Raw genomic sequence first — 60,948 nt, forward strand, 5'->3', positions numbered from 1 at the left:
CATTCATCTCTTTAATTATTACATTTTTAACGTTCTTCTTTTTTCACTCTTTCAGATATTTCTTTAAATTTATATCATGTCTCTTCACTTTTTTTTTCTAATTTCCATCTCTTCGCCTCTGCTCTGTACTAGGAGATTTTCTCAGTTTTTGTTTTTTACTTTGCTAATTATTTTGTTCCTGGATATGTCCTCTATTTGGTCTATATTTAGAGATTTTAAACTATCAAGAGATCTGATTTTTTAAAAATACGCATCCGTTCCCTTGCCAGAATGGCATTTTAAAATTTTGAATGTTCTTGTTCCACAAATATCATTCCCTCGTTTATCAATTTGAGGATTCAATATTTTTATCAGGTCACTTTAGAATTCCTACTGTAAGGTTTTGCATGGGTTGTATGTATGAGTGTGCAATTGTTATCACTGTGAATTACATACCTATAATTGTATGGTCTGTATGCAGCAGACCTGGGTTTACTATTTTCACAATATTAGACATTCTTGTATGTTTTTTGCAATTCTTACATGTGAGTTTATCTTCCGTGGGAATTTTACTTTGTGGGCTCCCTCAGTTGTGGTTATATCCCTGGGAAGTAATTTCACATTGACCCACAGGGTACATAGATCCCAGCCAGATCACAGGTTAATGACAGACTCAGGGCTCTGGTGGATGAAGCTGATGCAGCCATGTTCACTTGAATTTCCACCCATGACTGGTGCAGAGGCATTCCAACTCCTAATAAGGTAGCCCTGCACCCACTTGGGCCCTGAATACGTGACTCTCCGAGGCTCAACTCCTGTCCCTGTGTGATATTGGCCCCTATCCTTTCTCCTGTTTCAGTCTCCAAAGGGGAATTTTTTTAAAGGTATAGAAAAAAATAGGGGAAAAATGAACTCATAGATTCCAATCTTAGGTTTGCTAAGAATATTTTCCTAAAAATATGTATATCCTATTTTAAAAATATTTATACATTACTAAAGTGAAAAGAAAGTGTTACTTTCCCAGACATGCTAACTTCCCAGCAAATAAAGCTTTGGTAGATTGGCAAGTTTTGCAAATAAACAGGGACCATTCATCATAAAAGATGACAAGCATAGACACTCAAAATTCCAGTTTCTAAAACAATGTCTAAACAACATTTGGGTAAATTACTAACTTTAAAAATATATTTTTAGTTTAAAAATTTCACAATTCACATGAAGATGGCTTCTTCTTATTAAGAAACATTAAAATCTTTGTAAAATTTTCTTGTTTTAATTTCTGTTATGAAATTAAATAATTCAAACTTCAAGTTGTTGGAACTTAAGTTATTCTCAGCCTTGAGACAAACGTGGCTATCCAGCCTGAATCATGTGGCATGCAGCTGCAACTTCCGCCATTTTTTTTCCCTGTGAATAATTAGCAAGACCAAACAGCACTAGAGAGAAGACCCCCTCAGATCACTACCCCTCCTCATTGAGTAACAGGGTAAACTTCCTTGGCATGGAGCAACCTGTGACCAATCAAATCAATGTAATGTATGCATTGGTCTCCTGCTAAAAATGTTGTAATCCTCTGAAAATGTCTTTGTCTCTGTCTCTAAAAGTGAAATGTTAACTTCTCCGCTTGGGAATGCTGACCATATTCATTCGGAGCTGATGCTTCCTGAGTGGCTATCCTCAAGCTCTGTACTCGAATAAACTCTATACCTAGTCATATTTTCTGAATCTCATTATTTAAGGTTGAGGCCATTTATGAGAAAAAGATGAAACAGAACTGCAGCCAAGGTGAACTGGTCAAAACTGGCTAAGGTCATAAAATAGAATTTTTATGATATACAGATGTGAATTAATAAAGTTTAGGCCTCTCAGCTGAGAATAGTATATTTGTATCTGAGGTCCTAAAAATCTGGGTTTCATCAACTGTGTCAACTCAGTTAACATTGCTGGGGCTTGCTCTAGGCACAATGCTGCGCTTGGCAATGGGCATGCAGAGGCAACTGACACGTGCCCTTGCCTCCCAAACAGCAACTTTTAAACTGATCAACCTCAAAAGTACCAAACCTGGGATCATCAGACACTCTGCACTGCGACTGGAACTTTTCATGCTAAAAAAATTCAAACCTGAGTCTAAACAAGCCTCTACGTGTAAACATCAGCTTACAGGAAATACAGGAAGCAAAACAATGGCTAGTTACACTATAAGAATGCAATTCATCAAGATCCAGACTGTGGAAAATTGAGCAGACCAAACATATGGCATGAAAGCCGGAAAAAAAAGGGGAAGTATCACATATTGAAAGAGCTTAAGAGATTTATCAAACGCACGATGTAATAGACTTTGCATAGAGCCTATTTGAACACACCAACTGCATAAAGTTATTTTTAAGAAAATTTTAAAACAAACGGTATTAGATGAAATCAAGAAATATTAATTTGGGAAAGTATGATAATGTGTTGTGATTAGGTTTTTTTTTTTAAGTGCTTATTTATAGACAGATCTGATACATTTAAGACTGAAAACCTAGGCCGGGTGCGGTGGCTGATGCCTGTAATCCCAGCATTTTGTGAGGCCGAGGCCGGTGGATCATGAGGCCACAAGATGGAGATCATCCTAGCCAACATGGTGAAACACCGTCTCTACTAAAAGTACAAAATTAGCTGGGCATGGTGGCACACATCTGTAGTCCCAGCTATTTGGGAGGCTGAGGCAGGAGAATCCCTCGAACCCAGGAGGTTGCAGTGAGCTGAGATTGCGCCACTGCACCCAGCCTGGTGACAGAGCGAGATGCTATCTAAAAAAAAAACTTGAAAACCTGGAATTTGCCTTAAAATGCTCCACAGAGGCTGGGCGCAGTGGCTCATGCCTGTAATCCCAGCACTTTGGGAGGAGGAGGCGAGTGGATCACCTGAGGTCAATAGTTCGAGACCAGCCTGACCAAGATGGAGAAATCCCGTCTCTACTAAAAATACAAAATTAGCTGGGCATGGTGGTGCATGCCTATAATCCCAGCTACTTGGGAGGCCGAGGCAGGAGAATTGCTTGAACCCAGGAGGCAAAGGTTGCAGTGAACCGAGATCATACCATTGCACTCCTGCCTGGGCAACAAGAGCGAAACACTGTTTCAAAAAAAAAAGCTCCAGAGAAACATTGAGTGGTGAGGGGAGGAAGGGGTGGAGAGTAAATAAAACAAGATTGGCAAATATTGATGATACTTGAAGCTGGGTAATAGATATGTGAAGATTCATTATATACTTCCTTTCTTTTTGTGTGTTTGAAAATATTTATACAAAATGTTTGTAGAAATAACACACAATTGAGTTTGACTCAGTTAAGGAAGGAAAGAAGAAGGGAAGGGAGGGAGGGAGGGAGGGAGGAGAGAGGAGAGAATGTGCCTGTGTGTAGCAGCAGGAAAGCGGCAGTGAGCTTACGAAGGTTCGTGGTGAGGGCTGGCTGCCTTCCATGAGTGTCTCAGTCTTGGGAAATATCTTAATCCTGCCAGATGTGAGAAGTAATGAAAGGCTAGCAGTCTGACAGACATATAATCTTTTTCTCTTCTGTCCACTTTACTTAATCTTCTGATCAATAATTTGGGACCAGCTCTCTGCCTTTAGCTGTGTTTGAAGGAAATCTAGGTATTTCACTCCAAAATACAGATCCCTGGTATAATGAGTATTTTAAATTAAAAACCCTTAGAGATCAGTAAGCACTGGTTTTCTCCTATCTATACATACAGATAGGACTGGCCCACCAAGGAGAACAATTATTCTTGTTGTCTTCCCTGTTATCTCATTATCCATTACAGAAAAGAAGACCAAAAAAGTAACTACATCTGAACAGACCCTCTTCAAGATAATAACTGGCTCCAAGGATCTTTTAAATTCCAAAGAGAACTATTTACAAGTTAATTTCTGTTTCCCATCCAGTCATTCTTTCTAGTAATCATTTATTGCCCCTCAATGGAATTCTTCTCTCTGCTCCCATAACCTGTTTTACCAGGATCCAAGCTCCCATTCTTTCTGTAACTGACATCAGTGGGCTGCAGAAGGTCCTCAATTGCTAGTGGGACCTCCACCCCAGTGAGAATAAATTCAAGGCTGAGTCAGAAAATAGTCCAAGTATGGCAAAGTATTGCAAAGTGAAAAGTATACACTCAAGAAAGGGGAGTGCGGGTATACTCAAGAGAGAGTCACATGCAAAGGGGTTTGGAGCTGCTGCCTTTATGGATTTTCTTTAACTAAGGGGTGGAATATTCATGAAGATTCCTGGAAAAAGGTGGAGATGTTCTGGAACTGTAGTGCTACTCATTTTTACACCAAATATGGGTGTTCCTGGAACTGTCATGGTGCTGGTGGGTGTGTGATTTATATGTTAATCAGTGTATAATGAGGGTGTAGGTGAAACCTAGGTCAAATCCACTGCCACATTGGGTACAGTTAGTATTCACTAGCTTGGTCCACACCCTGGTTTTTCAGGGTCTTATCAGCCCATAGTTTCTGCAGCTATTTCTGCAGTTCCCTTTTGCTAGTCATGTGAAAACACTGTCTGGAATTTTCTCTTCTCCTGCGACCACCAGGCTTGTTATTCCTGTCGTCTAACCTCAGAATGGTATATAAGCTTTTGTACCTCATTGGGAAGTTGTGTCTTCATTCAGAAGGCTCCCAATGTATACATGTTAAATGAATTTGTACAGCTTTTCTCCTATTAATCTGCCGTTTGCAAGTTGATTTTTCAGTGAACCTTCAGAGAGGGTGAAAGGGAAAGCTCTCCCACGTCCCTCACATGTTGCTGGGGTATGTTTCTCATGGATAAACACAATCTAAGTGATCCTTGGAATTTATTAATCCCTCACTGGCAACTCCCTTTGCTTCTATAAGAAACAAAGGCAGAGACTTATAGTAAATTCCAGGGCTCTCCATAGAATCATTAACCTGTTATAAAAGTAATAAAGTTGCTGAGAAATTGCCTGCTGATTTTTTGGGGTGTCCTTCGGCTTATTCTGTTTATATACATTAGCTATCACCCTAAAACTTCAGGGCTAGGATGTGGACTATCATGGGTTCCAGTGAGGATCGTGAAGGAAACCAAAATATTTCACTCCAAAATATCCTTCTTTAATATATTTGCAGATGGGTGTTCAGGGGGCCTGCAAACAGAAGTAGCCCTGAAAAGCTGTCTTGCCTGGGGAACTTTGCATCTGTGCAGAATCTGCATGGTGCAGCCAGGCTTCCTCTGAGGCCTTCTCTTATCCAGATCTAGAAAAGATTAACTGAGAGTCCAACGTCATTAAAGGTCTGAAGGAAACTCTTACCATGGCCACCTGTGAGGTTTCATCTACATAATAAGACCCCTTTTGTGAGTCAGGCCTCTTTTCTCCCTTCATAACCTGTCTTACTGCCATAACCTCACTTTGGCTATGCTCTGAGCCCCCATTCTTTCTGGAACCACAAGATAGTAGAAGAGTGTCAACCATCTGGTGATTTCTTTGAGTTCTTGTTTTAATTTTATTTTATGATGGCGTTTTGCTCTTGTGGCCTAGGCTGGAGTGCAATGGCACAATCTCGGCTCACTGCAACCTATACCTCCAGTTCAAACAATTATCCTGCCTGAGCATTCCGAGCAGCTGGGATTATAGGCACACACCACCACACTCAGCTAATTTTTGTGTTTTCAGTAGAGGCAGCATTTTGTCATGTTGGCCAGGTTGATCCCGAACTCCTGACCTCAGGTGATCTGCCTGTCTTGGCCTCCCAAAGTACTGGAATTACAGGAGTGAGCCACCATACCTGGCCTGAGCTTTATTTTGTATGACTCCCAAGCTCATACGCATGTTTCTACAATTTGTAAGCCGTGTGCGTGTGTGTGTGTGTGTGTGTGTGTGTGTGTGACACAGAGTCTCACTCTGTTGCCTAGGCTGGAGTGCAGTGGTGCGATCTTGGCTCACTGCAACCTCTGCCTCCCAGGTTCAAGCTGTTCTCCCACCTCAGCCTCCCAAGTAGCTGGGGCTACAGGCGGATACCACACCAGGCCCACCTAATTTTTACATTTTTAGTAGAGACAGAGTTTCACCATGTTGGCCATGATGGTCTCAAACTTCTGACCTCAAGTGATCTGCCGGCCTCAGGCTCCCAAAGTGCTGGGATTATAGGCATGAGCCACTGTGCCTGGCCAGTAAGCATTTTTTTCTTTTCTGTTAATCTGTTTTTTAAAATAAACTAAAATGATCAAACTTTCTGGGAAAAGATCTAAACTTCCCTACAACCATTACCATAAAATCCTTTCCATTCTACATCAATCTACCCACATAAAGACTGGAAAAAACTGAGGAAGATGTGAGTTTTTCCTTCCTGCTCTCAATTTGGGAGGAGAATGCTCTGGTTTCCTTTCCCTGAAGATATAGGATATTTGGGGGAAATGGAAGATGAGGGCTGAGAATATACAAATATGGATACCAGACAACTGGAGTATGTAAACATTTTTTTCTATAAAATATATAGCCTTTGACTTCTATAAACTCTAGAAATATCTGGGGAATCACAAGATTATTTTGAGAACCTTTTATTCCCAGACGTGGCCCACGTATCACTCTTGTTCTAAATTTCAGTTGGAAAAATATGGTCACTGCAAGCATAGACTAACCTAAGCAGGCGCTCTGCTAGTTTATTTTTAACAAACGCTGTGTGCCAGGCACTGTTTTCAGGACTTTACCCTTGGAAGTATGCATGATTATTTTTAGAGCCCCTCTTCAGAGGAGAGCACCCAAGTCCACACAGGCATCAAAACGCAGCCAAGACTCACACTCACACAACCTTGTCCTCAGAGTTCTGCACCTCCCCACTGCCCTACGCATGGCTGTCTTTTGTTTGGCTTTAAATTTTCTATCTGATGCTTTTCAACATCAGATTTTCTATTGACTTTCCCAAGTAATAATTAACAAAACACTCATACTGAACCAACTAATCACTAGAACTACACAATGGTAAGAACAAAAAAAATATTTTCTTTGTGCAAAAACTGGAATAACTAACCAGAAACTTTGGTACATGTGATATTGGAAATCACCCAACTTTGTACTTCCTCCTTTGCTGTTTTTGAGACAGAGTCTCACTTTGTCACCCAGGCTGGAGTATAGTGGCACAATCTTAGGTCACTGCAACATCTGCCTCCTGGGTTCAAGCAATTTTTGTACCTCAGCCTCCTGAGTAACTGGGATTATAGGCATGTGCCACCATGCCCAGCTAATTTTTGTATTTTTAGTAGAGACAGGGTTTCACCATGTTGGCCAGGCTGGTTTCGAACTCCTGACCTCAGGAGTGATCAACCCTCCTTGGCCTCCCAAGATGCTGGGATTACAAGTGTGAGCCACCACACTCGTCTCCTCCATCCCCTTTGCTTTATTCACTGATGAAGCAGACAAACTTATAAACAGATCTTGTGCTCATTTTTTTTTTTTTTACTTCTTTTGGGTTCTTCATTGTAACTGTGGTTCTTTTTTATTACATTGATGCATATGACTAGTAAAATACTAGTAATGATATTTGAAGATTTCCATGACTGAGCCTCTACTGACTGTTTCACACTTTCTGCTCCACCCAAATGGAGCAGAAATTCAATTTTCTAAAATACACCTTTGAAGTCCAGAAATTCAATACTAATAAAGGTATCCTTCAAACAGCTCTTTGCGAGTCACTTTGTTGGCTACTTTGTGGAATTAAAGATGCATGAGAGATGGATGCTACTTTCAAGGGGTCTAGACCATGGAATTCTGAAAAGTGTTCTCCTTGGACCAGCAGGATCTGCATCAGTCAAGAGCATGCTAGAAATTCTTGGGCCCCAGAAACTCTAGGAATAGGGCTCAGCAATGTCTTAACGAGCTCCTTGGGTGATTTTGATGCACACTGAACTTTGAGAATCACTACTCTAGAAGTGTAAGAAATATAAACAAAAGACTCCAAAACAAAGTTAAAATCAAGTTTAAACAAAATGCAGTGGAATTTCCAAGAGGGAAAGTTGAGTTGAAGTAGCAAGAGGGAAATCTTGAAAAGACTTCCTGTATTTGGTGTTGGCGCTGGCTCCTTATGGAAGGGTGGGATTGGATGGTGCACATTGGGAGTGAGCAGGAGGTTCATCTTAGAAGGGTAACAGAGAACATGGATGTGGACACAGTTAAGTGTGATCTGTGAGGGGACCTTAGAATCCTCCATTTGGGTGGAGCAGAAAGTGTGAAACAGTCAGTAGAGGCTCAGTCATGGAAATCTTTGAATATCATTACTAGTATTTTAATAATGAAAGAAAAAAGAGAATACTTAAAGACAATATGCCATTTCTATAATGGAGGAACATAGTGAGAATATAAGTAAACACAGTTAGAATAATGGGAAAAGTTCTTATATTTGTTAGATCCTCAAGGAAACCTGGAAAACAATGATACTTTGTTCTTTTTCTTTTTTTTTTTTTGAGACAGAGTCTTCCTCTGTCACCAGGTGCCAGACTGGAATGCAGTGGTGCGATCTTGGCTCACTGCAACATCTGCCTCCCAGGTTCAAGCAATTCTCCTGCCTCAGCCTCCCAAGTAGCTGGGACTACAGACGCACGCCACCACGTCCAGCTAATTTTTGTATTTTAGTAGAGATGGGATTTCACCATGCTGGCCAGGAAGGTCTTGATCTCTTAACCTCGTGATCCACCCGCCTTGGCCTCCCAAAGTGGTGGGATTACAGGCGTGAGCCACTATGACCAGCTGATGATACTTTTAAAAAATATTTCTTGTGTCAATTTAAAAAATACTAAAGTACTTATTACTTTACTTTTTGAAGACACTACTCTGGAAAATTCAGTCACAATATTGGTAACGTTTTTGCTTTATAAAGAAGTATGGTAGTGACACTCTATTATTATAATAAAGCCATAATCCTAATTCCTGGCCTTTGCTAGATAATTTCCTGATTCAACTTTAGAAATGGCTTCACAGAGCATTTTGAGAGATGTTGTAATATGATTAATATAAGGTAGAAAATAATATTGCTATTAAAATGAAAGTCTGATGTTGAAATATGAAAATGAACTTGCACTATAAGAACTAGAAAAATCTTTTAGACATCCAAAAATAAGTATATTTTTAAGTTTGCTATTCAAAGAAAGACTGCAGAAAGTTAAAGGAATTTTATCTGATGCCTCTGCAAACGGAGAAGACAGTGTAAAATGAATTTTAAAGGGCTTTAAATTTGGTTGAAATGGAATAACAATCTCCTGCTTGAAACAACCAAAATAAATACATGAAACAACAACATTGCATGGACATCAGGCAACAAAGGACAGTGATCTCTAAGAAGTGTGAGAAATGTGCTTCCAATCACAACCCTGTTGACAAAGCCAGGATCTGGTCAAACCAGGATGCAGTGAAGAAGCTGGCAAAAGCCAGTAGGTGGCCCAAAGGTAGCTTCTAGCTGCTCCCAATGTTTATTAGCTTAAGACACTCTCATCAGCACCCAGATAGCTTACAAATGTCATGGCAATGACCAGGAAGTTGCCCCCTCTTTTCTAGAAAGTTCTGAATGACCTGCCCCTTAATTTGCATTACTTCACTCCTTAATTTTGCATGTAATTAAAATTGGGTAAAAGTGGGTAGAAACACAGCTAGCCAACAGCTCGCAAGAGCTGCTTTGGGTGCACTGCCTATGAGTTAGCCCTGCTCCATAAGGACAGCTCTGGTTCAATAAAATATTACTGTCTAAACACCACTGGCTCACCTTGAATTCCTTCCTGGGTAAAACCAAGAACTTTCCTGGGCTAAGACTCCAATTTGGGGGCTTAGCTGCCCTGCATCAAAGTAAGCCCTAAGATTGCCCACCTTATGGCTCTGAGAAAGCTTTCAGGCCATGGCGCAGGGAGGGGCAACCAGGTAGAGCATGGTGGTCTCTCTGAGTTGAGACAGAGCTGGGAATTGGGGAAGCCAAGAGAGCAAGAGTTCTGAAGAGAAGAGAGCTGCACAGAGTAAGAACCCTGGAGACCTGCAGAGAGTTCCCATGGGATCTTGAGCAGAGCACTGATCAGTACATATGTGTGAGGAAACTCTCTGAGGATGGGAGAAGAGTGTTCCAAAAGACTGAAGAGAACAGCGCTTCAAAGAACACATGCGGCCAAAAATAGTGCCTGTTCCCAAAAACCAGAATGGAAAACCTTATAATTCAGGGAGATCAGTTAATGTACTAAGAACTGCCTTGCCACTGTAGTGGAGAAAAATTAATCCTAGACTAAATTCAGATCTGTTTCTAAGGAACAACTTATAAAAGCAAGCCCAGAAATGATCAAACTCTTTCAAAGTACCTTAACTATGTCTCATAACAGAGCTAAAAAATATTTATAGGAATACAAAAATAGTCAACAACCAATGAAATAAATCATCACTATCTAGCATTCAATGAAAAATTGCCAGACATGCAAAGAAGCAGGAAAATACAGCCCATAATGAGAAGCAAAATCAGTGAATCAAAACCAACTGCAAAATGACACAGATTATAGAATAGGCAAGGACTTTAAAACAGCTATTCTAATCAAATTTCATATGTTTAAGAAGCTAGAGAAAAGATTAAAAATGTTAAGTAGTGACATGGAAGACCCAAATGAAACTTATAGAGATGAAAACTTCAAAAACTGAGTTGAAAACTCAGTTACGTGAGAATTGCAGCAGATCAGAAATTTTAGAAGAAAATATTGGTGACCTAAAAGACAGCATTAGATGCTATCTAAAATGAAACACAAAGGAAAAAAAAGATTAAAAAAGAATTAACAGAGTGATCTCTTGGAAGGATGGGGCAGCTTGGGGGCCATGGCCAAGCTACAGTTCTTGGGTAGCAAGTCAGAGTCTTGACACTTAGCATAATGGCAGAAACTGCTTCTTCACTGAAGCACTTTGTGCTGGATAAGAAGGCAATCTTTGACCCATTACTGGAATTTGTTACTGAGGATCACATATTGTTGAAGTATGTGAATCTCCCTTCTCAGCTGAAGATCTGAAGATCCAATCAGGGTGGAATAATAATGGCAACGTATAAGAACCTAGTACTTGACTGAGCTACTGAGGATAATCAAGTAGAAACACAAAGATATAAAAACAAACTTTTTATCGTTGGTAAGGTGCTATCTCAGAGATAAATGAAAGTGGCATTTTTTTGACAGGACAAGCTCTGTTGTCAATGCAATGTTGTGGGATAAAGCTCTTCCTAGTGGGACTGGCCATACAACCAATTGCTTCCTGTTTAAAGAACCAATGGAAATAAAACCTATCTTATGACAAAAGGATAAGATAAAAAGAGTGTGAAAACAGTTCATCAGCTGTCCTATGCCCTTCATATGGACAAAGACTTGGAAGCTAGCTGTCTTATCCATGTGTTTTGGCCAAAGACAAAGTGTGTCCTCTTGAGAGGTGAGCTGGTTTTAGTAGACAGTCCAGGCACAGATGTCACTACAGAGCGGATACCTGAATTGATGAGCATTGCTTAGATGTTCATGTCATTTTGGTTGTAAACTCTGAATCAACACTAGCAAACACAGAAAAACATTTCTTCACAAGGCAAATGAGCAGTTTTCCAAGCCTAATAATTTAATTCTGAATAATTACTGGGATGTCTCTTCATCAGAGCCAGAATATATGGAAGATGCATGCAGACAGCACATAGAAAGATGCTTGCATTTCTTTGTGGAGGAGCTTCAAGTTGTGGATCCTTTAGAAGCACAGAATCATATATTCTTCATTTCAGCAAAGGAAATTCTTAGTGCTAGACGGTACAAACCACAGGGGATGCCAGAAGAGAGTGAAGTACTTGCTAAAGGATTTCAGGAAAGATTACAGGAGTTTCAGAATTTTAAACAAATCTTTGAGGAATATATTTCACAATCAGTAGTGAAAACAAGGTTCAAACAGCATACAATCAGAGCTAAGCCAATACAAGATATTGCAAAAAACACAATGGATTCAATAAATGTGGCAGCAGCAGAGAAGAGCTTATTCAAAGAAAGAGCGGGAAAAACAAATTGATAGACTGGACTTCATCAAAAACCAGTTGAACCTTTTAACACTAGATATTAAGAAAAAAATCAGAGAGGTTACCAGGGAAGTGGCAAACAAAGTTTCATGTGCAAAGACAGATGAAATTTGTTGACTGTTTGCTTTGGTTGATGAATTTTGCTCAGAGTTTCATTCTGCTCCAAGTGTAATGAAAGAATATAAAGGTGATTTAAATAGGCACTTAGAAGACAGTATCAGAAGAAATATGGCTGATTGATGCACCAGCAAAGACAATGACTCAATGTCTAACCCCAGCAAGACATTATTAAAAATTTAAAACCATTACTTCCAGCTGATATATAGAATAAACTGCATACACTGATCTCTTGCAAGAAATTTGATCTCAGTTATGACCTATATCACCACAAGTTATGGCCAGATTTTCAAGAGGATACTGTATTCCATTTTTCCCTGAGCTGGTCTTCACTTGTGGATTGATTCCTGGGCCCTACAAATACTCAGAGGGTGTGCCCAGGATTGTCAAAGCCTATCTTTCCCTAGCTCTTTAGCCACTACTCCCACTGCTCCTACCAACCCAGCAACACTAGATAACGCATCACACAAAGAACTCATGGTTACCTTAATAACAGGATTAGTTTCTCTTACATCTAGGACTTCTATGGGCGTCACTGTCGGAGGAGTAATTTGGAAAACTATAGGCTGATAATTCATATATGTTTCATTATGTGTGTATGGAGTCTGGTATCCTTATGAAAGGCTGTCCTGTACCACCTGTGCCAAGGAGAGAGGCTGTACACAGCAGTTTGTGAACTATGCATCTGAAAAACTTCAGATAATTGCTAACCTCAGGAGTGCAAACTGCAGTCACGAAGCAAAACAAGAAATGGCTATCACTTTTGCTTGCCAGTGCCAACTAGTTGTTGTTAGTCGAAAACATCTGGAAGAAAAAAATTACTAGATTATCCAAAGAAATAGATCAGTTAGAGAACATACAAAACAATTCAAAGCTCTTTTTTTCATATTCATAGCTTAAATAGTATGCTCCAGTTGATATTTCTACTCTCATAACTATTACACTTAATAGCTTCCAATAGTTTTCTTTTTTTAATTAATTAATTTATTTATTTTGAGATGGAGTCTTGCTCTATCACCCAGGCTGGAGTGTAATGGCACGATCTTGGCTCACTGCAACCTCCGCCTCCCAGGTTCAAGCAATTGTCCTGCCTCAGCCTCCTGAGTAGCTGGGACTACAGGCATGTGCCAGCACACACAGCTAATTTTTGTATTTTTAGTAGAGTCGGGGTTTTGCCATGTTGGTCAGGCTGTTCTCAAACTCCTGACCTCAGGTGATGCACCCATCTCAGCCTCCCAAAGTGCTGAGATTGCAGGTGTGAGCCACTGTGCCTGGCCCCCCCCTTTTTTTTTTAAATTTTACTTTAAGATACATGTGCGGAACCTGCAGTTTTGTTACATAGCTATATATGTGCCATGATAGTTTGCTGCACCTATCAACCCATCATCTAAGTTTTAAGCCCCTCATGCATTAGGTATTTGTCATAATGTTCTCGCTTCCTTTGCCCCCATCCCCCAACAGGCCCCAGTGTGTGATGTTCCCCTTCCTGTGTCCATGTGTTCTCATTGTTCAACTCCCACTTATAAGTGAGAACATGTGGTATTTGGTTTTCTGTTCCTGTGTTAGTTTGCTGAGGATGCTGGTTTCCAGCTTCATCCATGTCCATGCAAAGGACATAAATTCATTCCTTTTTATGGCTGCACAGTATTCCATGGTATATATATGCCACATTTTCTTTATCCAGTCTATCATTGATGGGCATTTGGGTTGGTTCCAAGTCTTTGCTATAGTAAATAGCACCGCAATTTACATACCTGTGCATGTGTCATTATAGTAGAATGATTTATAATCCTTTGGGTATACATCCAATAATTGGATTGCTTTGTCAAATGGTATTTCTGGTTCTAGATCCTTGAGGAATCACCACACTGTCTTCCACAATGGTTGAACTAATTTACACTCCCACCAACAATATAAAAGTGTTCCTATTTCTCCATGTCCTCTCCAGCATCTGTTGTTTCCTGACTTTTTAATGATCGCCATTCTAACTGGCATGAGATGGTATCTCATTGTGGTTTTGATTTGCATTTCTCTAATGACCAGTGATGAGCTTTTTTAATGTTTATTGGCTGCATAAATGTCTTCTTTTGAGAAGTGTCTGTTCATATCATTTGTCCACTTTTTGATGGGGTTGTTTTTTTCTTGTAAATTTAAGTTCCTGGTATATTCTGGATATTAGACCTTTGTCAGATATATAGCTTGCAAAAATTTTCTTCTATTCTGTAGGTTGACTATTCATTCTGATGACAGTTTCTTTTCCCATGCAGAAGCTCTTTAGTTTAATTAGATCCCATTTGTCAATTTTGGCTTTTGTTACAATTGCTTTTGGCATTTTAGTCATGAAGTCTTTGCCTAGGCCTATGTCCTAAATGGTATTGCCTAGGTTTTCTTCTAGGATTTTTATGGTTTCAGGTTTTACATTTAAGTCTTCAATCCATCTTGAGTTAATTTTTGTATAAGGTGTAAGGAAGGGATCCAGTTTCTGTTTTCTGCATATGGCTAGCCAGTTTTCCCAGCACCATTTATTAAAAGGGACTCCTTGCCCCATTGTTTGTTTTTGTTAGATTTGTCAAAGAGCAGATGGTTGTAGATGTGTGGTGTTACTTCTGAGGCCTCTGTTTTGTTCCATTGGTCTATATCTCTGTTTTGGTACCAATACCATGCTGCTTTGGTTACTATAGATTTGTTGTATAGATTGAAGTAGGTAGTGTGATGCCTCCAGTTTTGTTCTTTTTGGTTAGGGTTGTCTTGGCTATACAGGCTCTTTTTTGGTTCTATATGAAATTTAAAGTAATTTTTTTTCTAGTTCTGTGAAGAAAGTCAAGGGTAGCTGGATGGAAATAGCATTGAATCTATAAATTACTTTGGGTGATATGGCCATTTTCAAAATATTGATTCTTCCTATCCATGAGCATGGAATTACTTTCCATTTGTCTGTGTCCTCTCTTATTTCCTTGAGCTTAGAGGTCCTTCACATCCCTTGTAAGTTGTATTCCTAGGTATTTTATTCTCTTTGTTGCAATTGCAAATGGGAGTTCCCTTATGATTTGGCTCTCTGCTTGTCTATTATTGGTGTATAGGAATGCTTGTGATTTTTGTGCATTGATTTTGTAGCCTGAGACTTTGCTGAAGTTGCTTATCAGCTTAAGGAGTTTGGGGGCTGAGACATGGGATTTTCTAAATATACAATCATGTCCTCTGCAAACAGAGACAATTTGACTTCCTTTCTTCCTATTTGAATTCCCTTTACTTCTTTCTCTTGCCTGATTGCCCTGGTCAGAACTTCTAATGCCATGTTGAATATGAGTGGTGAGAGAGGGCATCCTTGTCTTGTGCTGGTTTTCAAAGGGAATGCTTCCAGCTTTTGCTTATTCAGTATATTGGCTATGGGTTTGTCATAAATAACTCATTATTTTGAGATATGTTCCATCAATATCTAGTTTATTGAGAGTTTTTGGCAGGAATGGGTGTTGAATTTTATTAAAGGCCTTTTCTGCATCTATTGAGATAATCATGTGTTTTTGTCATTGGTTCTGTTTATATGATGGATTACGTTTATTGATTTGCATATGTTGAACCAGCCTTGCATCCCAAGGATGAAGCCAACCTGACTGTGGTGAATAAGCTTTTTGATATGCTGCTGGATTCGGTTTGCCAGTATTTTATTGAGGATTTTTACTGATGTTCATCAGGTATATTGGCCTGAAATTGTCTTTTTTCACTGTGTGTCTGCCAGGTTTTGGAATCAGGATGATGCTGGCCTCATAAAATGACTTAGGGAGGAGTCCCTCTTTTTCTATTGTTTGGAATAGTTTCAGAAGGAATGGTACCGGCTCCTCTTTGTATCTCTGGTAAGATTCAGCTGTGAATCCATCTGGTCCTAGGCTTTTTTTGGTTGGTAGGCTATTAATTACTGCCTCAATTTCAGAACTTGTTATTGGTCTATTCAGTGATTCTACGTCTTTCTGGTTTAGTCTTGGGAGGGTTTATTTGTTCAGGAATTTATCCATTTCTTCTAGATTTTCTAGTTTATTTGCGTAGTAGTGTTTGTAGTATTCTCTGATGGCAGTTTGTATTTCTGTGGGATCAGTGGAGATATCCCCTTTATTATTTTTTATTGTGTCTTTTTGATTCTTCCCTCTTTTATTCTTTATTAGTCTGGCTAGTGATCTATCTATTTTCTTAATCTTTTCAAAAAACCAGCTCCTGGATTCATTGCTTTTTTTGAAGGGTATTTTTATGTCTCTGTCTCCTTCAGTTCTGCTCTGATTTTAATTATTTCTTGTCTTCTGTTAGCTTTTGAATTTGTTTGCTCTTGCTTCTCTAGTTCTTTTAATTGTGATATTAGGATGTTGATTTTAGATCTTTCCCACTTTCTGATGTGGGCATTTAGTGCTATAAATTTCCCTCTTCACACTGGTTTTGCTGTGTTCCAGAGATTCTGGTATGTTGTCTCTTTCTTCTCATTGGTTTCGAATAACTTATTTATTGCTGCCTTAATTTTGTTATTTACCCAGTAGTCATTCAGGAGCAGGTGGTTCAATTTTCATGTAATTGTGCAGTTTTGAGTGAGTCTCTTAATCTTGAGTTCTAATTTGATTGCACTGTGGTCTGAGAGACTATTTATTATGATTTCCAGTTTTTTGTGTTTGCTGAGGAGTATTTTACTTCCAATTATGTGGTTGATTTTAGAATAAGTACTATGTGGTGCTGAGAAGAATGTATACTCTGTTGATCTGTGGTGAAGAGTTTGTAGATGTCTATTAGGTCTGCTTGGTCCAGAGTTGAGTTAAAGTCCCAAATACCCTTGTTTATTTTCTGACTTATCTAATACTGACAGTGGAGTGTTAAAGTCTCCCACTATTATTTTGTGGGAGTCCAAGTCTCTTTGTAGGTCTCTAAGAACTTGTTTTATGAATCTGTGTTCTCCTGTATTGGGTGCATATATGTTTAGGATAGTTAGCTCTTCTTGTTGCATTGATCCTTTTACCATTATGTAACGCCCTTCTTTGTCTTTTTGGATCTTTGTTGGTTTAAAGTCTGTTTTATCAGAGACTAGGATTGCAACCCCTGCTTTTTTCTTTTTTTTCTTTTCTTTTTTTGCTTTCCATTTGCTTGATAAATATTTCTCCATCCCTTTATTTTGAGCCTATGTGTGTCTTTGCACATGAGATGGGTCTCCTGAATACAGCACACCAATGGGTCTTGACTCTATCCAATTTGTCAGTCTGTGTCTAATTGGGGAATTTAGCCCACTTACATTTAAGATTAATATAGTTATGTGTGAACTGTATCATGTCATCATGATGCTATCTGGTTATTTTGTACATTAGTTGATGGAGTTTATTCATAGTGTTGTTGATATTTATATTTTGGTGTGTTTTTGCAGTGGCTGGTACTGGCTTTTTCCTTTCCATATTTAGTACTTCCTTCAGGAGCTATTGTAAGGCAGATTTGGTGGTGACAAAATCCCTTGAGCATGTGCTTGTCTGCAAAGGATTTTATTTCTCCTTCACTTATGAAGCTTAGTTTGGCTGGATATGAAATTCTGGGTTAAAAATTACTTTCTTTAAGAATGTTGAATATTGGCCCCCATTCTCTTCTGGCTTTTAGGGTTTCTGCAGAGAGATCCACTGTTAGTCTGATGAGCTCCCCTTTGTAAGTCACCCAATCTTTCTCTCTGGCTGCCCTTAACATCTTTGCCTTCATTTCAACCTTGGAGAATCTGACGATTATGTGTCTTGGGGTTGCTCTTCTCGAGGAATATCTTAGTGGTGTTCTCTGTATTTCCTAAATTTGAATGCTGGCCTGTCTTGCTAGGTTGGGGAAGTTCTCCTGGATAATACCCTGAAGTGTGTTTTCTAACTTGGTTACATTCTCCCTGTCACTTTCAGGTACCCCAGTCAATCAGCAGTTTGGTCTTTCACATAGTCTTATATTTCTTGGAGGCTTTGTTCATTCCTTTTCATTCTATTTTCTCTAATCTTGTTTTCACACCTTATTTCATTAAGTTGATCTTCAATCTCTGATATCCTTTCTTCCACTTGATCAATTCAGCTGTTGATACCTGTGTATACTTTGTGAAGTTCTCATGCTGTGTTTTTCACCTCCATTGGGTCATTTATGTTCTTCTCCAAACTGGTTATTCTAGTTAGCAGTTCCTGTAACCTTTTATCAAGGTTCTTAGCTTCCTTGCATTGGGTTAGAACATGCTCCTTTAGCTGAGAGGAGTTTGTTATTACCCACCTACTGAGGCCTGCTCTGTCAATTCATCAAACTTATTCTCGTCCAGTTTTGTGCCCTTGCTGGAGAGGAGTTGCAAACATTTGGAGGAGAAGAGGCATTCTGGTTTTTGGAATTTTCAGCATTTTTGCACTGGTTTTTCCTCATCTTCATGGATTTATCTACCTTTGGATTTATCTACCAAAGGTTGATGACCTTTGGATGGGGTTTCTGCGTGGGCATTCTTTTTGTTGATGTTGATGTTACTCCTTTCTGTTTGTGAATTTTCCTTCTAATAGGTCCCTCTTCTGCAGGTCAGCTACAGTTTGCTGCAGGTCCACTCCAGACCCTGTTTGCCTGGGTATCAGCAGTCAAGCCTGCAGATCAGTAAAGATGTTGCCTGCTCCTTCCTGTGGAAGCTTTATGCCAGAGAGGCAATGGCCTGAGGCCAGCTGGAGCTCTCCTGCATGGGGTATCTGTCAACCCCTGTTGGGAGTTCTTTCCCAGTCAGGAGGCATGGGGGTCAGGTACTCACTTGATGAGGCAGTCTATCCCTTAGCAGAGATCAAGCACCGTGAGGAGAATCCTCCTTGTCAGGATCCATTGCTCTTTTCAGAGCTGGCAGGTAGGAACATTTACACCCGCTGAAGCTGTGCCCACAGCCGCCCCTTCCTCCAGGTGCTCTGTCCCAGGGAGATGGGAGTTTTGTCTATAAGCCCCTGACTAGGGCTGCTGCCTTTCTTTCAGAGATGCCCTGCCAAGTGAGGAGGAATCTAGAGAGAGAGTCTGGCCACAGCTGCTTTGCCATGGTGTGTTGAGTTCTGCCCAGTCTGAACTTTCTGGCCTCCTTAGCACTGTCATTGAAAAACGCCTACTCAAGCCTCAGTAATGGCAGATGCCCCTCTCCCCACCAAGCTTGATCATCCCAGGTCAACTTCATACTGCTGTACTGGCAGTGAGAATTTCCAGCCAGTGGTTCTTAGCTTGCTGGGCTCCGTAGGAGTGGGACCTGCTGAGCGAGACCACTTGCCTCCCTGGCTTCAGCCCCCTTTCCAGGGGAGTAAACGGTTCTGTCTTGCTAGGGTTCCATGTGCTACTGGGGTATGAAAAAAAAAAAAAAGCTCTTATAGCTAGCTTGGTGTCTGCCCAAACAGCTGCCCAGTTTTGTGCTTTAAACCCAGGGCCCTCGTGGTGTAAGCACACCAGGGAATTTCTGGGTCTGTGGATTGCAAAAACAGTGTGAAAAGCTTAGTATCTGGGCCAGATAGCACAGTCCCTGACAGCTTCCCTTGGCTCGGGGAGGGAGGCCCTGGCTCCTTGCACTTCCTGGGTAAGGTGATGCCCCACCCTGCTTCTGCTTGCCCTCTGTGCACTCACTGCCTAACCAGTCCCAATGAGATAAAGAGGGTACCTCAGTTGGAAATGCAGAAATCACCCACCTTCTGCACTGGTCTTGCTAGGAGCTGCAGATCGGAGCTGTTCCTATTCCACCATGTTGCCAGATCCAGCCCCCCCCCTTTTTTTTTTTTTTTTCCGAAACAAGAGTCTCATTGTGTTGCCCAGGCTAGAGTGCAGTGAAGTGATCACAGCTCACTTCAGACTCGACCTCTTGGGCTCAAGAGATACTCCTGCCTAAGCCTCCCACAGTGCTAGGATTACAGGTATGAGACACTGGGCCTGATCAATTCAAAGTTCTTAAGAAATAAGCCTGCTCAAATTGAAAATGAGCTGTAGAATTTTACTAAGCAGTTTCTATATTCAAGCAATAAAGAAGAATCTTAACAACAGAGATTGTTTGGGCAACCATCACAGGAGGAAACAAAACTTGGAAGATTGGGGCATTTGTTATTTTTCTAAAATGACTTTTAAACATGAATTATGCTAACTGTACCCAAAAAACAAATCCCTGTATCGATTCTGGTAATGATCGATATCAGGGTGTTTGCATTTCTTTAAGAGTGTTATGATATGTCCTTAATTTTAATTTTGGGTAAAGAAAAGGCTAAATTATTTGGTAGGTTAAAATAATGAATTAGTTCAAAACAATAGTTCCAACTCTGTGACCCCTGAGGGGTAGGACCTTGATCTCTTAATTAGGCCTTTATTTTTTAAATTCTGAAAACCTCTGCTTCCTGACATCTAGGAGTTTGATGTTGATCCTTTCATATTCTTTCTCAAAACTAGTTTTTGATGCTTTCTTTAATGGGAATAGTCACTTTTTTATTTTGCTTTATAAACTGCATTACTTGAACCATCAAAAATATTCACAGAATGGCCAAACATATGTATAATTGGAGTCCCCAAAGGAGAGGAGTGGGAGAAACTGAAAAAATTTTTTTGAAGAAACAGTGTACAAGGTCACTTTGCAGAGTGAGGAATTAAAGAATTGAGAATTATAATCCAAACCACCCCTTCTGTCATAGATGCAGATTTTCAGGGCTCTGACAGATAAGTAGGTCTACCATTGGAGTCACTTCTAATAGAAAATCAAGAGGCAACTTAAGTTAATTTTGGGGCAATGACCCCAAGAACTTCTGGGGTTGATTTGTTTGTTTGTATGTATTTGCTTTGTGTATATGTGTTGTTCGCTTTTTGTTTTAGTCTTTTATCCATGAATGAGAGAGATGCACTAGTTTCTGTTTCATGTAGCAATTCTCTGTGACTCTTTGAACATTTTGCTATCCATCTAATTCCCATAGTCACAGTGCATCAGATCTTAGTGGAGAACTCCTCTGGCTATTCTTAGGTGAAGAATTTGGGACCTGTATATTTTCTCACTTTGCATCTGCTCTGTTTTCAGTTTTCATGTGGAAAGATTTTCAAACTTTCACCATTAGCAGACTTTATAATGGGCCTACTGGGTCTCGATTCCTTGATATCACCTCCATTGTGGGAGATATGGACTTAGGTCTCCAACATTTTCGCTCCATCTTTTTCCTCTTCATCATTCTCCCAACAATTCAGTATCATTTAGGTCACATTGGTCTATGGTGCTCTCATAATTGCAGCCTTATAAATATTATTCTCTGCTGAGTCATGTTGTGTATCATGAATTCAGTCTTTTTATTATACACTTTTTGTACATAGTTAAACTAGTGCATCTCTACTTTTTCATTTACTTTTCTTATTATCTCTATCTCACCCTCTAGGCTGTTCAATGCAATATGTTTTTTGTTAAACTATTCGACTGAATGCCAGCTCCATCATCCCGATCTTTGCCCTTATCCTAAATAAATCTGCACTTGCTGCTCTTCAGGCTGCTGTCTAGTAGTTGTCCTGGGACTACCCTCTAAGGGTATCTTGGGAATTCTCTTCACTACCCTGCTGGGTTAGAGTCTCTGATTTTGAATCCCATGTCATCCTCTTTCTTGGTATTTTCTCTCATTTGTACAGAAGACTTATTCTAGTACTTTACCCCTAAAAAAAAAATGGTGCCCAGGATATAAGTTTTTAAGTCTTCACATGTCTAACAATGACCTCATTTTATTCTCGTACTTGATTAATAGTTTAATTCATTATGGAAGTCCAGGTTAAATATAATTTTTCTTCAGAATTTTGAGGCATATCCCAGTTTGTTTCCTATTTTTAATAATGTTGAGAAGTCTAATAACATCCTCTCCCCACTCTTTTGTAAGATGATCTGTTTCTTGGGCCGGGTGCGGTGGCTCACGCCTGTAATCCCAGCACTTTGGGAGGCCGAGGCGGGTGGATCACGAGGTCAAGAGATCGAAACCATCCTGGTCAACATGGTGAAACCCCATCTCTACTAAAAATACAAAAAATTAGCTGGGCATGGTGGTGCGTGCCTGTAATCCCAGCTACTCAGGAGGCTGAGGCAGGAGAATTGCCTGAACCCAGGAGGCGGAGGTTGCGGTGAGCCGAGATCGCGCCATTGCACTCCAGCCTGGGTAACAAGAGAGAAACTCTCTCTCACTCATGTTTATAATGGCATGCATTGCATTGACATTCTTTCATTCATTATTCCGGGACGTGGAGGCCCTCTCAGTTTGAATAGCCACATCCTTCCCTTCTGGGAAAAGTCACAAGTATGTTTCTTTGGTAAGTTTCCCCAACTGTCTTTTGTGGTCTTAATTCTTCAATTTTACCCATCAGTCAAAGGTTGGAAGGTTGGATTCCTTGGATTGAGCCACTCATTTTCTCTTTCTTTCTTTCTTTTTTTTTTTTTTTTGAGACAGAGTCTCACTCTGTCACCAGGTGCTAGGCTGGAGTGCAGTGGCGTGACCTTGGCTCGCTGCAACCTCCGCCTCCCGGGTTCAAGCAATTCTCCTGCCTCAGCCTCCCGAGTAGCTGGGACTACAGGTGCGCGCCACCATGCCCAGCTAATTTTTTTGTATTTTTAGTAGAGACGGGGTTTCACCATGTTGGCCGGGATGGTCTCAACCTCTTTACCTCGTGATCCACCCTCCTCGGCCTCCCAAAGTGCTGGGATTACAGGCGTGAGCCACCGTGCCCGGCCGTTCTTTTTCTTTTTCTTTTTCTTTTTCTTTTTTTTGAGATAGAGTCTTGCTCAGTCACCCAGGCTGGAATGCAGTGGTGTCATCTTGGCTTACTGCAACCACTGCTTCCTGGGTTCAAGGGATTCTTGTGCCTCAGTCTCACAAGTATCTGGGATCACAGGCATGCAACACCACACCCGGTTAATTTTTGTATTTCTGGTAGAAATGGGGTTTTACCATGTTGGCCAGGCTGGTATCAAACTCCTGGCCTCAAGTGATCTGCTCACCTTGGCCTCCCAAAGTGCTGGGCTCACAGGCATGAGTCACCATGCCTGGCCAGAATCCATCAGTTTTCATTTTACCTTCTGGAAGACTGATTTGACAATATTTTCCAATGTTTTTACTAAAATTTTCGTTTTCAAGGTCATATATTAATTTTTTAGCATTTTTCTTTTCTTTAATGTTTCTTTTCATAGCACCTGGTTCTTTGTTTACAGACTCAATTGAAGGAGTTCAGGAACCACTACCCCAAAATATGCACTTTGGTATACTGATTACTTCAAACTGAGGGTACCTGGGGAACAGCAAATGCAGGGATGGTCTTTCTCCAAACTTTCCTTATCTGCCTAAAGACAGATCCCCCAAAAGGAACTCAATTGTCATGGAACCCTTGTCTGGGAATCTCTCTGACCAGGGAAGGTGAGCTTCTATCACAGCTGAGGGGCCTGGAGGTGGACATCATGCCCAAGTAGACTTTGTTACTAGCTGTCAGTGTTCCTCCAAGGGCCCATTCACCCTCTCCAAAATCATTTACTGTCCCTAAACTGCTTACATCCTTTCTTCTTTCTCCTTTATGAAGCCTCTGGATCTCACTCGGTTTGGGGATACTTTTTTTTTTTCATGTGATGCTCCCACACATATTACAAATTTGTATATTCTTTCTCCTGTTAATCTGCCTATTGTCAGATTATTTCATAGACTCAATTATCAAAACTTCACAGGGCAGAGGGAAAGTCTTCTCTCCTCTGTACAATACTGTCTCATATCCCTGAACATATTAACTACAGCTTTTTTTTAAGGTTGTCTGTTATTGTTTGCATTGCTCATGCTTATTCTGTGTTCCTTTACTTTTTCTGTTTGAAGATTTGTTCTCTGCTTTTCATATATATTATTCTGCCATACACAAAAGTCTGAAATAAAACTTCTTAAATAAATGATGACCCTTGTTTAATGTCAAAGAAAGGAGTGATGAGTCTAAACCTAGCTCTCTGAGTGTCAGCCAGGCAGAGATGTTTCCCCAGTTACTAAATTAGAAAGTTACCCACAAGAATAGACTGTGATGATGGCAGTAGGAGTTTGAAGGCTCTGTCGGAACATTCTGGATGTTCTTACTGCACATGGACTCATAAATTCAAAGAGCTTTCTTATTTTTTACTAAAGGCTATGTCTTTGTCTTTGGGGCCTTTGTCAGACTCCAGTCAGTAAGCGCATTAAAGGCTGGAAGGCTGGCTGTTTCAGGGTGTGAGATAATGATGACTGAGCTCTTAATAATTATCCGCCTTGGCTGCCTTTTGTTCTGGAAAGTATTTACTATTGCTTTATGGTGGCTTTCAAACATGATTTTCAAAACATCCCAATAATGTCATGTATTTACTTTTCTGATAAGAGATTATTTTGAGGCTTGAGAAAAAAATTAAATTTCTGGCATTAGAGCTATAATAAAGCCTGTTTGTGGGGTCTGACTGCTCATTGCTTTCAAGACTGTCCTGTCTGTTTTCCTCTCTGCACACCACTAGACAAGCTGGTGCTCCCTCCTTCAGTGCCGGTGGGAGATTCACACCACACCAGACCCTGCCCTCATGGGGGAACCTACACCTCAGGCCCAGCCACTGAGTCCATCAAAACCCAGCCAGAATCCTTTCCTCGTTCTCTCACATCATTTTCTTTGTGCATTTTTCTACTCCTTCCCTCTCTTTTCTAGCAGATTTGCAGAAATTCTCTCTGTATTTTTGATGTTAAGTTTTCACATGTTATGAATGATGCAAATATTTTCTCCAAGACTGTCACTTATGTTTTAGTTTTGCTCATTTCTTTTTTGCAGTACCAACATTTTGACTTTTATAATGTCACATTTGACAATCTTTTATTTTGGATTTTGTCACATTTTTAGAAAGTGCTCCCTTCCTACCCAAATTATGAAGGTTATGTTTTCCTTCTAGAATTCCTATTAGATGGCCACAGGAATTTCTGGATCTATCTCCCCTGCCGTTTATATTTGTTTGTGTTGCATTCTGGGATAATTTCTTAGTCTTTTAGTTTACAAATTTTATCTTCAGCTGTGTTCATTCTTCTATCGTACATCTACTGGCCTCATCTACTAGCCTATTTTTATTTTGACAATCATTGAAATTTTTGAAGCAGAAGAATAGGGAATTGGGGTAACCAAGAGTTAAGGCATAAGCAAAAGGACAGGAGGTGCAGCTAGTTCGAGGCAAGGTTAAGCAGCCTTCAGGTCACATACTCACTTTGGTGATAACCAGACAGAAGTCTCCACTTCAGCCTCTGACTGGCTGCAGGCCAACTCTTGACTTCAGTCTCTGATTGGTCACAGGCCAAGTCTCCATCAATTTTTCATTAGCCGTGGGCCAATCCTTCATAGGGTGTAACCAATTAGAGGTCTCTAAAGGGCACCTAGGGGGTGTCACCAAATTCTTTTAGCTTAATAAAAACCCTAAAGAACATTGTAATCTGGGCTCTTGAGCCACTTGTTCTGGCCCGTTCCCACTCTCTGGAGTGTACATTCCCTTCATTAAATCTGCACTTTCATTGCTTCTTTCTTCTTTTGTTGTTTTGTGTGTTTTGTTCAGTTCTTCATTCAATATGCCAGGAAACTGGACAACTCACAGTCAACACTTTATATCTGTGGCCAGGTGCAGTGACTCATACCAGCACTTTGGGAGGCCAAGGCAGGTGGATCACCTGAGGTCAAGAGTTTGAGACCAGCCTAGCCAACATGGCAAAACCCTGTCTCTACTAAAAATACAAAAGTTTGTTGGGCATGAAGGTGCATGCCTGTAATTCCAGCTACCTGGGAGACTGAGGCAGGAGAATTGCTTGAACCTGGGAGGCAGAGGTTGCAGTGAGCCAAGATTGTGCTACTGCACTCCAGTCTGGGCAACAGAGTAAGACTCAGGTCTAAAACGTAAAAAAAAAAAAAAAAGAGCTCCCAGTAACATTTTCAATAAGTTTATTTTTTCATGACACTGTTAAAAAAAACAATGCGGCATCTATTTAAACTATTCTCAGGATATTCATTATACTTATGATGAAAATCCTTTCCTCTTTGCCCTAGTAGTTGTGTTTTCTTTGGGGCTACTTCTGTTTCCTCAAATGATTGATTCCAGATTGTCTGCTCCTGTGTGTAGTTGAGGGGCTATATTAAACACTGGATTTCCTCAGCCCAAGGGGAAACTCCTGGTGGTCCTATGCCAATTGTCACGAAGAAACCCTACACTGGTGAAGCTGGGAGTGGAAAAGACTGTGTCGTCCTCTGGCATGGGAGCAGGGCTTTGCCTTCTGAGTTTGATTTCCTACTCCTCTCCTTATCCAGGGGGGCTTGGATACTGGCTTGGGGGTCTGCTTTAAAGTGGGGAGTTCTTGGGTTTGTATTTTTTTTTTTTTTTTGGAGATGGAGTTTCGCTCTTGTTACCCAGGCTGGAGTGCAATGGCGCGATCTCGGCTCACTGCAACCTCCGCCTCCTGGGTTCTGGCAATTCTCCTTCCTCAGCCTCCTGAGTAGCTGGGATTACAGGCATGCGCCACCATGCCCAGCTAATTTTTTGTTTTTGTTTTTGTTTTTTGTTTTTTTTGAGACAGAGTTTCGCTCTTGTTACCCAGGCTGGAGTGCAAGGGCGCGATCTCGGCTCACCGCAACCTCCGCCTCCTGGGTTCAGGCAATTCTCCTTCCTCAGCCTCTTGAGCAGCTGGGATTACAGGCACGCGCCACCATGTCCAGCTTATTTTTGTATTTTTAGTAGAGACGGGGTTTCACCATGTTGACCAGGATGGTCTCGATCTCTTGACCTCGTGATCCACCCGCCTCGGCCTCCCAAAGTGCTGGGATTACAGGTGTGAGCCACCGCGCCCGGCCAGGCTTCTATTTTGATTCTCCTTCCCCACCCAGGAAGGTTTTGTTCTCGCTTCAGAACATCCATCACTTTGGTCCAAAGCTGTCACGCCAGGAGCTCCATATACAGGGTGGCAGAGAGGCATGGCGGCCCCCTGATCCTGAATGCAGCTCTGCAGCCACCTGGGCAATTTCCCTGGCTCCATCCTGGGCTTTGTGTTTACTGGCTCTAAGCCTGGAATCTTCCAAGGACAATGTTAGCAGCACTGACTACCACATCATCTAGATACTTCAGTTTTTCTTCCATCACTCAAAACTCATCTTCTTCCCCCAATTTTTATTTTTATGAAAGTTATTATATACATGTATCAGGAGATGTTCTAAGAATGCTTATAGGACTGGGCACGGTGGCTCATGTCTGTAATCCCAGCATTTTCGGAGGCCGAGGCGGGTGGATCACGAGGTCAAGAGATCGAGACCATCCTGGTCAACAAGGTGAAATCCCCTCTCTACTAAAAATACAAAAAATTAGCTGGGCATGGTGACACGTGCCTGTAATCCCAGCTACTCAGGAGGCTGAGGCAGGAGAATTGCCTGAATTTAGGAGGCGGAGGTTGCGGTGAGCCAAGATCGTGCCATTGCACTCCAGCCTGGGTAACAAGAGCGAAACTCCATCTCAAAAAAAAAGAAAAAAGAATACTTATAGCAAAATATAGCATTCTCTTACACCCTGTGCCCTACACAGCACCCCAACTTTGCCCCAACACAGAATGCTTTTTCTTGGGGGGAATTTACCTGCTGTATCTGCTAACAACATGCTTATGTTGGCCCATCTTGAAATTTTGAACTTGCAGCTCCTCTGTTGCCTTCCCAGCCTCACCACAGACTGCCATGTCCAATCCCCTCCCTGGGCCATCATGATAGTTGCATCCTGGTGTTGGTAGATCCGTGCTCACCACTCACATTATGACCGTGATAGAAATGTCCGCCCTTGCTGAGATTTTTGCAAAAGGCTACGTTGGCTTTTCCTTTTCTTTTTTGTTTTCCCTAGAGATAGTGTTCATTTTACTGTTTATTAACTTGGTTTTAAAATATGTATATATAATCGTCGTTAATCCAAGCACAATTTTTCACCTGTTATCTAAGTCTCTTCTTGGGGTAACCAAATGCATCAGGTATTTTAATGCTTTCCTCTTTCTGAAGTCACCTTTCCCAGTGACTCCAATCCTAGGTTGAATATTCTGTTTTCTGTATCACATTATTTATTCGCTTTGGTTGAATTCTCTTTTTGGGCAAAAGGACATACTCTAGTGGCTTCATGAGATACTCTCATTATTTTCAGATCCCAAACTTCCAAATTTGCCTGCTCGCTGAAATTTATTTGTAACCCCCAAATCAATCATTGCCAGCCTTCCTCTGTCACTCCCAAACATGCCCAGAGCAGTGAAAAATGTGTTTCTCCAGGCGCATTTCTTCGCTGAGGTCAAACAAGGCAATGAGCTGCCTCTTGTTTCAGCTGTCATACTGTAACCATGTCCTTATCACCATCTATTTAGTGTCACATTTTTTGCATTTTTGTGCTTTTTGTCAGTGATTTAATTGTTTAAAATGGCCCCCAAGTGTACCATGAAGTGCTGTCTAGTGTTCCTAAGTGCAGAAAGGCTGTGATGTGCTTTACAGATAAAATATACGTGTTAGACAAGCTTGGCTCAGGTGTGAGTTATAGTGCTGTTGACAGTAAGTTCAACAACATGGAGGTGACAATATGATACATCCAGAAGGAGAAAGAGGAAAGTCACTGATGCAGATGTGAGGCCACTCTGAAAAGTGCGCAAGTAACATCTATAGTACCTGGTAAAGTTGTAGACAAAGGAGAAAACAAAAAGCAAAATTTGTAGATTAGTGAATTGACATTAAAAGTTTAGTGGACAGCACTGTTGTGAGGAAGACAAAGAAATGTTTAGTCACATTACCCAAGGTCATGAAAATGCAAAACTCTTCCCAGCTTCTGTTTTATTATAAAAATTATTTTAAAAAATACATATAGTTAGCTATTGGTAAGAAAAATGTATTAAACAAGGTGTCTGTAGACAAAAGCACATAAAACAAAAATATGTGTTGGTTGGATGACAAAAATGTAGTGACCAGAGAGGCGTGGAACCTAACCCTGTATTTCTCCAGGGGAAATGGTTCTGCATTGGCTAATAGTGTTCACAGTGTCTTTAGAGAACATACTCCAGCACTCACCAAGGCCATGCTTCTTGTATCACAGCTATGCCTCCTGCACCCACCAAGGCCATGCCTCTGTGTTACAGCCATGCCTCCTTCACCCACCAGGGCCACGCCTCCTGTGTCATAGCCATGCTTTTGTACCCACCAAGGCCACACCTCCTGTGTCATAGCCTGGCCTCCTGTACCCACTAAGGCCATGCCTCCTGTGTCATAGTTTCACTTCCTGTACCCAGCAAGGCCTTGCTTCCTGTGCTCACCAGTACTACACCCCCATTCAATAGCCACACTACACTTCCTACACCACAGTCTTGTCTCCTACACCCACCACAGCTATGACTGTCCAACAGCCACACCTCCCCTACCACAGCCACACCCCAGCACCCACCACAGCCACACCCCAGCACCCACCACAGCCACACCCAGCACCCACTACAGCCACATCCAGCACCCACCACAGCCACACGCAGCACCCACCACAGCCACACCCCAGCACCTCCATAGCCATACTTCCTGCACCTTCCACAGTCATGCCTCTTGCTCTGGCCTTCACAGGCTACAGTAACGTCTCCTCTCCTCCTTCCTTTTCTTTAACCACTCAAGACCTTGAAGTGGCAACGCCTTCCTTTGTGGCTCCCTCAACATCACTTTTGTTTCTTTTACTTCTGCCAATACTTCTGGTTAAATTATTTTCAGTTAAACACTCTCCAGCATCCATCTCTCTTCTTTCGGACCTTGGCTGACTTCCTTCTTTCCCAGCTGCTGGGAAGCTGTCCGGCCCCTCCACAGGACCCATCTGTTTCCCCGCCTTCCAGAATCCTCTTCTTCCCCCAGACTGCAGCAGGAACTTGTGCCAATGAGATCCACAGAGCAGAGTAATTTCTCTTCTCTATTGTCAGTCTCTCCTCCTCTAAGGAGATAGGAATAGCACGGGTAGTTGCAGGAGTATGGACAAACCCAATGAACACCTGAAACGGAGTAGGCAAAGAAACCACAGCATAGAGAAAACCCAAAATAAGGGAGAGAAAAAAACCCTGGTCAGGATGACATGTTCACGACCCTTCCAGGCAAACCCAATAACAGGAGTGGGAAGGAGTCCCTGAAATCCCCTCCTTTTCCAGAGTACCTAACGAGGATTCCACCCCCTAATTAAAGAAACATCCCGAAATTAAGAAACCCAAACTCCGTTGTGCCTGACTTGTTCTGTTCTCACGGGCATGCCTGCACTTCTCTCACGTGCACACTTTTGCTTTGCAATGAAAGCTTCTCCCCTTGCACTTCATTCTGACTCTACTCGCCCCTGAATTTGTACTTGCGATAGTGTCAAGAACCTGGAAAACCGGCTGAGGCTGGGGTCTCACTGCATCTGGAGACTTCCTGAGCCCTCCAGCAACACTAACAGCTTCTTTCTCTCGAGATATAAACACACTTGCATGATTTTCTCTTTAAAAGATAAAGAGAGAGTTATGCACTCAAGTCTCCTTCATAGCCAAATTTCTTAAAATTGTTTAATTTCCCTCCTAACTTCCCTTCTGGCTCAACTCCATTTAAAATCTAGTTCAACCATTGTGGAAGACAGTGTGGCGATTCCTCACGGACCTAGAAATAGAAATTCCATTTGACCCAGCAATCCCATTACTGGGTATATATCCAAAGGATTATAAATCGTTCTACTATAAGGACACATGCACACGAATGTTCATTGCAGCACAGTTTACCATAGCAAAGACCTGGAACCAACCTAAATGCCCATCGATGATAGACTGGACAGGGAAAATGTGGTACATATACACCATGGAATATTATGCAGCCATCAAAAACGATGAGTTCGTGTTCTTTGTAGGGACATGGATGAACCTGGAAATCATCATTCTCAGCAAACTGACACAAGAATAGAAAATCAAACACCGCATGTTCTCACTCATAGGCGGGTGTTGAACAATGAGAACACATGGACACAGGGAGGGGAGCACTATACACTGGGGTCTGTTGGGGGGAAATAGGGGAGGGGACAGCAGGGGGTGGGGAGTGGGGGAGCGATAACATGGGGAGAAATGCCAGATATAGGTGAAGGGGAGGAAGGCAGCAAATCACACTGCCACCTGTGTACCTATGCAACAATCTTGCATGTTCTTCACATGTACCCCAAAACCTAAAATACAATACAAAATAAAAAATAAAAATAAAATGTCCTTTGGATAATAATAAAAAAAAATCTAGCCTCTGGCCAGGCGCGGTGGCTCATGCCTGTAATCCCAGCACTTTGGGAGGCCAAGGCGGGTGGATCATGAGGTCAAGAGTTCAAGACCAGCCTGGCCAAGATGGTGAAACCCCGTTTCTACAAAAAAAAAAAAAAAATTAGCCAGACGTGGTGGTACGTGCCTGTAATCCCAGCTACTCGGGGGGCTGAGGCAGAGAATTGCTTAAACCCGGGAGGCAGAGGTTGCAGTGAGCTGAGATGATGCCACTGCACTCCAGCTGAGTGACAGAGCAAGACTCCGTCTCAAAAATAAAATAAAATAAAATCTAGCTTCTACCTTCTTCCCTCTATTCAGACTACTAGAACACAGGACTCCAGTTTTACCCAGAATCATGAGAGCTGTGGACACTTCCCATCCTTCTCCTGCGTTCCCTCCCACTGACTTCTGGCACAGGTACCATCCCCTCCTTCCTCATTGCTCCAATTCTGTGATTTCTGCTCTTCACTCTTCCACCACTTCATTCTCAGTGACGATGTTCAGGCTCTCCCTCCTTCTCACAGTCTCTTACATCATTCTCCTCAAAGGATCTGTGGTTTCACCCAGCCCAAATGCCAATGACTGTCAAGTTTCTCTCTAGATGAATCTCTCTGCAGCACTCCAGACCAATCTTCCAGACTGCTGCCTGGATTTCTACATTAAAAACTCAAATCATGATTAGCACCCAACTTTATGCACCCAAAGCAGAAGATCTGTCTTCTCTCCATCAAACTTATCCTGTATTTCCTGAGATTCCTAGATTGGGTATTTCCCATTGTGTTACTCAATTTCAAAACCTGGGAGCTGACCCACTGATCTCAAAATAATCATCCAGTCATTTTAACCCTGATGCCTGTGATGGTGAATTCTGTGTGTCCACTTGATTGAGCCACAGGGTGCCCACACATTCAGCAATACATTGTGTTGAATATGTAATGGGCGTGTCTGTGAAGGTGTTTCTGAGAGGCCAGCATTTGAACTGTTGGACTGAGGAAAGCAGGTGGCTGTCTCCAGTGTGGGTGGGCAGCATCCAATCCGTTGAAGGCCTAAATAGAACAAAAAAGGTGGAAGAGGGTTGAATTCACTCTGTCTGACTGAGCTGAGCTATTGATTTTTCTTAATTTCAGTGCTTTAGGTTCTCAGGCCTTCAAACTTAGATTGGAATCTACACCACTGGCTCTCAGGCCCTCAGGCCTTTGAACTACACCATCAACTTCCTGGGTCTCCAGCTTGCGGGTGGTAGATGGTGAGACTTTTCAGCCTCCATAATCCTGTGAGCCAATTCCTCATAATAAATCTCTTCTCACACACACACACATTCTATTTGTTCTGTTTCTTTGGAGATTCATAATACTACTCCTAAATATTTCTCAGATTTGTCCCACCTTTTTCACCATTGCCTTGTTTCAGATTCATCATCTCTCACCTGGATTAATGCAATAATCTTCCAGCTCAGTGGTTCTCAAAATGTGCTTCCTGGACCACTAGCCTCAGCATCTCCCATGCTAGAGCATATCACTAGACATCCAATTTAAAAGAATGTCCAAGTTATGAGACTTGAAGAATGTGACAGTTTTCTAAATTGTTTGCTTTATTAGCTAAAAACATGAAAGTGCATAAATCACACAGCCTGTCAAGATCCCGATTCTTTTTTCCATCTCCTTCCTCTGTTCAATTCTGTTCCAAAATTAAAGTGATTCAAAGCACCTGTGTTCATTAGCCACATGTTTTCTTTCTCATTTCCATCTGCATTTCCAAAGCCTTCACTGCTTGCTATTTTTAGGAAGATGGAAGGCAATAGATCTTTTGTTCTTTTTCTATTAACAAGGATCTGTACGTATCTAACACACAGTTCCTTTTTTTATGACTTTGGAACATCATGAAAGCATTTCATGATATTTCGTTAAAAAATAAACCTTGAACAATGGTTTTAAACCCTGGGAAGAACTTAGAATCAAGGTTTTTAAAATACAACTGGAATACATGTTAGGAACAAAGTCGAACAGATGCTTGTGTTGAGAGGTGCGAGGCAGATGGGGCCATTGGCACGGGTGGGACCCTCTGCTCCCCCAGTAACTGTTCCCACACAGACAGATGCAATTTGCCCTTCATGATTACAGTTGTGTCAACAGATTCTCAGGCTCTTGATCCCATTTATTTAATTGGGGGAGCTTTGAAAACCCCCAATGTCCAAACCAATGACTTCAGACCCCTGGGATTGGGGGAAAGCAGAGGATCAGGACATTCTAAAGGCCCCTGGTGATTGCAGTTTGTCGCTGAGGTTGAGAACCATGAGCTAAACTGTTTCCTTCCAGAAAATACTTACAGATTATGTGATTGATCTCTTGCTGTTCTCCTGCTAGTGAATCTTCTGACAGAGACAATAGCAATTCAGTTTTCAGCGGCCTACTGCAAAGAGGCAAAATGTCAACAATAATAATAATATTTAATGTCAGATGGCCTTCTATAGGAATCCAGTTATTTTCAGAAAAAATAAACTATCAAGAAATCAATTTTATAACCCATACAGAATTGAAAATAAGAATCTTAATTGAAAAAACTGAGATTAGATCAGTTTGATTTTTTTCTGTTATCAAATGCAAATGTTTCAGCGAAGTTTGTGTTGACTGTGTGTGTGTGTGTGTGTGTGTGCGTGCAAAATGCCTATTTTGTTTTTATCAACTGAATCAACAAGTCACACTTAAAAGTCTCAGCGGGGGAAGGCTTATGAACAATCAATCTTCTGGCTGCTGTGAAGCCAAAAGAGATTATTTGATCATCAATTATTAAGTTAGGAAAGTCAATATAGATGTCTCCAGATTCTAACATGTGCCCTAAACAGTTTCTTAAATAAAGGTAGTATGCACCCAGTATGCTTGTTTATATTTATCATGGGTTTATATATATTTATCTTTAAAATATCTTAAGTATACCATTACATTATAATACTGTGTTCATTATAACATATGCAAAAATAGAAATTAAAAGGGATAAATTGGAGATGAAATAAGCATTATTTAAAAATATTTGCATTATATCTAATGACATAAAAACTATTTTACTTTCACTAGAAAATATCATTACTGATACAGCAATGTGATTGGACGTGCATTTTTATTTTTGAAAAATTGAGTTTGATCTTTTGATACAACTTCTTTTGTGAAGTTCTGGCTCTAGATTCCATTTATTTTGATGCCTGGTTTTATCTCCGCCACTGTTGCAAAGGGTTCTTTGAAACCTAGGCTTCAGACAGAAACCTGTGGTTGTGCTGCCCTTTCCAGCTGTGCATCCCACAGTCCAAATCCACCTGCTGGCTTTGCAGAGATCTAAAGGGAACCAGGCTCATCTTTCCTGATGCAGATCAGGAGGCCTTGCAAATTGATTAGAAGGCGTTTTACTTTTTACGTTTTATTAAGTGGGTTCTTCATTCGGAAGATTTCAAAACATTAAAAAGAAAACCTTCCATTCCTCAATTTCTGTTCATTGTTTGAAAATATCTTCCAGGGAACAAACTGGGACATTTCTATTTATACAGAATTTTAGCAGCATCAGCACATTTTGGTTGTAATGTTTAAGCTAAAACGCTTGTTTAAATATTTTATTATGAGAGAGTCTACAAATTACCATGAATGCCAAGTACTTTCTTGGTTGCTCCCTGTATAATTACGATACTTCCCAATTAAAAGATTCTCTACTTAATAGTAACACTTATAAATTCACTTAATTGGATGTGGGCAGAAGTTCATGAGTAATAATTGAGTGTGGGGGCCGCTCTCGTTATGGAACTTCTGCTTATTTCTCAGATATCCCCACCGCCCCCTTGTGACAAGGCAGCATACACCCTGAATCCAAATAGCAGATCTGATGGCTCCCCCATGGGTTTGGAAACTGCTGGTCTAGACAACCAAGAAGGAGACAGTTCAGCAGGAATTCAGCAACTCTGCTGTTCATCTTTTTTACTTTCTTATTTTATATTTGTGTCTTTTAAAGTTTTAATCATATAGTTCTTCTTGATAAGAGTATTTCTTATTCTTTTAGGTTTTCCAGGCATATATTATTTAAAATGATACTTTTGCCTCCTTCTGTCCTATATTTGTACATCGTTTCTTTATTTTGTCTAATAACAGGCAAAACAATTTAATAATGAGAATACAACTAAGTAATGGAGACAACACACAACCACATGTGCCTGATTTTAATGGCATATTTTATCAGTAAGTGATACACACACACACACACACACACACATACATATGCCTTAATGAATAACTGAAATTTTTGTTTCTATTATACTTATGACTTTAATTAAGCATGAATTTTTTTTTTTTTTTGAGGTGGATGGAGTCTCACTCTGTCACCCAGGCTGGAATGCAGTGGCGTGATCTTGACTCACTGCAACCTCTACCTCCTGGGTTCAAGGGATTCTCCTGCTTCAGCCTCCCAAGTAGCTCAAATTACAGGCATATGCCACCATGCCTGTCTAAATTTTGTACTTAGTAGAGATGGGGTTTTGTAATGTTGGCCAGGCTGTCCCTGAACCCCTGACCTCAGGTTATCCGCCCTCCTTGGCCTCTCATATTGCTGTAATTACAGGTGTGAGCCACTGAGCCCTGCCTAAGCATGAATTTTTAAGTGATTCTATAGTTTTTCTTGTTGATTTTTAATATGATTAATTGTACTGGTTGATTTCCTGATACTGCACCATCTTCATGGTGACTGAGGTGACCTTAAAGTTGTCTGAGGTCTGTGATTTAAATCTATTTATTAATATCTTATTAAGGATTTGCATTAATATTTACATTAATATTAACAAGTGAGATTTGTCTCTTGATCATGTTTAACGTCTCCCTTTGCTCCTCATATTTCTGCTGGATTAGCATTGGTACTAGGAACTTGATTGAATTCAAGTGTGGTTATTTGGGAGGCCTCCCTCACAGATGCTGTGCTTTCCCATCAGAAGGCTTTTATTGTCTGGCAGTCTCTCTCTCTCTCTCTATTTTATTTATTTATTTATTTTTCCGAGACAAGGTCTTGCTCTGTTTCCCAGGCTGGAGTGCACTGGTGTGATCACAGCTCACTGCAGCCTCAAACTGAGACTCAAGTGATCCTCCTACCTCAGCCTCTCAAGTAGCTGGAACTACAGATACACACCTAATTTTTTTATTTTTAGTAGAGACGAAGTCTCACTACATTGCTCAGGCTGGTCGCAAACTCCTAGGCTCAAGGAATCCTTTCACTTCGACCTCCTAAAGTGCCAGGATTACAGGCATGAGCCACCACACCCAGCCAGGCTCTCTTTTTGTGATGTCAGCAGCCAGTGAGGCACAGAACTTATATCTGTTAATTCAGTAGAAATTGCAAAATCGTGGTATTATAATTGTATCAGCCTTTATCTTCATTTATTATCTGGAACACTAGCTTTTCCGTATCTACTTCAATTCGTAAAGGAAAGATAAGAGAGCTTGAAAATCTGATTTTTCCCCCATTAGCATCCTCCAGATGTAACCAAGGAGCCGATGTACTTTCTTTATTTTTCTTCCTTTTCAGGGAGAGGAAGGAGTTTTGTGTATTTAATATTATTATGTGTTTGGTATGATTATGAACCAATATGTTTAAACATATTCGATGTGCTTCAATCAGTTGTGGTTATTGAGCATCAAACTGTTTCATCATTGATCAGTGGGAGGTTTTTAGGTTGGCTCCTGAGGCCTTCGGGCACAACCTCACTTCTTCGCTATGTGGTGACCTCATGTTTCAGGTCATTTCTGCCCCCGACAAGGAATTAGCCATCTTTCCAAGGAGCCCTTGTTCATTCAAGTGAGCAATGGCCACAGAGACCACAGTCTGGGGCAAGGGCTGCTCCTAGCTTGAGGGTTGGTCAGTGTTTCTTGATTTATCAGCAGACAGAAACAGGACCTAAGTTGAGTTATTTTTTGTTTCTTAAGGAAAAATATACATTGTAAATTAATACTTATAGTTCCAATTCAAGTTAAGCAGTTCTCCTGTAGTTGGGCACAGTGGCTCACACCTGTAATCCCAGCACTTTGGGAGGCCGAGGCAGGTGGATCACCTAAAGTCAGGAATTCAAGACCAGACTGGCCAACGTAGCAGAAACCCTGTCTCTACTAAAAATACAAAAATTAGCCGGGCATGTGGTGGGCACCTCTAATCCCGCAGCTCAAGAGGCTGAGGCAGGAGAATCGTTTGAACCCAGGAGGTGGAGGTTGCAGTGAGCTGAGATTGTGCCACTGCACTCCAGCCTGGAGACAGGCGAGACTCTCTCTCTCAAAAAAAAAAAAAAAAAGTTCTCCTGTAGAGCACAGCACATTCACAGGGATGATACTGATGATGATCACAGTTTGCTTTCTTAGGTTGCTTTTTTTTGTAATAGATTCTTTGCTTATCTGTTTCATGCTATGTTCATTTCCTTTGCTTTTTACTTTCTATGAAATGTTTGCTTGGTTACATACCTTGCCTTACCAAATTTAGCTGTTTAAGTGGGTAATATATATACATGCTATAAAATTAAAAATAAAAAAGGGTCCATATTAAAGCAAAATATTACGACCCCCTATGTAGGTCCAGACCCCTCTGTCCTCTCAAGTAGCAACCTCGGATACGAGTTTCTCCTGCATCCTTCCAGAGATAGTGATAGTGCATTCCAGTAGATGAGCATCTTTTTTAAATAAATTGTAGCACTCAGTAGAAATGACCTTTTGCTTTCCCCTAAAAATTGTATCATTCAAAACTCAGGGCAGCAAAGAGAAACTGCTCCAGGTATTTTAAACCGAAAAGGATTTAATGCAGGGATTTAAAAATTGTTAGACTTCTAAGAACAACTCCTAGAACACAGCATAAATGACTTCCCAAGAAAGCTTCTACCTCTGCACAAAAGTAAATGGTATGTAAGTGCTGCCTGTTACTATTATTATTATTATTATTGGATAGACAGATAGATGATTGAAAAGATTATATAATAATAGAGTAACAATAATAGCAATAATAGATGAAGATCGATCAATAAAGTTTTTAATTGGTGGATCAACAATAAGTAACAATAAGTTACTCAAAGTTCCTCTACGGATGAGCATTTATGTTGTGACCCATATTTGCTCTCATGAATAATGCTGCATTAAGAGCCCTTGTATATTCGTCTCTGTGCTCCTGAAAGCATAGATGTTGCAAAATTGCTGGGTCCTAAATCACATCCTTGTTAATATTTGACAGATATTGCCAAATTGCTCTCCATAGAAACTAGAACAAATATTTGAACTTACTTGTTTCTCCATAGCTTCACCAACAGTGTGAACAGTTTTTTAAACATTTCAAAATAAAATGGATGAGATGATGTATCTCACTGTGGTTTTCCTTTTCATTTCTCTTTGGAAGGTTATTCTTACATTAAGGAAGTAACACTTTGTCACAGGCATTCAGTATTTTCCCTCATATTTATCTTTCAAACTTTATGTTGAGCATTTTTTTGAATTTTATGAAAAAGTATGTCTTATTTTTAGACTTCTGGGCTTTGTATTATAATCAGAAAGTCTTTATCACTGATATTATAAAATTTGAACATAATCATTTTCCCTCAATTTTCTGTATTTTAATTTTTCACATCTAAATTTTTAAGTTATCTGGGGTATATTTAGATTTTTACAGGAAGTCTTTTGATATTCGTATATGAATTGTGTTTCTACCACCTTACTGAAATGTCTTAATTTCTTTAGAAGTGTTTTTCTAGCTCGTTCCCTTCAGATTCTTTGATATACACCGTGTCTCCAGCACTAAAAGAATATTTGCACCACCTTCTCAATTTTCTTCCATCCATCTTTCTGTTTTCTTCTTTTACCTTCCTCCCTCTCTTCCTTCCTCTGATTGTATCTCCAAAACAATGCTAATAATGGTGTATATCCTTGTCATATTTCTACCTTATTGGTAATCATTCAGTGTTTCTCCATCAAGTAATTCTCCATAATACTGGATTTTACATCAATTATTAAGAAAATATTTTTCCATTTTATTAAGAAGTTTTTTTCTTCTCCCTGTGTCTATATGTTCTCATTGTTCAACACCCACTTATGAGTGAGAACATGCTGTGTTTGGTTTTCTGTTTTTCTGTCTGGGCTACGGGAGGGATAGCAGGGGGTGGGGGTATAGGGGAGGGACAGCATTGGGAGAAATATCTAATGTACACGACGGGGTGATGGATGCAGCAAAACATCATAGCACGTGTATACCTATGTAATAAACCTGCATGTTCTGCACATGTACCCCAGAACTTAACGTAAATTTTTTTTAAAATAATAAACATAAATATGGAATACTTTTTTAAAAAGTTTTAAGGAATAGATTTCAAAATTTGATCAAATCTTATTTCAATATCTATGGAGATGATCATATGTTTTTTTCAATTTTGTCAATAAATATGATTAATTTTATTGATAGATTTTCAGTATTAAGCCATCCTTGTATTCCACTTATGAAAACGATTAATCATGACACAAAATGCTGCTGGATTCTATTTTCTAATACTTTACTTTGAATTTGTGCATTAGTAATTATACTTCAGATTGCTTACAAGATTATTTCTTAGTGCTATCCACTTCAGAATTTGGTGTGTCAGCATTATGCTGACTACAAAAAAATTTTTATGTTTTCCTTTTCCCCCTGTGCTTTGGATATCATTTAAATATTTTTGGTTCACCTCCACCTTAAAAGTCTGTGGACATCATTTGTAAAACCGTCTGTGCCCTTTTCTCCCCATGGGGGTAGTCTTTTGAAACCATTCTGTCATCATTTTTTGATACTCGAATTGTTTATATTTTCTAAATAGTTTCCATTTATTTTTCCTAGAAAATTATCTATTTTCTTTACAAGGTATTCTAATATTCTTTTATATGTTTTAGCTAATTTTAGGTTTATTCATTTTTTCGGTTTTTTGTTTTGAGATGGAGTCTCATTCTGTTGCCCAGGCTGGAGTGCAGTGGCGTGATCTGCAACCTCTGCCTCCCAGGTTCAAGTGGTTCTCCTGCCTCAGTCTCCAGAGTAGCTGGTATTATAGGCACACCACCATGCCCAGCTAATTTTTGTATTTTCAGTAGATCCAGGCCATGTTATCCAGGCTCATCTCGAACTCTTGACCTCAAGTGATCGGTCTGCCTCAACCTCCCAAAGTGCTGGGATTACAAGCATGAGCCACCATGCCCGGCCTCATCTTTTATTTTTAGTGTTTGACTTAGTTTATTTTAGATCTGTCTCTTACATATTACATATACATTAGGTTTTGCTTTGTGATTCCATCTGAGATTTAAAAATATTTTAAATTGTGGTAAAAATACACATAACATAATTTTTACTACCTTAACTTGTTTTCTTTTTTTCTTTTTTTCCTTTTTTTTTTTTGAGACAGAGTCTCACTCTGTTGCCCAGGCTGGAGTGCAATGGCGCAATCTTGGCTCACTACAACCTCTGCCTCCTGGGTTCAAGTGATTATCCTGCCTCAGCCTCCCAAGTAGCTGGACTTACACGTGCCCACCACCACACCTGGCTAATTTTTGTATTTTTTGACATGTTGGCCATGCCTGGTCTCAAATTTCTGACCTCAGGTGATCCACCTGCCTTGGCCTCCCAAAGTGCTGGGATTACAGGCATGAGCCATCTCACCCAGCCCCATCATCACCATTTTTAAGCATACAGTTCAGTAGTGTTAAGTACATTCATCATTCACCAGAACTCTTTTCATCTTGCATATCTGAAACTCTGTACCTATTAAGCAATAACTCCCATTCCCTCTTCTCCCAGCCCTTGGCAGTCACCATTCTACTTTCTATCTATGAATTTGGGTACTTATGGTACCACACATAACTGGAATCATGCAGTATTTGTCTTTTTGTAACGGACTTATTTCATTGAGCATAATGTCCTCGAGTTTCATCCATGTTGTTGTAGCATGTGTCAGAATTTCCTTCTTTTTTTTAATTATTATTTTTTTGAGACGGAGTCTCACTCTGTCACCCAGGCTGGAGTGCAGTGGCATGATCTTGACTCATTGCAACCTCTACCTCCAGGGTTCAAGCAGTTCTCCTTCTTTAGCCTCCCGAGTAGCCAGTATAACAGGCATGCGCCACCACGCCTGGCTAAGTTTGTATTTTTAGTAGAGATGAGGTTTCTCCATGTTGGTCAGGCTGGTCTCGAACTCCCTACCTCAGGTGATCTGCCTGCCTTGGCCTCCCAAAGTGCTGGGATTACAGGTGTGAGTCGCTGTGCCCAGCCTCCTTCCTTTTTAAGACTGAACAATTAAAAAAACAAAATTGGAAGTGATGTCCCTGAAAAAAAAAAAAAGACTGAACAATATTGCATTGAAAGGATATAGGACCTTTTCTTTATCATTTATCTGTTGGTGGACACTTGGGTTGCCTCCACTTTTTAACTATTGTGAATAATGCTGCTATTAACCTGGGTGTACAAATATCTCTTCCAGACCTTGCTTTTAATTCTTTTGGGTATATAACCAGAAATGGAACTTCCAGATCACGTGGTAATTTTGAGTTTAATTTTTGGAGGAACTACCATGCTATTTTTCACACTGGTTACACAATTTTACATTCTCACCAAATCTGTCTGGTCGCAAAGCTGGAGTGCAGTGGTGTGATCTCGGCTCACTGCAACCTCTGCCTCCCAGGTTCAAGCAATTCTCCTGCCTCAGCCTCCCAAGAAGCTGGACTATAGGGATGTGCCACCACACCCAGATGATTTTTATATTTTTTAGTAGAGATAGGGTTTCACCATGTTGGTCAGGATGGTCTCAGTGTCTTGACCTCATGATCCGCCTGCCTTGGCCTTGCAAAGTTCTGGATTACAGGCTTGAGCCACTGCGCCCGGACTGTAGGTTATTTTTTCAAGGTTCATGGAGAACCTGTCCTTTGAGTTACTGCATACTTGAGAATGTTTCTTGCCTATACACTTGGAAAACTAACTGCTGACCACAATTAGTGGACCATACTTTTCTTCCCTGAATTCTTCGCAAGTCCAGCTTCACTCTCTTCTGGTGTTGAATGCTCATGTATTAGTTGCAGCAATACTCACACTTATAAAAATAGACCCCAAAATATATTATGGTATACGCATAATAAAAATGTATTTTTGGCTGGACGTGGTGGCACTCTAGCCTGGGCAAGAAGAGCGCAACTCCATCTCAAAAAAAAGAGTCTGGAGAGGCGACTGGACTGCAGTGTTCTTAACGTGAGGCCCAAAAGGGCACAGTCACTTCTGCTGCTAAGTCACTGTTGACCACCTGTCTGCATGGGGGTGGGGTTGGGAGTGGGAATGTTGAGCCCAGGAAGCAGAGAAAATGGGATTTTGTTGGACAGCTGGCATGCTCTGCCATGGTGGAGGAGGAGATATCTGAATCAAGTCTTATTATTTTTCTCTTTCTGAGTCACTTGATCTTTTTTAGAAAATGCCCAAATTATCTTTTCCTTATTTTTGAAGTCTAATTGCTTTACCAGGGTATGGCTCAGTGATGACTTTTCTATATCATTTTCCTCCATAATATGGTGCACTTTTTAAATCTGCAGATTTGATTCTTCTTTCATTTCAAAAAAAATCTTGACTCATCATTCTAAATACTTACATGTTACATTTGTTTAGTCCTCTTCTACAGGCATATAAATCTGATTTTTTGAACAAATATATTTACAAGATTTACTATTATCACAAGGTCACATTCCTGTAGAATATAAAAATATGTGTAGCTTTCAGTTACTAAGTCTGCGTTATTTATTTTTAAGGAGAAGAGGTCTTGCTCTGCTACCCAGCCTGGAGAGCAGTGGTGTGATCATAGCTCACTACAGTCTCTAACTCTTGGGGTCAAGCAATCCTCCCATTTCAGCCTCCTCAGTAGCTGGAACAGGGGCATACCACCATGCTCAGCTAATTTTTTTAAATTAAAATTTTTTTTTGTAGAAATGGGGTCTCATTTTGTTTCCCAGGCTGGTCTCAAGCTCCTGGCTTCAAGCAGTCCTTCTGCCTTGACTTCCCAAAGTGCTGGGATTACAGGTGTGACCCAGTACACCCAGCCAAGTCTGTTTTTCAAATTGCAGCCTGCAACTTGTGATGGGGTCATGAAATCTGTTTAGTGGATTGTAATCTGCTGAATTGGTTTCCTATTGTGGCATAACAAATTATGACAAAATAAGCAGCTTATCACAACACATATTTATCATCTCACAGTTTCCGTGGGTCGGGAATCTGCAAACAACTTTGCTGGGTCCTTTGCTCAGGGTTTCATAAGGCTACAATCAAGATGCCATCTGGGCTCCATTCTTATCTGGAGGCTCAACTGGGGAATAATTCACTTCCAAGCTCATTCAGGTCTTTGACAGAATTTATTTTCTTGTCACAGAATTTTATTCAGCTGTCTTACTGAGGGCCCCTGCCTTTTGTTGGCTGTTGGTAGGAGACCATCCTTGACCCTAGAGACTGCTCCCAGCTGCTGGAGGCCATCCATAGTTCCTTACCACATGGGCTTCCTCAACATGGCACTCCATTTACTGAGCCAGCAAGGAGGCTCTTTCACTTCAGCTTGGTAACGTAATAGTCCTGCAAGCGGCATATGATCACCTTTGCCATGTCCTATTAACCCATAGGAGAGCAAGTCACAGGTCCTGCCCAGAGCTGAGGGGAGGGGAGTATCCAAAGGTGTCAACAGCGGCAGGTGCAGTTCACTGGGGATCATCTTAGGATCTTATCACCACATCTATATTTGGAAAATAGCATAGGATTATATAGAAGATACCAGAATGTGTCACATGTAATAAGAGCATGTACTTCTACAAAAACATTGCATTTAGTAATGCAAATGTATGTGTGTGTGATGAAAAATGTATTTCTTACCAACGATCTAGAGCAAAACAGTCTGAGAGCCCCTGACCTGGGTAGGTTTTCTTGCAAACACTGAAGATAAGACTGCTTTTGAATGGTACACAGCCCTGGTGCTGCTCGGCTTGCTGTCTGTATTCAGTGTGCTTTCATGACAACCAAGATGCAAATGTTCTCCAGCCTGCTCTACTGTATTTCTGCTGGTAGTTGTTGTAGCCACTACAGTTCTTGAATTCTCAAAAGACTTAAATCAATGTCATTACTTCCTCTAAAGTTTTCTCGCCAGCTCATCTTATGAGCTCCCGCGCCATCTGGGTCTGCACACTGTGGGGAGCACCTTCTCACTTGTGGCATTTCCCTGCTCCCCAGCTATGTGCAAGGTCTGGTCCTGTTGTGTGCTCAAGTTTATGAGTTTCCCCTGCCCTTGGAGGCCCTGCTTCAAGCATACTGAAGTTTGGTATTAGAGATGTTCTCTTATTAATACCAAGATTGCCATTCTGTTCTTAGTCTCCTGGTCATTTTCTTATGGTTTAAGAGAAAAGAGGCGTCTGAGAAGTCCTGACTTTGCCATCTTTAAGTCCAGCTCACCTGAGGCAGCTCTGAGGCTTTGAAATAGGTCCTACTATCCTCTCACTACCTCTGAAGCCTCCCTGCAGCTACTCCCACAGGCAGTGAGGCCTGGATATGGCATGTCCTCACTGTCTTCCCTGCCTTCTTAGGTGATGGCCACTTCAGGATGGGCAGCTTAGCTGAGAATGGGCACAACCTTGACTCCCCTACCAAGACTTCTATTTCTTCTGCAATTTGGCTACATTTTTTGTCAGAGATGTTTATTGTGGTGGGATTGAGCCCATGGGTTTGGGACTCAGTCAGTCTCTTGTGGCCTGCCCCAGGGGACCTTCATTTCCATCTGAGTTGGCCCTTATGGCCCAATACCTCCAGGACTGGGGCAGACACTTCAACTCCTTCCCGAGATATATCCTTCTCCTCCCCCTCCGCCATCTTGCCTATCGTTGGGGATTTTTGTTTGTTTCCATTTTGGGACAGGGTCTTGCTCTGTCAGCCAGGTGAGTGTGCAGTGGTGTGATCATAGCTCACTGCAGCCTCAACCTCCTGGCCTTAAGCAATCCTCCTGTCTCAGCCTCCCAAGTAGCTGGGACTACAGGCATGTGTCACCACACTTGGCTAATTTTTTAACTTTTTGTAGAAATGGGGGTCTCACTATGTTGCCCAGGCTGATCTCAAACTCTGGGCTCAAGTGATCTTCTAGCCTCAGCCTCCCAAAGAGTTGAGATTACAGATGTGAGCCACTGTGCCTGGCCCAGGGGATTGTGTGGTTTTTGTTTCTCATTTTTTCTTCCCTTCTGTTATGTTTCTATCTATTCATGAGAAGTATTAGATCTTTGTGATTTTAATAATTTTGCCTTTATTTTCCCCCACCTTGAAGAAATGAAAATGGGGAGCTCAGAAGATCCCAATTACCTCTCCCTATTCCTGTTCCTGCAGTCAGAGTGAGGGTGTGTCCTTTCTAAGGTTTTCTTTGTATCTTCCCTCGTCTCCCTCCCTTTATTAATAACGTGTTGGCAAGAAGATAGTGAAAATTCTCAAGATTTTGTTCACCCACTTCTTTCCCCTTATTTGGGGGAGTATTCTGAGGGTAGATACTTCTGCAAACCAAGTCAGGCTGTTTTGCTTCTTTCTTTCTGTGAACACCACTCTGCAGAGATCATGGCCATAAAATCTCTTTTCTCATCATTGTCTGAGGGATGAGAGTGCATGTGTGCACGCACATGTGTGTGTGTGTTTTTCATTTCTTTTCTCTGTTGTTCATTTTGTCAGATGTTGTAGAGATAACCCTACAACCATCCCTCAGCCTTCTTTTTTCTGGAAGTTGTAGATGTTATTTTCTAGAATGTGTGTGTGTGTGTGTGTGTGTGTGTGTGTGTGTGTGTGTATGTACAGAGAGAGAGAGTTTCACCCTTGTTGCCCAGGCTGGAGTGCAATGACATGACCTGGGCTCACTGCAACCTCTGATTCCCAGGTTCAAGCAATTCTTCTGCCTCAGCCCCCCGAGTAGCCGGGACTACAGGTGTCCATCACCACACCAGCTAATTTTTTTGTATTTTTAGTAGAGACTGGGTTTTACCATGTCGGCCAGGCTGGTCTCAAACTCCTGACCTCAGGCGATCCATCCACCTCAGCCTCCCAAAGTGCTGGGATTACAGGCGTGAGCCACCATGCCCGGCCAATAATACAATATTTTTAAGGAGTTATTTTCTTCAAAAGTGCCACAGTCCCATCCTTGCCTGTAGAAGTGTCTTAGCACACCGCCACATGCATGACCTAAAATTGGCTATGTTCCGGAAGACCCTCTGTCATGCCCGGGTTGGGAACAGTGCAACACTAGGTATGAGGCGGTCTTTCTTGATTTCTTCTCCTTTCTCTCTCTCTTCCATCATCCGTGCTTCAGCCCTTACCCCTTTCCTAAAAGGAAAGTGGAGAAACTCAATTATGCAAATAAATGCAGCATAGACGGATGCTACTGCCAAATTCAGTTAGCATTACTTCAGGGAAATGAAACCAGTTTTAGGTAAAAACAAACAAAAAAAACAAAAAAACTTTCAGGAATAGAATGAACTACTTAACAAACAAACAAAGAAATTGTTTGTGTCACAATAATTTTAATTTTGTGAGCACCTGTCTCTGCATCTTGCTGTCCAAATAAGGTCAGATTTGATTTCCTTCTTGAGATGACCCACACTGTTCATTTTAAACATCTCAACGTAGTGGCCATCAGGGACAGCTGCAGCTTTGCTGGAGTGTCTTGGCAAGAAAGTGTCTTAATCCTCACAAACCTACTATTTCAAGAAAGAAAAATATAAAACACCAACAAAACCACAGCTGTAAGAGAGCTACATTTGTGGAATGATAAGGAAACAACTTTTCTGGAACTTAGCCACTGCAGGGTTCTGGGAGGTGAGGTGAACAAGCTGAACAGGAATCCAGTGTTTTTCCAGGTGACAAGTGGGTGAGGCTGCTGTAAGGCAAGAAAAATGAATGTGTTCAAATGATTAAGCTAAGCTTTCATTTTGATTTGTGCAAAATCAGTAAAAATTAATAAGCACAGTGTGTTCTCATGAAGCTGACGTTGAAACATAAAGTAGGTGTGCTGCATACTTTACACCATGGCAAACCCTCCCTTTTTGAGTTATTAGGTTTTGGGGACATGGGGTGATGCTCTGAGACACTGAGTAATCACTTTCAGAAACCAGATTCTAATGAGTATTTTTACTAGTACCAAGTCATTATTCACTCTGCAAATATTTTTGCCATATAATAAATAAGTCACCATTCAAGTGACAGATAGCTATGCAGATGACAAGAGACCATATGGTGGTTACAAGACAGAATTTAAAATCTTAAAGGACAAAACACTCATATTCATTTGCAGTAATTAACTAGGGGACTGAGACCATCTGCTGTGACTCATTAGCCCCCAAGGACGCTTATTCAATGGTAAGTCTCACATTGGTTTATCTTGGTTCCCATAGTCCAAGCAGGAAAATGATACTTTCCATAGTTTTCTGATTCCCTAGTAATGTTACAGCAATGTTTTTACCACATTACTGCTGTATTTTTGTATGTGGTGCAAAGATGATGTAGTGGGTGCTGAGGTCCTTAGGCTTGTTTTTAGGGTTTCTTCCTCCCCATGTTGTTGACTTTTTCTGTTCTGATTCACAGCCAAGGTTCTTTTCTCCCTTGTATTTTTCCAGCATCTCTTCATGTCCCTTGGGAGGAGCCAGGGGTAGAAGAGGAAGCACCTTGTTATGTTAGGTGTAGCTGTCTTTGTATTATCAGACATAAGAGCAGGCACTGAAAGAGATGCTAAAATGTGTATCATTGCACAAGACTTCCTGGGCAATTTGAATGGAGCTAATTTACCTTCTGAGAACAGGTCTCAAGTCCCAAGTATTTATCACGTCAAAGTTTTAATCTCCCTAGTGCCATATTGTTCTCCTCAGCGGGAGACTTCTAGGCTAAAAATACAAAGTCAAAGCAAGAAATAGTAGGGGAGGGGACAAGTAATTACCTAAGCATCTGTTACCATATAGGAAAATGTTAATATGGATCATTCAGGGGAAGAAAAGTATTCCTTTAACCTCACCCAAATGACTATGAATTTCTGCTTCATTTTAGCATTTGCATGTTTGTGTTCACTTTTCTTGTCCGTTCTTATGGGGCTGATTTGGAGCATCCAGATGACACTGGCACATGAAGTAAGTTGTACAAGAAGAATATAAACATTAGAAATCTATCGCTTTGATAGCAAGCAGGAAACAAGCCTCCTCTTTGTCCAGAGAAAGAGACTACTCCATCCCTTAAGGTTGCCTGCTGCAAACAGCCCTGGGAAGAGGCTCAGGCAAAGTGTGATTAGGGTTTGGCATTTGTGGATATCAGCATGACGGACAGTGGTGAGAGACAGACCCAGGAGGCCTATCTTTACTCAACAGGGATGAAGCGGAGATGGCAGAGAAAACACTTTTAAATGGAAAAGTGAAGAGGCTTGGGAGTACAATGGTCACTCAGTCCTGGTGGGGCACTCAGTTGCAGCTTTGGAGGCAATGGGGTAGTGACCCCAACTGGCCTTCCAAGCCTGATCTTTATCCGACAAGGTCGTGTTGTTGAGGGAGGCAGGGAGAGAGACTGGAGGGAGAAGATATAGGAACAATTAGGAAGAGTAGAAATGAAATAAAGTGAATCTGAGGTATTCGTGAAGGAGACAGAATGATATTTAGGGAGACACGGGATTATGAGAAAAGGGGCCAAGATTTGCTTCTTGGATATGAATCATTCAGCAAAAAGTCCTGCCAGGGGATGGGAGAAAGTCAGGAGAGAGATGAGCAGCATGGGATGAGAGCATGCAAGGCTGATTGAATATATGCAAACCAATAAATGTAATTCATCACATAAACACAACTAAAGACAAAAAACATATATTATCTCAATAGATGCAGAAAAGGCCTTCAATAAAATTCAACAGCCCTTTATTTAAAAACTGTCATTAAAATAGTTATTGAAGGAACATACCACAAAATAACAAGCCATTTATGACAAACCCACAGCCAATATCATACTGAATGGTCAAAAGCTGGAAGCATTCCCCTTGAAAACTGGCACAAGACAAGGATGCCTTCCCTCATCACTCTTACTCAACATAGTATTGAAATTTCTGGCCAGGGAAATCAGGCAGAAGAAAGAAAGAAAGGATATTCAAATAGCAAGAAAGGAAGTCAAATAGTCTTTCTTTAAAGATGACATGATCCTATATCTAGAAAACCCCATCAATTCAGCCCAAAAGCTTCTTAAACTGATAAGCAACTTAGCAAAGTCTCAGGATACAAAACCATTGTGCAAAAATCACAGGCATTCCTACAACAACAGACAAGCAAAAAGCCAAATCACGAATGAACCCCCATTTACAATTGCCACAAAAAGAATAAAATACCTAGGAAGACAGTTTACAATGGACATGAAGGACCTCTTCAAGCCACAAACCACTGCTCAAGGAAATCAGAAAGGACACAAACAGATGGAAAAATATGCCATGCTCATGGATAGGAAGAATCAATATCATGAAAATGGCCATATTGCCCAAAGCAATGTACATATTCAATGCTATTCCCATTAACCTGCCATTGACATTATTCACAGAATTAGAAAGAACTATTTTAAAAGTCATACGAAACCAAAAAAACAAAAAAAAACAAAAAAAAAAAACTTATATAACCAGGACAGTCCTAAGCAAAAAGAACAAAACTCAAGGCATCACATTACCCTACTTCAAACTATACTACAGGTCTAACCAAAACAGCATAATATTGGTACAAAATCAGGCACACGGACCAATGGAACACAACAGAGAACTCAGAAAAAAACCCACACATTTACAACCATCTGATCTTTAACAAGCCTGACGAAAATAAGCAATGGGGAAAGGATTCCCTATTTAATAAATGGTGCTGGGAGAAATGGCTAGTCATATGCAGAAAATTGAGGAAGGACCCCTTCCTTACACTTTATAGAAAAATTAACTCAAGATGAATTATACTTAAATTAAAACCCAAAACTATAAAAATGCTAAAAGAAAATCTAGGCAATAGCATTCAGGACATAGACATGGGCAAAGATTTTTTTTTTTTTTTTTGACAAATGCAGAATACTTCTTTATTATAGCAACTTATAAAACAACTATAACATTAAATGCACAATAACCACACTCTACATTATGATTGATGGTGTAACTCAGCACCCTTAGCTTTGAGAGAAAAGCTTGTGAAATTCTCAAAATTCACCGACCTTCTTTATAAAGACATGGGATTGAAATGTACCTACATATTTTTGCTAAAAGCATATATATTTCATTCTCCTCACTTTGTTCATAATCTCAGCATTTTCAGATACCCTCAGTGAGTTAACTCAAAGCCTTTTTTCATGGAAAGAAGTGGCACACTTACATTTGCCAGTGGCAACATCCTTAAACACTAATAACTAATAGGTCACGGACAGATTTTTGACCTAGTACCTTTTTCTTTTAGAGCAAAAAGATCTTTTACCTTAGCATCCAGCCCAGCCCCCAAAGACTGACAATATCCTTCACGTTCCTTTGAAAGCACCTAAACAGCCATTTCCATTTTAATAGCTGGATGTGGATTGTACCCTTCAACCTTAAAGTCTTCAGTTTTGAAGTCATCAATTTTCTCAACTTTTCGAAGAATCTTGAGTTTTGGGAAAGGTCTGGGTTCTCGCTGAAGCTGAATTTTCAGTGGCTCAATGTGATTCAGGTAAATATGTGCATCTCCCAAAGTATGTACAAAGTCACCCGGCTTCAGGCCCGTGATGTGCGCGATCATGTACATGAGCAGGGCCTAGCTGGCGATGTTGAAAGGCACACCTAGGCCGATGTCTCCCGATCGCTGGTACAGCTGGCAGGACAGCTCACCATTCACCACTTAGAACTGGCAGAGGGCATGGCATGGAGGCAGCGCCATCAGAGGAAGATCTCTTGGATTCCAAGTGCACGTGATGATTCTTCTGTCATCAGGGTTGGTTTTGATGGTGTCAATCACTCTTTGCAGTTGGTCAACTCCTTTTCCTGAATAATCTGAATCCATATCTCTATTCTGCCCCAAAATGCCTCCATTGGAAGCCATAAACTGGGCCCAAGTCCCCTTCTTCTCTGGCGGAGAATCCCAAGCTATCCAGAAAGTCTTGGTATCCATTGGCATCCCAGATTTTCACTCCCTTGGAAGGCAGCTCTTCAGCATTTGTGGATCCCTTGATAAACCACAACAGCTCCTCCAAAACACCCTTCCAGAACAGATGTTCGGTTGTCAGCAGAGGAAATTCATCTCTCGGGCTGTAGCGCGCCTGCCTGCAGAACACCGACAGGGTCCCGGTGCCGGTGCGGTCGTGACGCCGCAGGAAAGGATGTGCTCGATTTGCCCCAGGTACTGCATCTCCCTGTGAGGCGGCCGCGGCTGGGCGTCCAGCTCCTGGGCAGCGGGCTGAGAGGGCTGGTGTGGCAGCTCGGAGCTGGCGACGGGCATGGCGCTGCCGGCGGCGGGACGGAGGCAGAAGTGGCGCCGCTGGCGGTGGGACGGAGCCAGGCGAGGTGGTGCAGTGGCAGGAGCCCTTCCGTGCGTTCTTTTCCCGCCGCCGTCCAGCGCTCTGCCTCTTCGTGCTCGGTGGGGTCACTGCTGCCCCAGCTACATGGGCAAAGATTTTATGATGAAAGTACCAAAAGCAGTTGCAACAAACGCAAAAATTGACAAATGGGATCAAATTAAACTAAGGAGCTTCTGCACAGCAAAAGAAGCTATCATCAGAGCAAACAGACAACCTACAGAATTGGGAGAAACATTTTGCAATCTATCTATCTGACAAAGGTCTAAAATCCAGAATCTACAAGGAACTTAAGCAAATTTACAAGAAAAAAGCAACATCATTAAAAGGTGGCAAAGGGCTTGAACAGACACTTCTCAAAAGAGAGACCAGGTGCAGTGGTTCATGCTTGTAGTTCCAGCACTTTGGGAGGCCAAGGTAGATGGATCACTTAAGGTCAGGAGTTTAAGACCAGCCTTGCCAACATGGTGAAACCCCATCTCTACAGAAAATACAAAAATTAAGCTGAGCATGGTGGCTTATGCCTGTAATTCCAGCACTTTGGGAGGCCATGGCGAGCAGATCACGAGGTCAGATCGAGACCATCCTGGTCAACATGGTGAAACCCTGTCTTTACTAAAATACAAAAAATTAGCTGGGCATGGTGGCCCACACCTGTAGTCTCAGCTACTCGGGAAGCTGAGGCAGATTAATCACTTGAACCTGGGTAGCCGAGGGTGCAGTGAGCCGAGATTGTGCCACTGCACTCCATCTTGGTGACAGAGCAAGATTCAGTCTCAAAAAAACAAAAATTAGCTAGGCATGGTGGCAGATACCTGTAATCCTAGCTACTCAGGAGGCTGAGGCAGAAGAATTGCTTGAACCCAGGAGACAGAGGTTGCAGTGAGCCAAGATCTCACCACTGCACTTCGGCCTGCACAACAGAGCAAGACTCTCTCACACACACACACACACACACACACACACACACACACACACACACACAGATATACACGCAGCTAACAAATATATTTTAAAAGGCTCAACATCACTGATGATTAGAGAAATGCAAATCCAAACCACAATGAGATACCATTTCACACCAGCCAGAATGGCAATTATTAAAAAGTCAAGAAACAATGGATACTGGTAAGGTTCTGGAGAAACAGGAATGCTTTTACACCATTGGTGGGAATGTAAATTAGTTCAGCACTGTGAAAGACAGTGTGGCAATTCCTCAAAGATTTAGAACCAGAAATACCATTTGACCCAGCAATCGCATTACTGTATAATGGTATTTATACCATTGTATTATATTTATATCATTATGTTGTATATAAAATATATAATTATATATTATATTATATATTGCATATTATATAATATATATTATACATATTAATATATAATATATATTATAGCTGATTAATATATTCTAGCTAATGCATGACTATATAATATATTATATATATTATTCTAGCTAATGCATAAATAATATATATGTTATGTTATATATTATATATGCATTTGCTAGAATATATTAATCAGCTATAATATATATTATATAATATATAATATATATTATTAATATCTTAATTATTAATTAATAATATATTAATTTTCTATATATTATATTATTGTATTATAATATATTAATATAATATATAATATTAATATTAATATATATTATTAATATTATTAATCAGCTATTATATATTATATATTGAATATATTATATATTCTAGCTAATGCATACATAATATATAATATATGTTATATATTATATATGCATTTGCTAGAATATATTAATCAGCTATAATATATATTATATAACATATAATATACATTAATATATATAATTAATCAGCTATAATATATATTATATAATATATAATATAATATGGTATTTATATCATTATTATATATCCAAAGGAATATAAATCATTCTGTTACAAAAATACATGCATGTGTATGTTCATTGCAGCGCTGTTCACAACAGCAGAGGAATGGAATCAACCCAAATGCTCATCAATGGTAGACTGGATAAAGAAAATGTGGTATATATACACCATGGAATACCATGCAGCCATGAAAATGAATCAGATCACGTCTTTTTCAGACATGTAGATGAAGCTGGAAGTCACTATCCTCAGCAAACAACACAGGGACAGAAAAGCAAATACTACATGTTCTCACTTCTAAGTGGGAGCTGAACAACGAGACCGTGTGGACACAGGCAGGAGAACAACACACGCTGGCCCCTGTTGGGCGAGGGCCGGTGGTAGGGAGAGCATCAGGAAAAACGGCTAATGCATGCTGAGTTTAACACCTAGGTGATGGGATGATAGATGCAGCAAACTACCATGGTACACATTTACCTGTGTAAGAAAACTGCTTGTCCTGCACATGTACCCCAGAACTATAAAGAAAATAAATACATAAATAGAATTTTAAAAAATTTAAAAAATTATCTTAATTGTATGTGGGTTGGTCCCTTTGATTGAAAGTGAAATGGAAATAATTGAAAAAAAAAAAACTTACTATTCAAAATTTACAAAACTAAATAAGAGTAAAACAAATTTACATTTTGCCCCTGGATCGATATAAGACAAAAACATTGTGTGGGAAAGCTGGAGTTGAGGACGAATGAGATTCTGAGAATAAAAATCCCTGGTACATAGTCAAAGTTTCAGAGTCAACTTCAGATTTTTCAAGGATTATAAAATAGATAACTTCATACAACCATCTCCAACAGATAAAAGGAACCAGATAATATCTGTGTTCCAGGGAGAAAGAACAGAAAATTGGCTGAGTTCTGTCACTGACAAAACTTAGTGGGAAGGAGGAATCTGGAAGGTGGGAGGGTGGAGGGATCCCGGGCTTGTGGGGTGGGGAGGGGCTGTGCTTCAGCCTCCCCCTCTCACTGCCCCTCCCCCACCAGGGGCCCTTTGTGAGGTGAAGGCCCCAGCTCTGTGATGCAGGCCTGGGCCCCAGTCCCTAGTCTCCAAGGGACTGCCCAGAGCTCAGTTGCCTGAAGGCAGCATACCTATTCAAATGGAGAGTATTCCGTATCCTCTAAAACTTCTTCGTGAATCATGGAGAAACACCCCCAGCTCCACACCATGGGTGTTGGATATCTTCCTCACCCTGGTATTTGGCGTGGTGTTCTTTTTCCTATTACTACGCCCCTACCGCTCTTACTTCCTTTGTGATCCACCCTCACCATCACCTGAGGACAAGAGAATGGTAAGAAGCCCTCGGGCCGGACCCACACAGCACAATTCTGTTATTAGCTCTGCTGTTCCAAATCCAGTGGAGAGACTTCCGCAATGGGAAGTGTCAGGAGAGACCAGAACATGGTCCTTCCAGGGAGAGGCAGAGCAGCCAGGGGTTGGTAGGGACTGGGATTTCCATCCCAAGCTCTCAGTCCATCTGTGGGGGAGCACAGGAGGCATCAGGGCAAAACCAAACCCCTGGACTCAGTGGCAAGGACCAGTCAGGAGATGGGGGAGGTCTCTGTGGGAGGGCGCTCATAAGCCCCTTCCTGGGGCAGGTGGCTGGGGGCCCAGCCTAGTCTGTGTGGGGTGATCTGGGGGCTGTGCTGAGCCTCCGAGGGCCTCCCACCTGGGCCCGGAGTCTCCTCTGATCTCCTGGGAAGCAGAATCCTACCTGACAGCTCAGGTGTGCCCGCGGGCCTGAGCCTGGGTGTTCGTCAAGTAGAGTAGTACCTTACCGTTACTTACATTATATTATATATTATATATTATACATTATGTATATTATAGTTTATATATGAAACTTATATAATATATATATTTCCTCATATAGTAAATCCCTCTCTGTGGTGGGTTTTATTGTTTGTTTGTTTTTTGAGACGGAGTCTCACTCTTGTCGCCCTGGCTGGAGTGCACTGGCGATCTGGGCTCACTGCAGCCTCTGCCTCCCAGGTTTAAGCAATTCTCCTGCCTCAGCCTCCAGAGTAGCTGAGATTACAGGCACACGCCACCATGCCAGGCTAATTTTTGGTATTTTTAGTAGAGACAGGGTTTCACTATGCTGGCGAGGCTGGTCTCAAACTTCTGATCTCAGGTGATCCACCCTTCTTGGCTTCCCCAAATGCTCAAATTACAGGCGTGAGCCACCGCACCTGGCCCCCTCTTTGTGTTTTTCTAAGAAGAAAAGCAGTTTATCATCCACTTAAACATGAGTGGGAGGAAGCACACCACTCCCAGAGCAAGACGAGAGAGCTGTGCGGTTTGTGAGCGCTGCGCGCTGCGGCTGGGCTGGGGGCAGAGAGCACGAGCCGGTCTCAGCCCCTCACCCTTTCTTGTCTCCCAGGATCTTCTTCTCTCCCTGGATGAAATTCTAGCCCGGTGTCAGCTTATCTCCCAGTGTCAAGGTCAGCGGAGGAGGAGGCGCAGGCCCAAAGGCAGGAAGAAAAACAACAGTCTGAAAGGTAAGGCTCTGCCGGGCACACTAGAGTTCATTTGATCTCGTCTGTCCCCGGAGAGAAGCGACTCTGTCTGAGGAAGTCAATTGAAGAAGCCTGAGATGGGGGCTCCTAGGAAGGAAATCAGAATCCCGGGTCCCTCTCAGATTCCGTGCTGGCATGAAACCATGGTGGGCCGAGGACTGGGTGTTCCCCAGCAGGGCACAGTGTAGGGGGAGGAGGCCAATGCCTGTCTGAATCAGGAGGGGGGTGAGGGGGCTGTGGACAGCTGTTCAACTCTGCTAAGGCTGATTCCTCTTTGAGACCACCCCAGTCCTTTCTCCCCACAGGGCGGCTGTGAGGACTATGGTGGTGGGGGGTCTGTGTGTGGAAGCCCTTTGTGGAAAACAAAGCCTTGCCCTCTGTGCCTCACTATGACTGTCCAGGCCATGTGGCCTTGGACACAGACATGTGGTTTCCAGGGTCTGACTCCCCCTGGTCTTCCCTAAAGAAACATCCACTCAGCCTCCTGTGAGATCCCAGGCCCCTACCTCACTGCCCTAACCCAGTCTCCTCATTTCCAGCTTCCAGAGACCGCCTGACAGGCCTTGAGGGGACTCAGGACTTGTATTCACAACTGCAGCGGTGAGGCACTTCCCCTTTCCTGCATCCTTCCTACCGGGGTTGGGATTCGACCCCAGGGCCTTATGGCAGCCTGGAGGTGACCTGGGATGGGGAGACCAGGGGGACAGAGGATGGGAGTAAAACCATGGAGCAAGGGGTAGGAGAAGAATTGGGGAGTCTGGGTACAGCGCAGTGGAGGGGCATAGGAGGAGAATTGGGGAGTCAGGATGTGGGGCGGTGGAGGGGCATAGGAGGAGAATTGGGGAGTCTGGGTGTGGGGTGGTGGAGGGGCATAGGAGGAGAATTGGGGAGTCTGGGTGTGGGGCAGTGGAGGGGCATAGGAGGAGAATTGGGGAGTCAGGGTGTGGGGCAGTGGAGGGGCATAGGAGGAGAATTGGGGAGTCAGGGTGTGGGGCGGTGGAGGGGCATAGGAGGAGAATTGGGGAGTCAGGGTGTGGGGCGGTGGAGGGGCATAGGAGGAGAATTGGGGAGTCTGGGTGTGGGGCAGTGGAGGGGCATAGGAGGAGAATTGAGGAGCCAGGGTGTGGGGCAGTGGAGGGGCATAGGAGGAGAATTGGGGAGTCAGGGTGTGGGGCGGTGGAGGGTCATAGGAGGAGAATTGGGGAGTGTGGATGCAGCACATTAGAGGGGCATAGGAGGAGAATTGGGGAGTCAGGGTGTGGGGCAGTGGAGGGGCATAGGAGGAGAACTGGGGAGCCAGGGTGTGGGGTGGTGGAGGGGCATAGGAGGAGAATTGGGGAGTCAGGGTGTGGGGTGGTGGAGGGGCATAGGAGGGGAATTGGGGAGTGTGGATGCAGCACAGTAGAGGGGCATAGGAGGAGAATTGGGGAGTCTGGATGTGGGGTGGTGGAGGGGCATAGGAGGAGAATTGGGGAGTGTGGATGCAGCACAGTAGAGGGCATAGGAGGAGAATTGGGGAGTCTGGGTGTGGGGTGGAGGAGGGGCATAGGAGGAGAATTGAGGAGTCTGGGTGTGGGGCAGTGGAGGGGCATGGGAGGAGAATTGGGGAGCCAGGGTGTTGGGCAGTGGAGGGGCATAGGAGGAGAATTGGGGAGTCAGGGTGTGGGGTGGTGGAGGGTCATAGGAGGAGAATTGGGGAGTGTGGATGCAGCACAGTAGAGGGGCATAGGAGGAGAATTGGGGAGTCAGGGTGTGGGGTGGTGGAGGGGCATAGGAGGGGAATTGGGGAGTGTGGATGCAGCACAGTAGAGGGGCATAGGAGGAGAATTGGGGAGTCTGGGTGTGGGGTGGTGGAGGGGCATAGGAGGGGAATTGGGGAGTGTGGATGCAGCACAGTGGAGGAGCATAGGAGAATTGGGGAGTCTGGGTGTGGGGCGGTGGAGGGACCGGGGCCCATGCGCCCACTCTGTCCTATGGCCCTACCTGCTCCTGGCTGCAGCTTGTACCTCCTGTCTCCTGCAGCATCCTGGGGCCGCGTCCTAACAAAGGTGATTTTGGTCGACTCTCTGGTCCAGACCCCCCAGGTGAGGAGTGCAAAAGAGCACCTGATGGAGCCTCCCAGTCCCAAAAACCTCAGGACGTCTTTAGTGCCTCCACTCCTAACCTTCCCCAGGACAGCTTGACAGCAATCGTTCCTGAGAACTTTCCACTCAGTTCTGAACTCCAGAGGCAACCGGAGCAACACATTGAAAGGCTCATTCAACACCGCAGCAACCTGGGAATGACCCAAGAGTCTCCGGATCTGATGCAGCCTCAGGAGAAATTGCCAGGGACAAGTCAGGCCAGGGGCAAACTCAGACCCTTGCAGTCCTCCATGTCCAAGGGCGAAAGCAGCAAGGACATACAGAAGGTGACGTTCCAGCTAGAGAGGAATCCGTGCACACCTCTGGGGCAAATTCTGGGGCAGACCCCACAAAATCTAGCCAGGTGCATGGAAAGCTTCCCAGGGAAGGTTCTGGGAGCAGCCTCTGAAGAGTCAGACAGAGACTTGAAGATGCCCTTGAAGAGAGACTCGGAGGCCTTAAAACGCACAGAGATAGATCATATAGAAAACATCCTGAAATCCCACGTGGGCGTGAAGTTGGGCCAGATCAATGATGCTACAGAGAGTTTGGCTTCTCAAGTGCCCCATGGTCGTCTCCAGAGCATGCCTACTGGCAACATGCAGGCTTCCCAGGAGCTACGTGACCTTACGGCAGCCAGAAGGAGGAACCTGGGGTGCAATGAGCCCGAGAACCCGAAACGTCAAGGCTCATGCAAGAACCAGAGCCGCAGGTTTACCCCTACTCACAAGAGTGAGAACCCAACGAAGCCCAACTTAAAAAAAAGTGAAGAAAGGCTTGAAAAACTGAGGCCTTCCCAACTCACCCCAGTCAGAAAAACAGAAGAAACTCATCAGGATGAAGGCCTCCAGCTGTTGCCATCTAAGAAACAGCCTCCTTCAATAAGCAACTCCAGAAAAACAATCCAAGAATTTTTTCAGTGGGTCTTTTCAATGAAAAAAAGCAAGCCACTACCAGTCACTGCCCACAGCCAGAAAATAGTGAAAAACATATCACATGTGTACAGCGGCTGTGCTAAAGCTGAGGGGCTCAGGACAGCAGCTGGACAGATGCTGGAGGAAAAAATGACACTTTGCCGTGGGCATCATGCCTCGAAGGTAAATCAGCACAAACAGAAGTTCCAAGCCCCAGTCCGTGGGTTGCCCTGCAACCACGGGCAACTCTTACACCCGGAACAGCAGAATGCTGGGCTATGCAGCCAGCAGCCAACAAGCCACTCTCAAGAGCCAGAGTTACCCCAACAGAGAGAGGCATATCAGAGATCAAAAGCCCTTGAAAAGTGTCCAGTGCAAAAATGGGGCCAGCGACATCCCCAACTCTTGCTCCCCAAGAAGGCTGTCTCCCCAGTCAGTGCCCCTGAGGGCAGACTGAAGACACCCAGTACCTTCAGCCATCACTACCATTGTCCAAGGCACTGTCTTCTTTGCAAAGGTATCCAATCTGATCAATCACGAATTCTTTTTTCACTCATGTTCTTGCACCCCGAACATTAAATGTTCCACAATAAATAAATATCACTTTTTCCCCCCCATAAAAGGGTAATGGCTTTTTGTGTCATGCTTGGTGTGGGCTTGTTTTCTAGAAGTGACAGGACATGGAGGGATTCTGAGAGTGGTGTTGTAAGCCCACCTATGTCCTGAGTTCCTTCACTGAAACTTACATTTCCATAATACTGTCTTTACACAAACAACAAAAAATTCTAAAAACAAGATGAGAAAACCTACGAAGATCCCACTCAGAGATATGGTTCAACACATCTTTCTACCACTTACTCTCTACCTCAAACTTTATGCAGCTGTAGGAAGAAGGTTTGCAGAGATGTCACAGGACCGAATATCTCCATGCAGGCTCCAGGAACTGCCAGTCAAGTAGCTTCATGTGTCACAAAATAGTGGAAGCTCGGGTGGGAGAGTGTGGGCCCTGAGTTCAGAAGCCAGGGAAGTCTTGACCCTGGATGTCCTGGTGGAGAGTAGATAATGCCTGCCCTTGGGAAGCCCCTTCTCTCCCTTGCAAAGGCTGGGATGGAGATGGGCCCTCTTAGCTCAGCCTACATACAAAGCACAGAGTCCCCATCCCGCTGCCTCTCCCTTTCTTGCATTCTGGAGTGGTGGTGGGGACAGACCTTCCAGCACTGTGGATGTAAAGGTGGGGGGTGGGGGGAGGCCTTCACGGAGGCTGCCGAGGACCGTGAGCTCCCCTGCCCGAAATGAGTGAATGACCCTGCTCCTGGGTCACCTGCCTTTGTCTGTCTCACCTATGTGTGTCTCAGCTTCAGAGAAGTAGTTCTGGGTGAATGGGGCAGGGCATGCCTGTGTGTGCAGAGGCTTCCAATGGTGGGACTCCGTAGAACTACTGCGGGATGCAGACAAAGAACTGAAAAGGAGGCAAAGCGGTGTGAGGG

General features: G+C 42.1%; 1 protein-coding gene and 2 pseudogenes across 1 annotated transcript; 2 read left to right on the forward strand and 1 right to left on the reverse strand.

The window, feature by feature from the left end:
* The first annotated feature begins 10,858 nt into the window (after positions 1 to 10,858).
* LOC105725130 (mitofusin-1-like) lies at positions 10,859 to 20,142 on the forward strand (annotated as a pseudogene).
* A 26,432-nt stretch (positions 20,143 to 46,574) lies between these two features.
* On the reverse strand, positions 46,575 to 51,895 carry LOC105724672 (thymidylate synthase-like; annotated as a pseudogene).
* On the forward strand, positions 47,754 to 60,064 carry LOC135268678 (spermatogenesis-associated protein 31A6-like). Its single transcript, XM_064361601.1, has 4 exons — positions 47,754 to 47,804; positions 56,289 to 56,406; positions 56,964 to 57,024; positions 58,447 to 60,064. Exons 1-4 carry the CDS (start codon positions 47,802 to 47,804, stop codon positions 60,038 to 60,040), a joined length of 1,776 nt encoding a protein of 591 aa, XP_064217671.1. The 5' UTR covers positions 47,754 to 47,801; the 3' UTR covers positions 60,041 to 60,064.
* Positions 60,065 to 60,948: the final 884 nt, after the last annotated feature.

This window comes from Aotus nancymaae, unplaced genomic scaffold (assembly GCF_030222135.1).
Source record: "Aotus nancymaae isolate 86718 unplaced genomic scaffold, 86718_ANA_hifiasm-v0.15.2.pri h1tg000041l, whole genome shotgun sequence".
Taxonomy (NCBI): Eukaryota; Metazoa; Chordata; class Mammalia; order Primates; family Aotidae; genus Aotus; species Aotus nancymaae.

Excerpts from the sequence above, each read along its gene's own strand:
- LOC135268678 (XM_064361601.1), top strand. Across the intron at positions 56,407-56,963 it reads GAAAAACAACAGTCTGAAAG|CTTCCAGAGACCGCCTGACA; the intron begins GTAAGGCTCTGC and ends CCTCATTTCCAG. Across the intron at positions 57,025-58,446 it reads TTGTATTCACAACTGCAGCG|CATCCTGGGGCCGCGTCCTA; the intron begins GTGAGGCACTTC and ends TGTCTCCTGCAG.